We start from the raw sequence: 72,089 nt of genomic DNA on the forward strand, positions 1-72,089 counted from the left end.
GTCTAAATGCGTAAACGAGTAGAAACTAGACCTGTGCGCCGAAATATTTTTAATCGGCGGCGGCGTCATCGGCGTCACGCCGTTGACCATTTTCGGCGGCGGCGGCGGCGGCGTACATCGGCGTAGGGGAAAATTGAACATAAAAATTTTCATATACAGTCAGTGGCATAAGTTAGTAACCAAATGCTGTTTTTCCATACAAAATGCTCAAGTTTGGGGTACTGTATCTCAGCTTCTGGTAGTCCGAATTGGCTGAAATTTGGAAGACGAACTACAAATAACTTGAAATTTTGCCTGTAAAGGAATTGTTACATTGCAATCATTTTCCATGGAGTTTCAGAGGATTGTTCAAAGACAAAAGTAAGTAACCGAGATACTTTTTAATTTAATTCGAAAACGGTAAGTTGTGGGTTGTTGGTCTGTTTCACAAAGTTGTTCAATTACAGAAGTCACACAAATTTGCAGAACACACCAACTTCCCAAGACTCACCGTTTTCGAATTAAATCAAAAAGTCTCTCGGTTACTTACTTTTGTCTTTGAACAACCCTATGAAACTCTATGGAAAATGACTGCAATGTAACAATTCCTTTACAGGCAAAACTTCAAGTTATTTGTAGTTCTTCATCAAAATTTCAGCCAATTCGGACCACCAGAAGCTGAGATACAGCACCTTAAGCATTTTGTATGGAAAAACAGCATTTGGTTACTAACTTATATCACTGACTGTAGGTCAAACAACAAAAATCTTTGAAAACCCAATTCCAATATCTTTAGGAAATAATTTTGTTTTCATTTTTTCGGACATTTTGGTAAGAAATCAAAGGTAGCATTCAAGGTTTCTTTATAATAAATCTTCGGCTAGGTATTTTATATTTAAATGATAATTCATATGAAAAAGATACATTACCAAACCTTAATACTCAAGCTTGTTTAAGCAAAGCTGCTGAATTAATAATTTTATTTTGTGCAATTTTTTTGTTTTGGTACAATTTTACATAATTTTTTTAACGTTATTTTACAAACATAAATAAGTGAATATGTTTGTATCTTGCCCAGTCCTCAAAATAAATGATGATTATTTATGTATTTCATCAAACATTGATCCATATTTGTGGGCTATTTATAACTGTAGGGCGTGTGTTCTTCAAATAATAGAGCAATTAAAATTGTTGCCCTATATTTGTTTATCTGTAACAGTCTCTGATAAAATTTATAGGGATTTCCTAATAAAATTTCAAAACCATCCTGAAAGAGTACTCGGAGAAGTTGTTGATAAAATTCCTGTCAGATTTTTTTTAATTCTCGGAGGATGCCTGAAGATTAGTCTGGAAGATTATCTGTCGGAGAAAGAACAGCAGTAATTCTTACATGAATCTTTGAAGAAAATCTGGGATAAAGTTTAGAAATATTTTCTGAAAAGATACATGGAAGAACCTGAAAAAATATCGCTGGAATATGTGAAGGAATCTTCTAAGGAACCCATGCATTATTTATTAGAGAGAATTCTTAGGAAATAATTGGTAATTTGGATTTTTTGCAGGCCTCTTCAAAGGTACTAGAACACGAATGTTCAAAAATAAAATCCACATAAAACACCCGAATTAATTCAAGAAAACCCGAAAACTCTAGCCGGTATGTATGGAGAAATCATCCAAAGAGTTCCAAGAAAGAACTTGTGCAGAAGTACTCTGAGGAATCCCTGAAGAAATTCCTGAGAAATTAAAGAAATGTGTTGAAAAATCCTTAGAAAAACGCATAGGGGAATTTGATGAGGAATTCTTGAAGTGACGCTTGAAATTATTTACTTTACTTTTGATGGCACTACATCTTTCAAGACATGACCTGCGCCACAATGTTACGCCAACTAACTCGATCCATGGCTGCTAACCTCCAGTTTCTCGATCGCCCCACTCTTCCAAGTGCTCCACTTGGTCAAACCACCTAGCTCGTTGCGCTCCTCTTCATCTTGTAACGGCCGGATTCGAGGTGAACACCATTTTTGCGGGGTTGTTGTCCGGCATTCTCAAAACGTGTCCCGCCCGTCGTACCCTTCCAGCTTTGGCGACTTTCTGGATACTGGGTTCACCGTAGAGTTGCGCAATCTCGTGGTTCATTCTTCTCCTCCATACGCAGTTCTCAAATACTCCGCCAAAGATCGTCCTAGGCAAACGTCGTTAAAAAAAAATCTCCAAGTGCTTGCATGTCTTCTTCGAGCATTTTCCACGTCTCATGCCCGTAGAGGACTATCGGTCTTATCAGCGTCTTGTACATGGTATACTTAGTACGGAAGAAAAGTTTACCAGACCGCAAGGTCTTGTGGAGTCCATAGTAAGCACGACTTCCGTCTTCGAATTTCTCTGCTGCAGTTGTTATCCGACGTTATCAATGATCCAAGGTATACAAATTCGTCCACCACCTCGAACTCATCCCCGTCGATCATCACGCGTCTGCCAATGTAAGCTATATCGCGCTCGGTTCCTCCAGCCAGCAGAAATTTTGCCTTCGACGTATTTACCTTTCATCCAATCCGATCTGCTTCATGTTTCAGCCTGGTATACTGTTCAAAAACCACCTGGAACCTTCTTCTGACAATCAAAAACAAAACAGAGTGCACGTTGGCAAACTTGATGCGTGGTCTCCTGCGTGAGATGTGGTCAACTTAGCACCTACACTATTCCTTGCAAGATAAAAGTAAGTAGATTTGTGAGCATGATCTGAAGTCTAGGGATGTGAATGTTTTCGGATAGTGGTAATTATCAAATTATATTTGATATAAGCAAAGTGGATTACAGAATCAATTAAGTGTGTGTATTTGATTTGACGCTAATTTATTGTTGGCGTTAAATAAATTCTGCTTCGAAACAACTATTTGTGAGTTAGTAAAAGTAATTAACAGGATAGTAATCTCAACATAAAGAAATTCTACTGCGTGTTCTGTATCCCAGATCTTGGCTATCAATCGGTGCAGATAAGTGGTCAACCTGTCCGGGCCCATTTGAATAAGTTCCGCTCCAAGACCATCCTTTCTAGCCGCTTTGTTGTTCTTGAGCTGTTTGATAGCATCCTAAACATCACCTATTGTGGGAGTTGGCACGTCTCTCTCATCCGCCGTACTGATGAAGCCATTCCTTCTCTGCGCCATTTAGGTGTTCATCTGTACACCTTTCAATCACCTCACCTTCGTCCGTCAAGAAACCTCCATTCTTATCCCGGCACATTTCGGCTTGCGGCTCAAAGCCTTTACGGGATGCATTGAGTTTCTTGTAGAACTTACGCGTTTCTTGAGAACGATACAGCTGCCCCATCTCTTCGCACTCCAACTCTTCCAGGCGGCGCTTTTTATCCCGGAATAGATGGGTTTGCTGTCTTCGCTTCTGTTTGTATCGTTAAATGTGTTGACGGGTGCCTTGCTGCAGCATCGTCCAAAACCGTTCCGTCGATTTCCATCCACGCACCCTATGGCACCTTCCGCTACGTAGTTAATGACTGCTTTGACACAACTCCAACAGTCCTCAAGAGGGGCTTCGGTGAGCTCTCCCTTTTCCGGCAACGCTCCTTCAAAGCTTTGCGCGTAGTCAGTTGCGACTTCGGGTAGCTCGAATCGTTCCAGACGATTGTTGTTCACAACGCAAAGTCTTTGGTGCACTTTAACCGTCACAAGGTAGTGGTCTGAATCGATGTTTGCGCCGCGATAGGTTCTGACGTCGAATTCTTAGATATTTTTTTGTGAAATCTCGATTACTTTTTTCAAATCGACGCAAGTAACTTTCATACGGTTTTGAGAAAATTAATTCAGAAGAATCACAACCTGTCTTCTAAAACTGTTTTAAAATGAATCACCTTTTTAACATTTTTTCGCAGTGTATGCCACTTAAATTTTGCATACAATCAGCTCACGTTCAAAAACTACGTAGTTTCTATTATTTCCCAAAAAAAATAATTATACAAAATCATAAGCCTTTTCATCAAGTTACTTTCGACGTTTTTCTACCAGTGTAAAATCGGCTCAAGTAGTGTTTTGTTTTGATTCGTGGTTAAGTCACTTTGTCTCTCCATACAGCGGGGCGGCGAAAGTAGTGGTTAGGTTGCGAAAGTTGGAAATCTTACTTTCGTCGTTTTGTAAATCCCGAAATTAAACGTTCTAAAAGTGAAAAGTTGAGTTGGTACAGAGCGGTACGTGTAGAATTCCGCCTGCTTAACACGTAGGATCGATAAAGTAAGTTTGTATACTTTTTTGACTTGAGTCTGTATGAATAAGTTTTCGAGAAATGCATGGAAAAATTTCAGGAATAATTTTTGGAACGTTTTAAAAATCATTCATGAAGAAATATCAAAAATAGTCCTTTATAATCCAAATATAAAATGCAAATATTCCAGAAAAATATGAATCAATCCTACGATGAGTTCCTTAAAGAATTCACAGCGAAATTCTTCAAAGTCCCCGAGTTCCTGGTAGATCGACATATTTTTGAAGCAATTTATGAAGATGTCACTGGAATCAATAAAAAACATATAAGATGAATCCTTGAAGAGATTTCATGAATTAAGTTCTTGAATATAGACTCGGAGTGTACTGGTGTAACTTATACAGAAGTTTATGGACAAATACTTTAACTATATATTTGGAAATACAGGAAAACAAATCCTTGAAACTATTTGGAAGAAATTCACATTTTTTAAGAAAAAGCTGAAGAAACTCCAAAAGGTAATATCAGAAGAATTTCTGATTCTCGATGCAATGCGTATTACAATTCCTGGAGAATGCAATGAATAATTCTCTGAAGAACTTCTTGAAGGAAACCCTGGATAAACGATGTCCTGTAAAAACCCCTGAAGTAAGGCCTAAATATTTCCTAGGCCATTTTTCAAATTTATATTTTTCTGAAATATTTATCGGCGTGAAAATACAAAATAGGCGGCGGGACGCTGACCGGCGTATGGCGCGCCGCCGATACGTCAATCGGCGTCGGCGTGACGTAAAATGAATCGGCGGCGGCGGCGTGGCGCGGCGGCGCACAGGTCTAGTAGAAACACGTTTTGAATATGTGTTTGTCGACGAATCTTCTTTTTTTTTCTTGGCATATCGTTCCCACTGGGAGGAAGCTGGCTTCTCAGCTTAGTGTTAGTTTAGCACTTCCACATTTATTACCTGAGATCTTTCTCAGCTAATGACCTTTTTGCATGGATATATCGTGTGTCAAGAGTCAAGACTCTTTCCTTTACGAAAAGATCCGGTAATCGTCATACAAATCTCGAGCTCTACTTCTTTTTTGCAATCGTGCAACACGACTATCCGTGTAGAGGCGTCACTACTGTACTGTCACAGACAAACAGACATAACACTCTTGAGAAGCTCATGGTACATCCGAACGGGAATCGAACCCGGAACCCTCAGCATGGTCATGATGAATACCCGCGTCTTCACAGTTTCGGCTATGGGGGCCCTATAAAACCTGGTAGATTATATAACTGAACTCCATTTAGCGAAAAAAAAAACACTGCCACAAGGGCAGATTTGAAGTTCTGAGCTCCAGGATAGTTTGGGGCCGTCCATAAATGACGTAGCATTTTTTCAATGATTTTTTATACCCCCTCCCCCCTCGTAGCATTTAGTCACAAATGCAGACACCCCCCTTAAAAATACGTAGCATATCAAGCATCCCCCCCCCTATTTTTTTAAAATTCAAAACAAAGTTTGATATAAATAAATATTAATTTCTGACTAAAACGTCAGGATAATCTTACGAGTGATATTTCGACATACCGTATCGTTCAAGAAGTATTTGGGAAACAGTTCAAACAAACCGTTTAAGTTACGTAAGTTTGGTTCCAGTTTATACAGGATAAATTTAATTTATAGTACCTTTGCTGTTGTTAAAACCTTAAACAAGTTTACAACTGCGAATGTGGAAAAAAGGAAAATATTTTAATCGGATTGATAAAGCTAACAGCTAACATATTTTATAATATAGGGTAAGTGTTCCCTTAGTTGTTGGTGTTCCTATAGTTGCGGTAGGGCCGTTTTCACTGATTTTATTCCACTAATCACAGAACCGACACTGCCAATCGACGTATTGGCTTGTTGATACACGGAATAGTTAAAAAAAAGCGTTCAAATTGTTTTAAAACTGATGCAATATCACTAAAAATGCTAAAACTTTACTTGCTTGTACCAATAGTTGCGCTAAAGTGTTCCTATAGTGGAGGATTCCATAAGAAAACAACGGATACCGCAACTATAGGAACACAAATTAAAAATTTACCTCAACTAAAGGAACAGTGTATCAATAGTGGAGGTATTATTTTTCACTGACATGCCGTGGATTACTGCGATGAAATCATTTTTCTCATTAAGTCAATGGTCGTTACTTCCCATTACAACATTACCACATACAATTAATTGCGCATCTTGAAATTGGGCGTTTAGATGAAGATCAATCGTGCTTAGTACCTCCACTATTGGTACATCTACCCTATTAAACAGATTTTTTTTATATTAGAGGATTGTTTTTAAATTATTCGTGATTAAGTAACAGATTTCAGCAAATATATTCAACGAAATACCTTAATTTGGAATGGATCTCCGTCATCATTCTCTCAATACAAATCCATTCAACAGTAGCCAGATAGAAAAATAATGTGTTTCAAAAATCAGCAAATTGTAAACAATAATCTTCATTAATATGTCAACTAAACTTTATCATCGTTCCCAATACTGACATTTTCTTACATAACTTATAATGAAACAATGAAATGATAAAGGGCTATTTTGCTAAACTACCGAGTAAATTAGAAAACTGAATGGTAGGAATTTGATGTCCTCATTATTATCCAGGCTGTTCCATCAAGAGCATTGATACATCAAAACAAATCGATAAGTTGACTGAGTGGAGATCTCCTGAAACATTGAACGCATTGAATAAATATCTGGTTTTACTATAATAACGTTAACATGTGCCTAAATGAGCGTATTGCAATCTTTTGAAGAATGAAAACTTCAACAGAAAATATGAATGAAACTAAAACGGTTGATTTTATGTCTTGTTCCCAAAAAGAAAACAATATTTTTCCAAGTCGATAGAGCATTGATTTTAACCTAACTTATTAAACTTTTTTGCAACTGTTTATTTATAAATACAATAGTTTGGACACAAATACAATATAATATTCATAAAATCTGTTTAATTTTTTATCAAGAAAATTTTACATTTCTTGAACATTTTTTGATCCTATCATATTACTGTTTTGAAGCTGAATCATCAATTAATGACCCAAGTTTAATAAGTCAGACAAAAACGTTTGAAAAAAAAAACTGATTGTCATTTTTCAGCTTTTTACTGAAATTATTCAAAATGCTACGTCCACCAGTTGGGACCCCTCCCTTCCCCTCATCACACATCGTCACAAATTCGTGAAGTCCCCCCTCCCCCCTAAAATGCTACGTCATTTATGGACAACCCCTTTGGAAAAGCTTTTGAGATTCTCAGAGGTCAATAGATTCCGTTTGAGTTGAAAATATTATTATTTGCAGCGTTGCCAGATTTACGGAAATTTCCGTAGATCTAGGAATTGAGCACTTTCTACAGATCCGTAAGATAATTCTACGGAAAATGTATATTTTCTACAGAAAGCTACGGAAATTCTCATTAAGGACTGTTCATTTTATAAAGTGGACACTTTGGACATGCAATATCTTTTTAATTTATCAATGAAATCGAAATCGGTTTTCTGTACATCGTTCAACTAATATTGTACAATGCTGTGGTAATAAAAAAGTTACCAAAATAATATGATTTCACACTAATAAGGCACAACGTTTAGAACGGTCGATTTTTAGAGGTTATCAAAATCAAGGATTATTAAAAATCGGCAGGAAAATTCGACAATTTATATTTTTTATTTTCAAAAAATGGTTGTACTTAGAAAGCATCATCAATTAGAAGCTTGCTAAAAAATATCAAGTTATTTTTGGAGAAGCAATTTTGCAGATATCATAAAATCATTTTTTATCATTTTTTTTAAAGAAAAATATCTTAAATTTAAATGGAACTGATATGAGTAGAATTTTAAGGTTTAAAGTACGTCCAGACGGAAGTAATAATATAGTATTTATAATAAAAATAACTTACGCCTTCATAGAGTTGCTGATTTAGTCCCCACGTCATATTTTAGGCATAATAGAAAAACAAATAATTTATTTTCAGAAGACCACTCAAAGCACAATGACAATCATCAAGATTGGGAACACTGCTTGAATTAAATCAAATTTATTTTGCATGTACTATTTTCAGAATGTGTTATTCTGAGACTACCTATCAAAATATTTTGAGAAAAACGCTTACAGTTTGCTTTAGATCGATAAACATGCGTATATAATTTTAAAAGTATGGAATTTTTCAATAAAACGACCATAAAGAGTAAATTTGGTACCCAAGAATGCAATTAACACTCAAGATTTTGCTTTTTTTATATATAGTTTCTTAAGTAATCTAAACCAGTTTTGAACACGCTTAATACTTTACTTTTTTGCTGGTAGTAAAAAGATGGTGTATCAGCAAATTTGACCATAAGGAATAGATCACTAAAGTGACTCAGCGTCAGGAACTGATGGAATATTATTGATGTTTTTAAAAGCTCTACCTTAAGTTGAATAGTAAAGGATACCAACATATAATTTGTTCATTAAATTTAGGATTTTTTTCATGCGAAAAATAATGCTTAAACTTGACGAACAGTTTTTCTTAGGAGTTTTTGCAAAAACTATTTAGTTCTTCAACCGAAAGCATTTTCTAAGTTTCTGTATTTTCATAACATTGTAGAATAATAGTTGAACGATACACAGAAAACCGTTTACGATTTTATTAATAAATAAAAAAGATATAGCATAAACAAGGTGTCCACTTATAATGAACAGTCCTTATTCTACCGTAATTTACGGATTTTTCCAACGGAAATCTACGGAATTGCAATGCCGGGGATCTCTCCCCCCGCCTATCACTTTTCGTCTATGGAATGATTTCCAAAGAAGTCTGGCATCGCTGATTATTTCTAGCGCAAGCAACTACTGCTGTAAATTTCGGAATTGAGCTTCGGGATAGTCTGAACGTCGTAGAATATCCCAGGACATGAAAAGGCATGTGAAGCAGCGTTTTTCTTGACATAATAGGTATGTATTACCAAGTACGAACATCAATTGTGTTTACAAAAGGCATTTTAAGCTACTTTTATACTAATTATTCTATTTGTCAGACTTCTGCATGTTCAGGATGTTCTAGGTTGCCAAGTAGGACATTAAGGCATACACCTAAAATTTTTCCCTGACCGGGAAGTATATTTGCAAGGACTTTTCCGAAGACAGTAAATTTTATTCATTGGTTCTTTTTATACAGCCATTTTCCGACTGCGGTCATAAATGACCGTGCCGGCCCCAAAGGGAAAACTTTGATCATTTTAGCGAGAAAAATTACTGGCACAAGGGTAAACCTGAAGTTCTGAACTCCAGGGTAAATTGGAGGGCCTGGAATATCACCAACGTTCCTTGAAATAGCCAATTGGTCTGTGAGAAGGTTCAGTGAACATGGTAGATTATATAACTTCACTCAGTTTAGAAGGAAATATTACTGAAAAAATAGTAGACCTGAAGTTCTGAAGTGCTGGGGAAATTTTGAAGGATCTGCAATACCTCAATCGTTCCTTGAAACAGCATATTGATCCATGAGAAGGTTCAGTAACATAGTAGATTATATACTTTCACTCAGTTTAGAAAGAAAAATTACTGGAACAAGGGAAGACCTGTAGTTCTGAACTCCAGGGTAATTTGGAGGGCCTAGAATACCCTAAACGTTCCTTGAATTAGCCTATTGATCCGTGACAAGGTTCAGTAAACTTGGTAAGTTATAAATCTTTACTCAGTTTAGCAAGAAAAAATACTGGAATAAGTGTAGACCTGAAGTTCTGAACTCCAGGGTAATTTGGAGCACCTATAATATCCCAAACGTTCCTTGAACAGCCTATTGATGCATGAGAAGGTTTAGTGAACAGGAAAGATTTTATAAATTCACTCAGTTTAGCGAGATAAATTTCTGGAATAAGTGTAGCCCTGAAGTTCTGAACTCCAGGGTAATTTGGAGGGCCTGGAATACTCCAAAAGTTCTTTAAAACATCCTATTGATACGTGCGAAAGTTCAGTGAACATGGTAGATTATATAACTTCACCCAGTTTAGCAAGAAATACTACTGGAATAAATGTAGACATGAAATTCAGATTTCCAGGGTAATTTGGAGGGCCTGGAATACCTCAAACGTTTTTTGAAGTAGCTTTTTGATCCGTGACAAGGTTCAGTAAACATTGTAGATTATATAACTTCACTCAGTTTAGCGAGAATAACTACTGGAACAAGTGTAGACCTGAAGTTCTGAACTCCAGGGTAATTTGGAGGGCCTGGAATATCCCAAACGTTCCTTGAAATAGCTCTTGAGATTCTCAGAGGTTGGTAGATTCTATTTGAATTTGTAATGTTATTGTTTTTAACCCAAACAATTACTGTTACGGTTGTAGATTCCAAAGAGTGTGCTTCAGGATAGTTTGGACGTCCTAGAACATCCCAGGACATAGCAAAGCAAGTGAAATAGTGTTTTCGTTAAAAGAATAGTTCTGTATTATCTAGCCTGAACATCATTTATGTTCACAAACAGCATTTCACGCTTCGTATGTACTTATAGTTCAATTTTCCAAACTTCAGGATGTTCAGGATGTTCTAGGTTGTCAATTAGGTCATAAAGGCATATACTTCATATTTTTCTCTGATAAAAGAGTATATTTGGGACAACTTTGCCGAAGACAGTATATACATTTGTTCATTGGTTCTATTTTTACAGCCTTTTTTGTACTGCGGTCATATATGACCGCGCCGGCCCCAAAGGGTTAAATATGGTTAATGAACTGATTTTGACGAGGCGTATTTAAAAGGATTTTTGAATTCCCTGTTAAATGTTAGCTATCCGTCTTAGTTCTTTCAGTCCTGCAAAGTACTCAAAACCAAAATGGCAATGACGTAAATTCAATTTTAAGCAAAATACTCGATGTAAAAAATAAAATTAAGAAAATTTGATATTGGGGGCTAGATAGGCAAAACAGAGCAATTCTCGCTGAAACCAGGCCGCCATCGGCACCCATCGCACAGTGGGCAAAAACCGACCCAAAATCGCACTTATTTCGTGCCGCTGAATTCAGGAGGTGGGAAGTAGCTATTTTCATTGAAAAACATGCGAGGAATCCAATGGCGCCATTTTCATTCACCGCACGCCATCGGAAGTACCTCATTTTGCCCCATTTTCCCCTTTTTGATATGAAAACTAGAGTTTTTAGGAGTTTATTTGCTTCTGCTGATTAAAATCGATGAATTATATAATTGAAAACCCATCGACAAACCAAATATGTATATGAAAAATAATATTTTTGGACAAACTTGACCAATGTACCAGTTTACCCCTTTTTCCCCTATAATTTAGACATTTGATAGTTTCAATAAATTCCTCAAAACTGACACTTGATGTACAATTCATAACTCGCAAACCCTTCCATCAAAAGTTTGCGAAATGGACTGAGGGATATATCGAACTATGCGGACCACGACGAATAGCTCATGTTACCCCTTTTCCCCTAGTATTTCCTCATATATGGCAGTTTTACGATATTTCATATTACTGCCGCCAGATTTTCAATTCAAACCGACAAATCCTATTGTAAAACAGTAGTATGTGAAAGCAACATATGCGTGAATCATGATTTACGAACCATGGTAAATAGCTCATTTTGCCCCTTTTTCCCTATATTTAGCTATATACGAAGGTTTTACTATATTTCTGAATACCGCAGTTAGATTTTAAACTTTAAATATATAATTTATTTTGTAAAATAGTATGGAAAATTGACAGATGCATTATCAAACTTAACGTAGCACGGTGAATAGCCCATTTTACCCCTTTTACACTATACTTCGGAATATATGGAAATTTTACGATATTTCACATTACATTCGTTTAAAATTTCTTGCTGGAAACGCTCATGAAATCAGCAATCATTTCAATCATTTTCTTGGCCAGTTCACTTATCGATTCTCTTCACATTTCTTGAGAGAAATGAATAGTATGCTCCCAACAAACACACTACGCTCTATATCAAGTAATATATTGTGCTCTGCAAGAAATAACCACGAAACGCGTTTATCTTAAAATGTTCATGGACAGTCGCAGTGATAATAAATGTCTAAAAGTTTACCAAATTTACGTCTTTGCAGAGCAAATAAATCCAAGTCTACTAGAATTTTGACATTGCAATTGAATTGCGCCTATCTTCTCTCCGAAAGGACCTTAATTATTTGCTTTTATTGCAACATCAATATCAGACAAAATATGCTCCGGTAGTTTGTTGGAATTATCAACACAAAAAAACGTGTTCATCTCTGATAATTAAGTGTCACGACAAACAATCGTAAGATTAGTCAATTTTTACTTAAGGAATTTCCAGTTTAGAGTTGATGGAGCCAATTTTGTAACTCGAGTCGACCAAAACGACTCGACTGGATTAATCGTCGATCGGAAAAATCACTCAACACGGCTCTGTCACTCGAGGTTTTGTCAATAAAAGTGACGGGATTGCTATGGGAGTCGACGGATGACTTTTGAAATATGCAGCCTTCTTTGCTTAACTTGTCATAATCTCAGAAATTAGCTTGGAGTAAAATGCGTCAGTTTTGAGGATTATGAGAGGAAAAGGTCAAAATGAGCTATTTTCCTTTACTGGTTAAATAGGATATACGTATATGTCGCTTTTACTTACTGTGTTGCGAAAGGATTTGGTAGTTTGAGTTGAAAATCTAGCGGCAGTAATGTGAAATATCGTAAAATTTCCATATATTCCGAAGTATAGTGTAAAAGGGGTAAAATGGGCTATTCACCGTGCTACGTTAAGCTTGATATATGCATCTGTCAATTTTCCATACTATTTTACAAAATAAATTATATGTTTAAAGTTTAAAATCTAACTGCAGTATTCAGAAATATAGTTAAACCCTTCTTATATAGCTAATTATAGGGGAAAAGGGGCAAATTGAGCTATTTACCATGGTTCGTAAATCATGATTCACGCGTATGTTGCTTTGACTTACTGTATTGCGAAAGGATTTGGTAGTTTGAGTTGAAAATCTGGCGGCAGTAATATGAAATATCGTAAAACTGCCATATATGAAGAAATATTAGGCGAAAAGGGGTAAAATGGGCTATTCACCGTGGTACGCTAAGCTTGATATATGCATCTGTCAAATTTCCATACTATTTTACAAAATAAATTATATGTTTAAAAGCAGAGAGAAATCTGAATCTGGCGGCAGTAATATGAAATATCGTAAAACTGTCATATATGAAGAAATATTAGGGGAAAAGGGGTAAAATGAGCTATTCGTCGTGGTCCGCATAGTTCGATATATCCCTCAGTCCATTTCGCAAACTTTAAATGGAAGGGTTTGCGAGTTATGAATTGTAAATCAAGTGTCAGTTTTGAGGAATTTATTGAAACTATCAAAATGTCTAAATTATAGGGGAAAAAGGGGTAAACAGGTACATTGGTCAAGTTTGTCCAAAAATATTATTTTTCATATACATATTTGGTTTGCCGATGGGTTTTCAATTATATAATTCATCGATTTTAATCATCAGAAGCAAATAAACTCCTAAAAACTCTAGTTTTCATATCAGAAAAGGGAAAATGGGGCGAAATGAGGTACTTCTGATGGCGTGCGGTGAATGAAAATGGCGCCATTCGATTCCTCGCATGTTTTTCAATGAAAATAGCTACTTCCCACCTCCTGAAATCAGCGGCACGAAATAAGTGCGATTTTGGGTCGGTTTTTGCCCACTGTGCAACATTGGTTGATTATTTATTCTTTAAAGATTTACTCTTTCTTTTATCGAATAAGTACCTACATTGAATCTATTCATTGATTTTCTTTACAGGATATTCAAAAATTAAGGATCACATATAAGTAAATCAGGATATCCAGCCAGCTTTTCAGTTTGTACTGTTCAATTTATTTTTATACATTGATTTATTTATTTTTTGTGCAGAGAATTTATATGGTAATACGAACATCAATTGATAAGTAAATGAGAACCGATTAAAAAACTATACCATTTAATTACAACTAGAGTTGATTGTTTTTTTTTAACGCGTCCCTTGCATCCTCCTTCTAACAATTGACTCCATTTAGCACTTTTGATGAAAGACTCAAATAATTTTTAATGACCTAATGATTAAAACAAATCTCAAACAATTCCGACAAGTTTTAGCTATTTTCAATTTGATTTTCTTAGGACTGGCACGCACAAATCATGTCAAACTTAAAAAGGACCCAACTTCTTAATTTCCTTCTCTACCTTGTTCCGCATTTTTGATGCGACTTCCAAAAATTTTGTAGGGCTTGTCACGCTATGTCTGACCACGTAGTGTGACATATGGTGTACATTACCTCTTACTATCCTTTCCAAGACCAGTTTAGTATTGTTGTATGACGGTAATAACATTGGAAATAATATATTTTTCACTGCCTTCAGTATTCAAAACATTCACCCCTATTTTTGTTTGCGTTCGAATGCTGGATCCGCCGTAAACAAGAATGATGGTGATTGATTAGTATTTAGATTTGACAATTTGTATAGATTTTCTAATTGTTCCTTAAACATCAAATAGGTTGACGTTTTTTTCAGACATTCAACGTTTCGTCCCTTCGACGTTTTACCCTTTCGACGTTTTGGAATTCGACATTTTGGCATTCGAGATTTTGTCTTTCGACGTTTTGTCCCTTCGACGTTCTGGCCTTTTAACGTTTTGTTTTTCAATGAAAATAGCTACTTCCCACCTCCTGAAATCAGCGGCACGAAATAAGTGCGATTTTGGGTCGGTTTTTGCCCACTGTGCAACATTGGTTGATTATTTATTCTTTAAAGATTTACTCTTTCTTTTATCGAATAAGTACCTACATTGAATCTATTCATTGATTTTCTTTACAGGATATTCAAATATTAAGGATCACATATAAGTAAATCAGGATATCCAGCCAGCTTTTCAGTTTGTACTGTTGAATTTATTTTTATACATTGATTTATTTATTTTTTGTGCAGAGAATTTATATGGTAATACGAACATCAATTGATAAGTAAATGAGAACCGATTAAAAAACTATACCATTTAATTACAACTAGAGTTGATTGTTTTTTTTTTAACGCGTCCCTTGCATCCTCCTTCTAACAATTGACTCCATTTAGCACTTTTGATGAAAGACTCAAATAATTTTTAATGACCTAATGATTAAAACAAATCTCAAACAATTCCGACAAGTTTTAGCTATTTTCAATTTGATTTTCTTAGGACTGGCACGCACAAATCATGTCAAACTTAAAAAGGACCCAACTTCTTAATTTCCTTCTCTACCTTGTTCCGCATTTTTGATGCGACTTCCAAAAATTTTGTAGGGCTTGTCACGCTATGTCTGACCACGTAGTGTGACATATGGTGTACATTACCTCTTACTATCCTTTCCAAGACCAGTTTAGTATTGTTGTATGACGGTAATAACATTGGAAATAATATATTTTTCACTGCCTTCAGTATTCAAAACATTCACCCCTATTTTTGTTTGCGTTCGAATGCTGGATCCGCCGTAAACAAGAATGATGGTGATTGATTAGTATTTAGATTTGACAATTTGTATAGATTTTCTAATTGTTCCTTAAACATCAAATAGGTTGACGTTTTTTTCAGACATTCAACGTTTCGTCCCTTCGACGTTTTACCCTTTCGACGTTTTGGAATTCGACATTTTGGCATTCGAGATTTTGTCTTTCGACGTTTTGTCCCTTCGACGTTCTGGCCTTTTAACGTTTTGTCCTTTCGACGTTTTGGCATTCGACGTTTTGTCTTTCGACGTTTTGTCACCCAATCGTACCTGTCACACGATATACACATGCGTAATTGGTCGATTGACAAAAAGAACTGTCAGTTAATAACTGTGGAAGTGCTCATGAGAAGTTGAGATGCAGGCTTCTGTAACGTCAGAAAGAAGAAGAAATTTTATGGTAATAATTTGCACTTAAAATGCGTCATTCTTGGTAATCAACGTCCAAGTTGTCGAGCAAGGGTCCAAGGGTCTCTAAAAAAATAAACTTAATTTTCGAGTCTAGTACATGACTCTGATAACGGCCTTATAGCGGAGGTCAAATTACGCGTATCTGTCAATAGATACAAACTCTAGTGGAATTAAATGGTACAGTACTATATTCGATTTTCATTTATTCATAAGTATTCCACTAAACAATTCGAAGGTTTATTATTATTTTCAATTTTGATTTTTATTCCATAAATTATTTTTGAGAAAAAAAAAAACCTTGTATAATTTTTGAGGATATAAACAAACATAGCAAAACCTAGATGGTGTGGTTGAGACTATTAGTTTTCACACATGTATGTTTACCCATTTTTCTATGACGTAGACTAATTATTGAATTATAACGATAAACGTCATCGTCACCTAATGCTTTGAATATTAGATAGAATATGAAGTATTTTTACATCTCGTACATTGTTTTCGATCCATTTATAAAATAAATCATATGTATTAATCATATGTAATTAAAGTACATAAAAAAATATTTCTGAATTTTTGGGTCACCCTATTTCACGAAAGAGCACCCTAATGACGAAATAAAAAAAATACGGGTCCAATATTTTTTAAAAAGGCATGACTAGAACAATTTTTAAAAATAAACAAAAAAAATTTTTTTTTCGAACATCGACCGCCAAATGGACCGGGTCAAATGGACGGACCAGCACAATTGTGCTGGTCCGTCCATTTGACCCTAAAAAGTTCATAGATTGATAGAATAGCCAAAATTAAAAAAGTTTTGTTCTACGAGATGATGAGTTTATAAGGTAAATTTTGAAATAATCACTCGAATATGGTCCGTCCCGAAAGGGATATATGGGTGTTTATGAAAATTATTCATAAAATTTGAAATATATCGAGGTACGTTCAATGTGAGTCCAGTGGTAATGTAGTTTACAAACGTAGGAATGATTTTCGGGTGACTTAAGTACATTTAAGTAAGAATTATGCAACGTACTTAAACAATTTTGGCTGAAACCTGTATATATGGGTGTTTTTTCATATGCATACAAATTATTTATAAAATATGAAATATATCGAGGTACGTTCAATGTGAGTACAGTGGGAATGTAGTTTACAAACCTAGGAATGATTTTCAGGTGACTTAAGTACATTTAAGTAAGAATTATGCAACGTACTTATATAATTTTGGCTGAAACCTCTATATATGGGTGTTTCTTCATATGCATGAAAATTATTCATAAAATTTGAAATATATCGAGGTACGTTCAATGTGAGTCCATTGGTAATGTAGTTTACAAACCTAGGAATGATTTTCGGGTGACTTAAGTACATTTAAGTAAGAATTATGCAACGTACTTAAACAATTTTGGCTGAAACCTGTATACATGGGTGTTTCTTCATATGCATACAAATTATTTATAAAATATGAAATATATCGAGGTACGTTCAATGTGAGTACAGTTGGAATGTAGTTTACAATCCTTTGAATGATTTTCAGGTGACTCAAGTACATTTAAATAAGAATTATGCAACGTACTTAAACAATTTTGGCTGAAACCTGTATATATGGGTGTTTCTTCATATGCATACGAATTATTTATAAAATATGAAATATATCGAGGTACGTTCAATGTGAGTCCAGTGGTAATGTAGTTTACAAACGTAGGAATGATTTTCGGGTGACTTAAGTACATTTAAGTAAGAATTATGCAACGTACTTAAACAATTTTGGCTGAAACCTGTATATATGGGTGTTTTTTCATATGCATAAAAATTATTTATAAAATATGAAATATATCGAGGTACGTTCAATGTGAGTACAGTGGGAATGTAGTTTACAAACTTTGGAATGATGTTCAGGTGACTTAAGTACATTTAAGTAAGAATTATGCAACGTACTTATGTAATTTTGGCTGAAACCTCTATATATGGGTGTTTTTTCATATGCATAAAAATTATTTATAAAATTTGAAATATATCGAGGTACGTTCAATGTGAGTACAGTGGTAATGTAGTTTACAAACCTAGGAATGATTTTCGGGTGACTTAAGTACATTTAAGTAAGAATTATGCAACGTACTTAAACAATTTTGGCTGAAACCTGTATATATGGGTGTTTCTTCATATGCATACAAATTATTTATAAAATATGAAATATATCGAGGTACGTTCAATGTGAGTACAGTGGGATTGTAGTTTACCAACCTAGGAATGATTTGCAGGTGACTTAAGTACATTTAAGTAAGAATTATGCAACGTACTTATACAATTTTGGCTGAAACCTGTATATATGGGTGTTTCTTCATATGCATACAAATTATTTATAAAATATGAAATATATCGAGGTACGTTCAATGTGAGTACAGTGGGAATGTAGTTTACAATCTTATAAATAATTTTCAGGTGACTTAAGTACATTTAAGTAAGAATTATGCAACGTACTTAAACAATTTTGGCTGAAACCTGTATATATGGGTGTTTTTTCATATGCATACAAATTATTTATAAAATATGAAATATATCGAGGTACGTTCAATGTGAGTGCAGTGGGAATGTAGTTTACAAACCTAGGAATGATTTTTAGGTGACTTAAGTACATTTAAGTAAGAATTATGCAACGTACTTAAACAATTTTGGCTGAAACCTGTATATATGGGTGTTTCTTCATATGCATACAAATCTATATAAATAAAAATGGAATGGTGTTTGTATGTCACGAAATGGCTTGCGAACGGGTCAACGGATTTGAATGATTCTTTCTCCGTTTTGTTCGTCAAGGGTTCCGACGTGTTTGTGTGTATAAAAATCCCAGGATATTCACCGGGAAACTTGGATAAACGAGCGCGAACGAAACTGTCATTTTGTATGAGACGATCAATAGCGTTTTTTAACAGCCTACTTGATGGCAAGACGAAGTTTGCCGGGGCCACTAGTTATTTATAAAATATGAAATATATCGAGGTACGTTCAATGTGAGTACAGTGGGAATGTAGTTTACAAACCTAGGAATGATTTTCAGGTAACTTAAGTACATTAAAGTAAGAATTATGCAACGTACTTGAACAATTTTGGCTGAAACCTGTATATATGGGTGTTTCTTCATATGCATACAAATTATTTATAAAATATGAAATATATCGAGGTACGTTCAATGTGAGTACAGTGGAAATGTAGTTTACAATCTTATAAATGATTTTCAGGTGACTTAAGTACATTTAAGTAAGAATTATGCAACGTACTTAAACAATTTTGGCTGAAACCTGTATATGTGGGTGTTTCTTCATATGCATACAAATTATTTATAAAATATGAAATATATCGAGGTACGTTCTGTAAGTGTTCGTAGTTCAGTGTGTAGTGTTTTTGAGATTTTGTTTAAATTTAAAACGAGAATTTGTGGAAATAGTTGCAGGTAGTGTTTGTAATTGTCGTGAAGTTTTCTCCGTCAACAAACCCCATGTTAGTCCGTAGTATAGTAGCCTACCATAGAATGTCACCATCATCCATCCAACATACGATGCTTCCATCACCCACCACCAGAGGGATAGGCAGAGTCTATTGGTAACCAAAAACGGATAATGAAACGAATTATCAAGATGGACGGTCTAACGGGCACGATGATTTCACGGAGTCGACACGAATGGTCTGGGTCACTGACCAGGACTTAAAGGACAGTGACCCAGGTTTACTAAAAATCACTTTTCTTGTAATCCTCAACCAAATACGGTCGTAAACTGGAAGCGTAAGCTAGTGATAGTTAATTAGAACACGAAAAGACGCAGAGGAGTTGAGTGAAGTGGAATAGGACAGCAGGTAATCAGGTTCTTCCTCCAAGGCCGCTCTCAACAAACCTAACACCTTATTATGGATTCGTAGAACCCCGCTGTTTTGGACAGAACTTCGGTTCTGGCGGTTCAGCAACCGACCCCCCCCCCCTTTACGTTGTGGGCAGTTCCGGCGAAAACGCCGTTGACCGAGTCCGTCACCATACTCGGAGGCTCGGGGAATGGACGAGGTCCAGAAATGCCGTCATCGTCATCCCAAAATGGAAGGAGTAGGAGAGAAGCCGACCATCATCGTAGACACAGCAATGGAGAAGGTCGTGGTGATGGATGGTGGAAGAAGAGGGGCCCCGAAGAAGTTAGAAGAAAAGGACAGGTTAGAGTAGATTAAGAAAGTGGGAAAGCTGTGAAAGTAAAGGCCGGAAAAGTCCGGAATAAATGTAGTTTGTGTCGAAACCAAGTGACGTGAGTTTTTATGTGTGACAGTGCGATCATTCCCTGCCTCGCGAAAATCTGTAGTGAATAAGCATGCCGACCCTGAGGTTTTGAATCAGGGAGTCTCTGTGGTGCTCCCGATTGAGTTACCCGATAATTACACACTTTGGCGCCCATCTTAAAATCGTCTTATCGGCAGTTTTTTGAAAGGGTCAGTTCGGAAGATCGCACTGGATTAAACTGGTTTCGACGGAGGTCTCTGGTAAAACTTCCAGGCCTTCACAAACTTTACTTACCACATTTGGATTTACTCTTTCTTCTTTCACAGTTTGCAAAATTATTTCATTTGCAACGGAGGGGTTTTGTTGTCCAGTAACATTGTGATCATTAAAACGATTGTTCAAAAAGAACGTCGGAGTTCAAAACTAGTCATTTTTTAATATTAATTTCCTATTGGAGCAATTCTATGTGTTTGTGATGTGATTTCGGACGTGTGAAATGAAAAGGCCAAAAAGAACCATAGATTTTATTTACAATGAGTTATGTGTGATTAACTGTACAATTATAATTTTCAAATTTTCTAGATTTTCGAATTTTTTAGGCATTTTCAATTAACTAGGTTTTCAAATTTGTGATACTCTTAGCTCATAAATAGTTCTTTTTAATTTTAAATTTCATTGCAAACTACGTTGCGCGACAACACCCATTCAGAAGTGGTGATTGATATGATGAGCATTTTCGTCACTGTGGAGTTGAAACACCTGAAATAATACAAAAATGAATTATTAGTTAACTGAAATGTTTCATAAATAAAACTCATTAAGGATTCCGACAAATTGCATATTAGGGACGATTCAAATATTACGTAACGCAAAATTAGTCACTTCTAGACCCCCTCCCTCCCCCACGTAACAGGTTTTGTATGGAAAATTTGAAATTTTTGTATGAACCGTAACACTCCGCTGGACCCCCTCCCTCCCCCTAGTGCGTTACGTAATATTTGAACGATCCCTTACAGTCCATGAGAGAGAAAGAGAATAAGTAGATAGTAGTAGAGCATCACTAGAAATGAGAGTTTGATGTTTGAGAAGAGTTGAGTTTCCACACACAAACGACTGTTTGCGTGTTGGAGACTGTTTTTTTTTTATCAATGAACCATTTAGAAAATCTAATTCTTTTAGGTAAGAATTCCTAGAGTTTTCTACAATGTTGTTCTCCCGGTCAAAGATTTGCCTCAATCTGATTTGGCTGTGTTTTTTTGTTTGGTATCAGTCCTAGTACTGCGAATTTGAATTCGGGTACTAAGGCCAAATGATTTTCAGACTCTGTTGAGAGTAAAATGAGAGCAGGTATGCTGAAGAAGCAGTAAGAGTAGCTACAAGACCACTAGGTCTCTCACATACACTGATAGCTGACTACTTGGAGATGAACTGAAAAGTTAAAAGTTCTTCTTTTTCAGGGATTCCGGTAGAACACTAGAGGTGTCTGAGAGGAAGCCGGATTGTGGGTTTCTTGTAGTTGTAGGAGCAATGAGAGTTGCTGAGTTTACTCACCGAAAGTGAAATCATGTGGGTGTTACATAACTCGAATCCAGGGAAGTTCGTCTCAGCACGGACAGAGTTCCTGAAAGTGAGAAAGACGTTAATAGGCAAGTGTGTAGCGAATGGGTAGTACAACTGATATGGATAGTTACCTCTGTTAATAGTTCTTCTAGAGCCACTATTTCATTCAGTCTTCGTACGCGATGCTCTTCGGATGCTTGACCTCTTCGACGTCTTTTCTCAATGCTGCGGAGGCAGTGATTGTAAGAAGATTCTTAGGAAGTTTTAATTTGTGTTAATTGGGCCCATGTTCATGAAGATCTACTCACTGAGTACCCATTGTGGTAGTGAGACAGAAGGACGTCTACTAGCCTTCATTATCGGCAGCTGTCCTGATTGTAATCAGTCGTTTAATCAGGGGCAGTGTTAAAGCTGAATGAAGCCACTAGAGATGAATGGTCGTAGTACCTAAAAGAAAAAGCATTGATTGCGTGTATATTTGTGTTGTGGGAGTTTTGGTTGTGAAGTGTTTCCTGTTAATAGCTTTGTCTAGGAGGACTTCTTAAACCAAAAACTCGTTAATTCAACCAAAAAAAATATGAGATTTTTCTCTTGTAAATTTTGTAATTATTTTGCATGATGGCCATTTCTTTATTTTAGTTTTTGTGCATGTGTTGTAAATTTAGTTGAATTGTTATGATTTTTATTATGTAATTTTTATCAATTTAATTTATTGTAGGATAGAAATTGTTAGGAATATTAAGGAGAAAAGTTTTCAAAACTGAATTCAAATGAACCCACGAAATTATTCCAAAGACTAGCAATAATAAAAATAAAATCTAATTATCATCAAATTTTTTTGAGAAGCATAAAACATAACCTCAATTTTCAAAGTTATAATTAATTACTTAAATGTGATGGACTTCGATTTGAGAATTTATTCTTCTCTAGTGAAAATTTTCCGGGTTGATTTTGGCCGTCAATCTACGGGGATATTTCACTGGCCGGCAAAGAAACGATTCTCAGATAAAATTTCATCGCACTTACCACATGATCATCACCATCTCAATTGCATCCATTTCACAACAATCAATAGTTTGACATTTCGAAATCACCACAATGGACCGATGCACGAGTTCACTATCTGACGTTTGAGCGGTGCAGTGTTATTTACGTGACCTTGGCAACGAGTGAATTCGGCACCGCTCAAACGTCAAATAAGTGAACTCTTGCATTGGTCTATGGACCTATGCACGCGTTCACTAATTTGACGTTTGAGCGGTGCCGAATTCACTGGTTGCTATGGTCCCATAAATAACACGGCACCGCTAAAACGTCAAATAATGAACCCGTGCATAGGTCGATAGAAACACACACTTATAGACACTGTCTGAATCGAATTCGAAACAGAACGACCGTAACTCCGACAAACCGGTGAAAGATTTCATGTACTCGTTGAACCGTATTGTAGCGTAACTTTGCTCCATTTGTTTCAAAACTGTAAATAATTGTTAATATTGTAATGAAAAAAGTATTGTAAATTAGTTTTGTTGTGTAAATAGCTTTTTAAACAATCGTGTGGATAAAATGTGAGTCATTATTTGGAAGTTGCCAAGTTTCATACTTGTGCATTTGATCGCTGGAGACCAGAGCATTTGCGTTGACGGTCAGTACAGAGTTAATCTCTAAATTGTGAGGAGTTGGCAACAACGATGAAAACCTATGACCCCGATACTCTACCGTTAAACTCACTAGTCCAAAAATAATGTTTCATAAATGTTTTTCTGAATGGCTTAATCTAGTACGTTTCAAGTCAAATGTTTTGTCAACTACCGTCAGTTGAAGTGATTTTGTTCTGGTGTTGAGTGATTGTAAGTGTTCGTAGTTCAGTGTGTAGTGTTTTTGAGATTTTGTTTAAATTTAAAACGAGAATTTGTGGAAATAGTTGCAGGTAGTGTTTGTAATTGTCGTGCAGTTTTCTCCGTCAACAAACCCCATGTTAGTCCGTAGTATAGTAGCCTACCATAGAATGTCACCATCATCCATCCAACATACGATGCTTCCATCACCCACCACCAGAGGGATAGGCAGAGTCTATTGGTAACCAAAAACGGATAATGAAACGAATTATCAAGATGGACGGTCTAACGGGCACGATGATTTCTCTGAGTCGACACGAATGGTCTGGGTCACTGACCAGGACTTAGAAAACAGTGACCCAGGTTTACTAAAAATCACTTTCCTTGTAACCCTCAACCAAATACGGTCGTAAACTGGAAGCGTAAGCTAGTGATAGTTAATTAGAACACGAAAAGACGCAGAGGAGTTGAGTGAAGTGGAATAGGACAGCAGGTAATCAGGTTCTTCCTCCAAGGCCGCTCTCAACAAACCTAACACCTTATTATGGATTCGTAGAACCCCGCTGTTTTGGACAGAACTTCGGTTCTGGCGGTTCATCAACCAACCCCCCCCCCCCCTTACGTTGTGGGCAGTTCCGGCGAAGACGCCGTTGACCGAGTCCGTCACCATACTCGGAGGCTCGGGGAATGGACGAGGTCCAGAAATGACGTCATCGTCATCCCAAAATGGAAGGAGTAGGAGAGAAGCCGACCATCATCGTAGACACAGCAATGGAGAAGGTCGTGGTGATGGATGGTGGAAGAAGAGGGGCCCCGAAGAAGTTAGAAGAAAAGGACAGGTTAGAGTAGATTAAGAAAGTGGGAAAGCTGTGAAAGTAAAGGCCGGAAAAGTCCGGAATAAATGTAGTTTGTGTCGAAACCAAGTGACGTGAGTTTTTATGTGTGACAGTGCGATCATTCCCTGCCTCGCGAAAATCTGTAGTGAATAAGCATGCCGACCCTGAGGTTATGTGTCAGGGAGTCTCATGAAGGCTCCCCTCTGAGCTGACCAGCAGTTACAGTTCAATGTGAGTACAGTGGGAATGTAGTTTACAAACCTAGGAATGATTTTCAGGTGACTTAAGTACATTTAAGTAAGAATTATGCAACGTACTTAAACAATTTTGGCTGAAACCTGTATATATGGGTGTTTCTTCATATGCATACAAATTATTTATAAAATATGAAATATATCGAGGTACGTTCAATGTGAGTACAGTGGGAATGTAGTTTACAATCCTAGGAATGATTTTTAGGTGACTTAAGTACATTTAAGTAAGAATTATGCAACGTACTTATATAATTTTGGCTGAAACCTCTATATATGGGTGTTTCTTCATATGCATACAAATTATTTATAAAATATGAAATATATCGAGGTACATTCAATGTGAGTACAGTGGAAATGTAGTTTACAATCTTATAAATAATTTTCAGGTGACTTAAGTACATTTAAGTAAGAATTATGCAACGCACTTAAACAATTTTGGCTGAAACCTGTATATATGGGTGTTTCTTCATATGCATACAAATTATTTATAAAATATGAAATATATCGAGGTACGTTCAATGTGAGTACAGTGGGAATGTAGTTTACAAACCTAGGAATGATTTTCAGGTGACTTAAGTACATTTGGTGGGCTTCGTAGCCGTGCGGTTAGTGTCACCGAGGCATTTAGCCGCATCGTGCTAAGGAGTGTGGGTTCGATTCCCGCCTCAGGCCGAAAAACTTTTCGAGAGGAATGTTTTCCGACTGTTGTAACCTCTCAAAATGGTTACATTTGTTTTTTTTTGTAAATATTTCCTGTAAATAGTTTTTTTGTACATTATTATTATTATTATTATTCTTATTATTCTAATTATTACTCATATTATTATCCCTATCATCATTATTATTTTTCTTATTACTACCCTTATTACTATTATCATTTTTATTAAAATTACGGCTGCTAAAAATATAATGAATTTAAAACTGAAATACCTACATCTAAAATAAAATGAAATTAAAATGTGAATAAATAAGAAATATCGAATGCACTTCCCTTGAACATCCCTATCCCAATCATAACGCCTACTACCCACACACCACCAACAACGGTACCAAAAACAAGAAGGGAGAACTCAAGACCAACAATTGAAAAGGCCTCAAGTCCAAAATGTAAACAAATCGGTTTTCTGCTGATTTCAGTGTATAAGAGCCTATTCTTACTAAAACATACAATAGTCATTTAAAAATATGCATAAAAGTTGAAAAAATAACATTTTTCTAAAAGGCCCCATATCATTTTCCGCTAACCAGAATATTCATCGCAAATGCGGCCTTTTCTCAAAAAGGCCTCATTTCTATATCTGACGGAAACCGAGTTGAGGCCTGTTAAACAAACATCAAAATTGCTATGTAGATTGCGAAAAACGTTCCAAATTCACTAAGTAGATGCAGGTTATACTACGGAGCGACTGTTCCTTGTATTATTTTATACAGTGGTTATCTAAACGGCGAACATTATCGGGTTCCTGTAGACTTATGTATTTTGTATCATACTACCTAATAGCACCTGTGTCGGCCTGTCTGTACTTCACAAATTATCAACAAAAACACGATTTGGTTTCAACTGCATGAAAAATAACGTTCAATTGCAATATTATTTCAATTGAACCAATATTTCCATACATTTTCTCGACGACAAACTCGCGTAGCACATACATAATGTTCATGGACGAAGGGTTCAATCAATCACATATTTAATCAACCGCACGAATCTTCTCTTGCTGTAGGGATCTCCATGTACTTCACTTCACCACTTAACACTCTTCTACACTTCAAATTTCTTATTTCATCATCAATTTTGAATGATTTTCAAAAGGCCACATCAGAAGATGATGAAAAAACAAGCCACAACTAGAAGGCCTCAACACATTTTAGAGTAAACAAAGGCGTCAACTCACAGGCCTCATCAGCGTCGGCCGGCGTCTATGGCCACAAATGAAAAGGGCTGCACAGCTTTTGGTGAAATAAAAGCCTCATTTACTTTGACTCGTTTTTTTAGCAGGATTTTTTGCTAAAATGATAGTAATGAATATTCATAGCTATAAATCAGTTTATCTATCGACTTTCTGGACGATAAAATAACATACAATGCTTAAATTCATAATTTAAATTTGATTTATTGTTTGTCAAAACAAGATTGCATTTTTCTCATTGTTTACTTTTTGGAGATGAGGCCTTTTGAATTGTTAGTCTTGAACTGACAGCGCCGTTGGTAACCACCCGAAGCCAACGGAGGAATAAAACTGCTCGTCACCATTGCAGCAGTCTCCATTAGTGAACGCCAAAAAAGTTTCGGAAAAGTAGTGTTGCGTCCTCCATTTCGGTAGTGCCGGTCTCGTGGAAAAGCTTCAGAGAAGAACAGTTATCACCGAGTGAAAAAGGTGCCGAGGCAAATCCACCAGTGCAACACAATTTGGATGTTTTTTCCGGCCAGAGTGTACCGCTCTCCCTCCATTTATTATCCCTTTTGGAGGATCGTGAGAAGATTTGTGCCAACCCCACGACCGCTGGCGTGCCATTAGCCACTTTTGGCCCGGTCATCCGTTTCCAAGATAAGGACCAATTAGCCGGCTGTACGACCGCCAACCTGGCCAGTGGTTCCCAAAGGAGGATTCGACGTTCCGGAAATTCATCTGGCTGATGTTCGGGGCCCGATGTGCCGCTTCTTTTGCTACCATGCTACGACCATCTAGCTTTGAAGGAAGACCCAGCCGATGTTCCGGCATGCCCCGAAGACTCGGTGGACCGAAGGTTGGATGTCCTCTCCAATGATCATCCATGGTACACGAGCGACGGTAAACTGGTATGTGATATCCCATTATACCCCTTTTTCCCCTTCTTAAAATGAATATTAAGACACAAATGGAATAGATAATGTTAAATTGAACTAAATTATTCATTATTTCACCACGCTAAGCCCTGAATTTCCTCCATCTTGTGAATTCGGTAGTGTCCACCTTAAAAACGTAGATTTTGACGTAGGACTACGTCCAGGTTTTTTTTTTAAAGGGAAGTTCTTCCGCTCATCTCTCCCAATTTCCTCTTGGAGCAGCATAAACGACCCTGAGGCCCAGGACAAAAGCCCGGTTGGGGACAATAGTGGTTCCCAACCTAAAGAATCTCTAACAATTGGCGCCCAACAAAAATAATAAGAAAAGGTTTCCACTTCACTATTGAAGTGGAACCCTTTTCAGATAAGCTCCGGGAGGAATTGGAATCTCTAGCAGAGCTTGAATAAAATAGGTGCTTCTGGTTCGAAGGTTGGAAGACTAATGAATATTTATTTCAAATAACAAGCTTAGGTTGCTAAGGTTAATGGCGTAGCTAAGGATCTGATTGCGTAGCTAACATAAGTCGCGGGTTACTACACATCACTCCTCCCTAATCTGCGACGCCTATAAAATGGCAAAACTTCTGCTGGTTTGGTGTAGCCAGCGGTTTGGTGAATCCATCTGCCGGTTGGCTCGAAGTGGGCGTGTAGCTAAGTTTGACCACGCCGTTCTCTAAACTCTCGTGCACGAAATGATAGCGGATGCTAACATGCTTCGTCCTGGGATTATAGGATCCGTTGCCTGCGATGCTGATTGCTGACTGGTTGTCGCAGAACATCGGAACCGGTCCAACGTCGGTGAATTCCGACCGAAGATTGCTCCACCACATGACTTCTTGAATGCTCCGGGAGAGCGCCATATACTCCGCCTCGCATGACGAAAGTGCTACAGTCGGCTGTTTCTTCACATTCCAGGCTACGGCAGCACCCTGCATCGTAAAGACGTAGCCGGTTGTTGATCTGCGGCTATCTGGATCTCCTCCCCAATCGGCATCGCTATATCCGACCAGTTGTCCATTCTCGTCCCTCTTGTACTGTAATTTCTTCGTAGCCGTGCCCTTAAGGTATCGGATGATACGCTTAACAGCTTCCCAATGCTGCCTGCCAGGGTTCGATGAAAATTGGCTTACCGCATTCACAGCAAACGCAATGTCGGGTCGAGTTGTCTGGGCCACGAACGACAAACATCCTACTGCTTCTTTGTACGGCACATCTCTCATCTCCATTTTCTCTCTTTCAGTCTTCGGGGCCATCGACTTTTCCAGTCTACCGCTCGGATCCGCCGGAGCTGCTACCGGATTCGCATTCGTCATTCCAAAACGACGAACGATCTCCTCAATATACGCCTGTTGGTCCAACGAAAGCTTCCCTTCACGTCGATCCTGCTGGATCCGAATGCCAAGGCAGTGTGTGGCCTCACCCAGGTCCTTCATTTTAAATCGCTGCATCAAAAAATCCTTTAGCCTCTTCTTCAATCGTCGGTCGTTTGTGAATATCAACAGGTCGTCTACGTATATCGTCACGAAAAGCATTTTCTCTCCATCCAGCTGCATCCGCCGCGTCCTGGACGAGGCTATAATTATAGCTCTCCAGACTGAGACAGATTGTCGCCAGCGCACGCATCTTGACATCAGCAGCTACAACTTCACCTTCCGCCGGTTCGATGGCACACCAGTTTCCCTCTCGAATCAATATCATCCGCATCGCGAATGCCCAGGTGGAGTAATTTTCGCGTCCCTTCAATTTCTCTATGGCCGGCATCGCCACGGACCCCGTCGTAACTCGAACGCTTCCTGCTTCGGGTCGACTGCCGTTTCCGCCGCCAGCTTGAGATCCGGAACTTGCTCCTGTTGGTGGTGCCATCTTGAATTTTTGAAATCTTCTTCCGGTTACCGGCTGGGCTCATAACCTCTAGCAGAGCTTGAATAAAATAGGTGCTTCTGGTTCGAAGGTTGGAAGACTAATATATATTTATTTCAAATAACAAGCTTAGGTTGCTAAGGTTAATGGCGTAGCTAAGGATCTGATTGCGTAGCTAACATAAGTCGCGGGTTACTACACATCAGAATCCTTTATTCCAATTGTTCTTCCATACAGGATTTATTGTATTGAGTTGTATCGGGATAAGAAAGGGATAAGTGAAAGTGTTTTCTTTTCGTGGAATCGTTCGGATGATGATAACTGCTGCTGTAAGTCGTTCTTTTCCTTTCAATTCATCTTTACAAATTAACCTTTTTATCTCTTTATAGCTAAAGAATAAATTAATCTGAATAGTAGAGTTAAATAAATAATTAGTGAAATTTATATTGCACAGTGGTTCAAAATTATTATTTTTTTAATTTTTTTTTATTTTTAAATGTTTTTGTGTCTTACACAGTGGTCCAAAATTATATATTTTTAATTTTTATTTTATTTATTTTTTTTTTATATTTTTAAATTTATTAGTGCCTAGCTTAATGATAAAGCATAAATATATGCTTAATTTATTTGATTTTTTTTTTCTTTTTGTATATTTTTTTTTCAATTTTTAGAAATAAGCTTTGATTTAAGGTTACTTTTTTGCATTTTTAAGCAAAAAGTAGCTTTTGATTTAGTTTATGGTAGGTTTAGAATTTTTGTAAATATTTTTTGATTGAATTTTTATTTTTAAGCATTTTTTTCTCGATTTTGTTGTTTATTCTCAAGTGAGAAATGGCTGAATCACTGGAAATCCAATTCACACACGCTGTTGAAAAGATTCGGGAGTGGTACCACAGCTTAAGGGTGGACCACTTATCACCTGAGGAGTTGGACTTCGAGTTGAAAATTCGCTCGATCGTTATTCGGGATGATCCCACCTACTCTAGAAAGCGTAGGAGTCTTAGGGATCACCTAAAACTGGAGAAAGAAGACAAGAATCAAATAGCAGTAGAATTACAGGTGAACTGGGAGGAGACAATTCAGTTCTGTCGACAAAATTTCGACGAATTATCGGCAGGCCTACAGCAGAATGACAAAAACTTAAGGGTAAGGGGGCAAGCAAAGCTTTTGCATTTCGGTCATCGGATAGTCCTTCTTTTGAATCAGGTTATGGATTCGGGGGAAACAGAAAGCTTCCTCAAGGAAATGCTTGTTGATGTGGTGAACCTTCTGAAGCAGTATTTCCACACTGTAACAACTGAACCTGAATCTCATAATCGAGAGGAACTGGAGGATCAAACCTTAATGGACTTATTCCGTACTGAGCTTGTTCCTGATGCCCATCCCCGATCGATTGCAGATTCAGGTACAGTAGTTTCTGGTGTGAATACTACTTCAGAAAATACTTCGGTGGCTTCCCGGTTTGAAGGCAGTGACTGTGTGCGCTCTTTACTAGCTCGCATTAAAGAGTTAGAAGCGGAGATGGCTAGAATGGGAAAACAGTGCGAGGAAGAGTCTCAACGCAGACAATCCGAGCTTCCTAGTGGAAGTCGGCAGCCAGTAGTGAGTGCGCCGCTGGCTAGTCAAGCTCCTCCAACTCTTCATTCCTCTTTCCCCTCTCTTCCGATATACTCGAACCTTTCACAGGGTCAGAGTTCTTCGGGAGCGGTCGATCCTTCTAGGCCGATCACTAGTGTAACCTTCTCGTTACCACAAAGCCATCTCTCTACACAGCCGCAGCCTCCTTCAAGCTGGCATAGCTATCTGCAGAACAATCCTTCCATTCATCCGCAAGTCATCAATCCGTGGTTAGGATATCCAGCTGCAAGTTCAGTACCATTTTCAAATCCGAGCCTCGGGACTTCGGTCTTGAATAGTGGGCAGTTTTCGAATCCGTGGCTAGGGAATCCGATTCCAAGCGTCAGTCAGCCAGCTTATCAATGGAACAATCCTATAGGGACTTCGGCTTCAACTTCAACTGCCTTTCCTTTATCCAATTTCGTTTCTTTTAATCCAGTTCCGTCTGGTAATCAGGTGCGTCACACCTTGCCGGTGTCCAAGTGGACAATCGCCAAATATGACGGTGAAGATCAAGGGCTGAAGTTGAACCAGTTCCTTGGAATGGTTCATGCGATGGCTGTTGCTGAACATGCTTCGGAAGCTGAACTGTTTGATTCAGCGATTCACCTTTTCAAAGGTCCAGCACTGCAATGGTACATGACCATGCGCGCTACAGGCCGGTTAGTCAACTGGCAGCATTTGGTGCTAGAGCTCAGGCGGACGTTTATGCATCCCGACCTAGACACCTTAATAAAAATGAAGGTTTATCAGCGTCAGCAAGCACGCAATGAAACCTTCCTTCAATTTTACCACGGAATGGAGGAGCTTTTCGGGACAATGAGTGTTCCCTTGCCGGAACACGAAAAAGTCCAAATCCTTCTTCAGAATATGAGGATTGATTATAAAAAACAGCTCAATTTCCCTATTGCTGACCTTCCGACACTTGTGTCCGCAGGCCAGAAAATAGATGCCGTAAACTTCTCAGTCTACAACAAAGTGTTTGGACCTGAGAAGTCGGTTAATGCGGTTGAGTTTTCTGAACCGAAAAAGGGCTCATCTCAGGATAATCCCAACAAGCCACCCACTCCACATCAACAAGCCTCATCGAGAAATTCGAAGGCCCACACTTCTCCTACACAGACCAATCAGAGTCGTAAGAGTTCCCAAACCGGAACCGATAATCCTCGCGGACCAGCACGAGCACCAACCACTTTGGAAGACTTGATCGAGTCTCACCAACCATTATCAAGCCGCCACTGCTTCAACTGCGGCAAGTTTGGGCATCGGATGGACCAATGCAGGCTCCCGAGAGGGGTACTGTGCGAAAACTGCGGTTTTCGAGGTTATCCGTCAAACAACTGTCCATACTGCGTAAAAAACGCGTTGGTAGCGAGCCAAAACCGCCGCCCGCTAAACCCAAACTACTAAGCGTAAACTCTTCTTCGTATTTTCAACCGGCTTCGGAGAGTCTTTATTCGGAGACTCCGGCGTCGTACACCATTACGTACCCACGTGCGAACGACAACCGTCCTTACATAACGGTTGACATTTATGGGATTACTGTTTCTGCCCTTTTAGACAGTGGAAGTAATCTCACACTCATAAATGATGCAGTGTACAGTACAGTCAAACCCAAGAAACTGTTTCCACTGCGAGACCCACCCAACCTGCGAACGGCGAGCGGAGAAGCGCTCACGGTCCGTGGGAAGGTCTATCTACCATTTTCGTGGAACGGTGTGGTTCGGGTTGTGCCGACGCTAGTAATTCCAAACCTAGCCATCAATTGCATTTGCGGAATGGATTTCTGGAAGACCTTCCGGATCCAACCCACCGTTGTAGGGTGCGCTACGGTTGAATATACTGGGGCAGAAATCACTCCGTCTCCGTTGCGTACACCATCTGTCCTCTCTGCTTCCGAGCAGAAGACAATCGATCACATCAAATCTCTTTTCATTCCCGCTCGTCCGGGGAAACTGTCTACCACTCCACTGGCGGAGCACAAAATTGAGCTCGCCGAAGAATGGCGGAAGAAGCCTCCGGTTAGACAGTTCCCGTATGTCATGTCTCCAAAAACACAAGGTTTGGTGTCCGTAGAACTGCAAAGATTGCTCGACGCGGGTATCATCGAACCTAGTAACTCTGATTGGTCACTAAACTGTGTACCAGTCGTCAAACCTCATAAGGTTTGACGCCTGTTTGGATGCGCGCAAGATTAACGAAAGAACTGTTCGTGATGCTTACCCTTTGCCGCACCCCTGTCGAATCTTAGGCCAACTTCCAAAAGCGAAGTACCTATCTACAATTGATTTGTCGGAAGCTTTCCTTCAAGTCCCACTTGACAAGGCTTCGCGGAAGTATACGGCCTTTAGCGTGCAAGGTAAGGGGTTGTTTCAATACACCCGAATGCCCTTTGGCCTTGTCAATAGTCCGGCCACGTTGGCTAGACTGATGGACCGGGTTCTGGGCCACGGTGTATTGGAGCCTTATGTCTTCGTTTACCTCGACGATATCGTCGTGGTAACGGAGACATTTGAGCATCACGTCCAGCTACTTCAGGAAATTGCACACAGATTAAACAGAGCCAACCTTATGATTAACCTGGAGAAGTCTCAGTTTGGGGTTGTAACCGTTTGTTACAAATTGTTAGTCATTTTTTAATTCGTGCTATTTTTTATTTGTATACTGTCACGTTTCTAGTGTTCAGTGGTGTTGGATTAGTATAGGGTTAGTAGTTAAAGGGTTAGTAAATGTTATCAATGTTAGTAGATTGTCAAAATGTATAAAATATGATTGTTAGTAAATTAGAAGAATTGTTAAATTTGAATTATAAACATGAAAAAGTTGCATGCAAGCTGTGGGTACAAGACAAACATAAACGATAAGTGGGCCAGCAGGCGTATTACACGCAACAGGTGGTAACAACCCCCCAACCCACAATTGAGGAAATTGGGGAGGGGAGGAAAAACAGACAAGCGGGTCAAGCCAAATTCTAGAATCGCCATGACTTCACTCTGAAAAAGGCGTGCGTGTGCTCAAGTGCATTTTTGAAAGTGTCCTCAAAGTTATAATTAAAGTGAGTGGTAACCTTACAAATTGGGAGAGAAAGTGTATTTCATCAGGTATGATTGAACCTTAAATCTATTCTAATCTAATGCCTATAACCAATGGCTAGAAAGTTAGTACAGCTAGCTAACTCCTCCCATTACCCTCACAGGACCTTTTTTATCTTACCGTTAAAATTTCGCCATCTTGGCTGGTGTGGCGTGGCCTACCAGCAGCACACGTTTCGGCCTAGTAGACGGAAGTCTGCTAAGCCTAACCCGTCAAGGACCATCGCTGACTTCTGGCCATTTCGGTCATAATCGTAAAGGAGGTCCACAGCTCGGGGTAATCACCCCTAACCGTACAGGAGCTTTCCCCTCTCGGCACGGTCACTCCGGTACCGTCCTGGGCCGTGTCGATTGCCGTCAAAGAGGGAGGACGCCTAATAAAGCCAAACCCCTACGACACTACGTCTACGGTGTCGTCGTTACCACCTGTCCAGCCGCAGATTATCCCAGCCTGTTAGCAGCATCAGCGAGCGCTCGCAGGACGCCAGGAGATCGTCGGCAGCAACCAGAAGCAGCAAGTCGTACCGGTACGTGAAAACCCATTAACACCCACACCCCCACAAGAACAATAGCTTGCAATAAACCACTAGAAGATAACCCTAAATACCACAATAGCTCAGTTTGCCCAATAAAACCCTAGAGATTCCCACCAAGTTAGAATTCTTTCATTCCACACACTACAATAACCCTAGTCAGGTGACGGTACGCTGCACACCTTGGTCGCGTAGCCCCTCAGCTTACCCAGTAGCAAGCCGACCCTGAGACCCAGCTCGAGGGGTCTCTTGTTACTGAGAGATTGCCCGGTTCGATAATTAGTTACAATTGGCGCCCAACTACAACACGCGAAAGGTAAGCTGAGGATCGATTAAAATTAGAAAAATCTAACGATTTTTAATAGGCGGCAGGTGAATACACAACTTGCACAGTTGTGTAGGATCTTTGCTCTGTTTTGCACCGACCAAAATTGTTCTATTCTCTTGGAAACTTTAAGACATTGGCCGTTCGCGTTTTAGTTCCGCTTGAAAGGCAAAAGAATTAAATAGTACCTAGTGAATAGCAGTTAGACTTGCAAACAAGATTGATCACAAAAAGATTTACACTTAATGAAGAGTAATTAACAGCAATTGAAAAAGGTCCTGAACGAAATTGAATTAGCCACTACACTACACAAACACTTGAATTACATTTATTTAAATTTTTACCCTATTTGTTAGTATCTAAGTTTATTCGTATTTATTTTTGAAATTTTTGAATTCGTCTACTATAGCTTTAATCTAGAATTAGTATTTTTGAATTTTATTCTGAATTATTTTGTTTTTACTTGAATTTGTTTGATTTTGAGCAACATGGATGCTGAATTTGAACTCAAATATCAGTCGATGAATGTAGCCCATCTACTCGTAGATGAGGTGGAGTACGAACTCAAGATACGCCAGGTTCCGTTCAACGTTGGTGATTCTCGTGATGTGAAGCGTCGACGATTGCGTCAGAAACTAAAAGAGCAAAGGGAGAAAAATAATTTTGAAGTTGTTTTGGAAATGTCCCCTGAAGAGTGTAAAAGAGATTTGAATATAGTTGACGAAAAGATAGCAAAAATTCGCGATCAGTTAGAGAATAGGAGAACGAAGAAATCAGAATTGCCAGAGTTGCAAACAAGGCTCGTCCATTTGTACGATAGGTTGATGAGATTGAAGGAGAAAGTAGACACAGATGGACTTGAGGGAATTGCTCTAAATCTCTACCAAGAACATTTCACAGTTCTTACATCAGATCCAGATGTGAGGAAAAGAGTAGAGGAAAATTTAAGCAAACAGCTAATAGACTTGAGCGTACAGGATAGATCAGAAGAGAGTACAGTGAAAGAAACTGAAGAAGAAAACAGTTCAGAAAGTGAAGATAGAGGTAACCAGAATAAGGACAAAAATAAAGAATTGAGTGGTAATACCAGCACTCCCAAAGAAAGAAGAAGCAGAAAGAAGCAGAAAGATTCAGAAGAGATGTTTAAAAAGTTGTTGGAGCATGTGGACAGCTATCTGGAATCCAGACTAAGCAGTATTAGTGAAGGAAGAAGAAAAGGAGATAGTTCTTGTAGCGAAGATGTAGGTATTAAAGAAGCTAGGAAAGGTAGACGGAAAGATTTTCGTGGAAGGAATAGAAGAGATAGTTCGTCTGGCGAGGATCAGGAAGATAATGTTCTTAGAAGTCAACGCCGTTCGGAAATTGCCTGAAAGAAAAAGAGTAGAAGGGAAGTCAGTCCACCTAAGAGGAAATCTAGGAACCAACGAAGAACAGACTACGAGGAAGCAAGTAACGAGGATAGCAGTTCCGGAGAAGAGAGTGAGGAGCCTCATCGAGTACGGAGACGACCACGGTCTGTAGCGGAATGGAAAATGAAGTACGATGGAAAGGACGAAGGCAAGAAGTTGAATAAATTCATAACCGAAGTAGAATTCATGGCGGAGGCAGAAAACTTAGGAAAGCGGGATCTGTTCAACGAAGCGATTCACCTTTTCAGCGGAGAGGCTCGGACGTGGTACATCGAAGGGAAGAAGAATCGAGACTTCCGGAATTGGAGAGAGTTGGTGACAGAACTTAAACTAGAGTTCCAACCGCCAGACATGGATTTCCACTACGAGCAACAAGCGGCTCAACGAAGGCAAAAACGTTCTGAAAAGTTTCAAGACTATTTCAACGCAGTCATGGCTGTTGCGCCGAGCGAACAACGAATGTTTGACATCGTTTTCCGGAATCTGAGATCCGACTACAAGAACGTTTTGGTGGTCAAAGGGATACGTACGTTGAAGGGTTTGAAGCAGTGGGGACGAAAGCTCGACTCGGCTAACATCTGGATGTATCGTAACCGAGAAGGCGACGCAGTTCCTAAAAATGCACAAGTCCATGAGGTGCGTAGAGATTTCCCCCGGAATGATAATAGGCCGGCTGAGAAAAAGTGAAAATCTGCTCCGTATAATGGAAAAAGTGCGAAGCCTGACCAGAAGGAAGACGTTACCAACATCTCGAAAAGGCAAGAAGTTCCTCAGGACAATCAACGTCCGGGAACGAGTAAAGCGGATCTGGAGTCGAGAATTGCGAACTACCGAGTTCCAGACAGGCTAACTTGTTTCAACTGTCGAGGTAAATATCACCACCATCGGACTTGTCTGTTGGAAAAGGAGGTATTTTGTATGGTTTGCGGGTTCCACAACTACACGAAAGAAAAATGTCCGTTCTGTGCAAAAAACGGGCGAACTTCGACGTAGAAGGTCGTCGAATGTCGCAGAAAAAGCCTTCAACTGTTTTTGTGCCGTACAAACCTGAAATCAGCGAGTTGAAGTTAGACGTGGAGGGGGATAATCGTCCGTTTGCCATCATAGATGTCATGGGAGTAGAGCTTGTTGGTCTGTTGGACAGTGGAGCGCAAATTTCAATTCTTGGGTGTGGCAGCAAAAATTTGCTAACCAAGTTGAAATTGAAGCTGTTGTCAACTGAAACTAAGCCCACAACCGCAGGAGGTTCACGATTAGACGTTTTGGGGTACGTGAACCTACCAGTCACGTTTCACGGGCAAACGAAAATTGTCACCACGTTGGTTGCACCAGCAATGCAACATAGACTGATTTTAGGCATGAACTTCTGGCGAATGTTCAACATTGAGCCGACAATTCAAGGACAGTTGGGAGGAATAGCAGAAGCCATGGAGGCTGAGGTAGAAAAGCATGATGATGCGGAGATTCTGACAGCAGATCAGCAGGCAAGGTTGGAGGAGATAAAAGTTAAATTTAAAGTTTTCAGAGAAGGAGATAAACTGGGAGTTACGCCGTTAATCTCCCACACCATCGAGTTCAGTGAGAAGTTTAAAAACGCAAAACCAGTAAGATTGAATCCATATCCCTGGTCGCCGGAAGTTCAAAAATATGTGAACGAGGAACTCGATAAGTGGATTGACTCTGGTGTGGTTGAGAGGTCAAACAGCGACTGGGCAATGTTGATTGTGCCCGTCGTGAAAAAGAACATTGGAGAGGATGGAGAAGAAGCGATTAAGGTCAGGATGTGTTTGGACGCTAGGAAGTTGAACGAGCGGACAAAACGAGATGCCTACCCGTTACCTCATCAAGATAGGATCTTGGGAAGGCTAGGGGCTGCAAGGTACTTATCTACCATTGACCTTTCCAAGGCATTTTGGCAGGTACCATTGAACCCGGAATCCCGTAAATACACAGCCTTCCGAGTGTTCGGACGTGGCTTATTTCAATTTACCCGTCTCCCATTTGGCCTGGTGAACAGCCCAGCAACGCTTTCACGATTGATGGACCAGGTTTTAGGCTATGGTGAGCTAGAGCCGAACATTTTCGTTTATCTCGACGACATAGTAGTCGCGAGTAATTCGTTCGAGGAACACATTCAATGTCTTGAAGAGGTGGCAAGAAGGTTGAACGATGCCAACTTGTCGATCAACATCGAAAAGTCACGATTTTGCGTTCCTGAGCTTCCGTATTTGGGCTTCATCTTGTCCAGAGAAGGGGTGAGGCCTAATCCGGATAAAGTGGAAGCAATCGTGAATTTTGAGCGACCATCCTCTGTGCGTTCTCTTCGCCGGTTTTTAGGGATGGTGAATTACTATCGCCGCTTTGTTGAGGGATTCAGCGAAATTACAGCACCGCTAACGGACCTTCTTAAAGGCAAGCCGAAGGTAATTACCTGGAACGATCAAGCCGAGATAGCGTTCAACATTTTGAAAGAAAAATTAATTTGTGCTCCCATCTTAGCCAACCCAAATTTCGATCTTCCGTTCAAAATACAGACAGACGCCAGTGACATGGCGATCGCTGGCATTTTAACCCAGGAAAATGAGGGTAAAGAACATGTCGTAGCTTATTACTCAAGGAAGCTGACGACCCCCCAAAGGTCCTGGAAGGCTGCTGAGAAAGAAGGTCTCGCAGCTCTGGAAGCGATCGAGAAATTTCGCCCGTACGTCGAAGGAACCCAGTTCACCCTGATTACGGACTCGTCGGCCCTGTCGTTCATCATGAACTCCAAGTGGAAGCCATCGAGCAAACTCAGCCGCTGGAGTATGCTGCTTCAGCAGTACGATATGAAGGTCCAGCATCGCAAAGGGACAGAAAACGTCGTAGCAGACGCACTCTCACGTGCTGTAGAAGCCGTAGAGGTCGCTGCGCAGAATGATTGGTACTCTCAGCAATATCGAAAGGTGGAAGAAAATCCAGAATCTTTCGCTGATTTTAAAATTGAAGAAAACAAACTTTTCAAATTTGTAGCGGCCGCTTCTGATGTGTTGGATTACCGCTACGAGTGGAAAATGTGCGTGCCGGAAGGATTGAGGAAGTCGGTTCTTAAGGAAGAACACGATGATGCTCTCCACCCAGGATACGAGAAGACAATCCAAAAGCTTAAAACTCGGTACTACTGGCCGAAGATGGCAGTTGACACCAAACACTACGTGCAGGCTTGCGATGTGTGTAAGCAGTGCAAGCCTTCATCGGTTTCATCCAACCCACCGATGGGAAAACAGAGGTTGACTGATCGTCCATTCCAGATACTGGCCTTGGATTTCATTCAGAATCTCCCGAGGAGTGAAAACGGCAAAACCCACTTATTAGTCCTAATGGACATTTTCTCTAAGTGGACTATGTTAGTTCCTATTCGGAAGATTGAAGCCAAGGCAGTCTGTCAAGTGGTTGAAGATCAGTGGTTTCGGCGATATGGAACGCCGGAGGTGATTATCAGCGATAACGCTACCACGTTCACCGGGAAGGAATTCCAAGCGTTATTGCCAAAACGAGGAATTCGTCATTGGCCGAACTCAAGACATCACAGCCAAGCGAATCCTGTGGAGCGAACTAACCGGACGATCAACTCTTGCCTTAGAACCTACATGCAGCAGGATCAGCGGGTATGGGATACCAGAATCCCTGAGGTTGAAGAAATGATCAACACCACAGTGCATTCTTCAACGGGATTCTCGCCATATCGTATACTGTACGGGCATGAGAAAGTGGTAAAAGGTGAAGAACATCGGCTGGAAAGGGATGAAGGGGAACGTTCCGTAGAAGCTCGAGAGAAGTACAGACAGGAAGTTGGAGGAAACATTAGAGAGATCGTTAAGAAAAATCTGGAGAAAAGCGATGAAAAATGTAGAAAAGTGTACAACTTACGATTCAAGAAGTTTGCTCCAACTTTCGAGATCGGCCAGAAAGTCTACAAGCGGAATTTCCGCCAATCGTCCGCAGCTGAGCATTACAACGCGAAATATGGGCCATTATTCACTCCATGCACCATAATTGCCAAACGCGGTAGCAGCTCGTACGAGTTGGCGGATGAAAACGGCAAAGCATTGGGAGTATTTTCGGCTAGCGATCTTCGCGCTGGTAATGATGCTCCAAAACGCGACTAGAATCCTAAAATAAGAATACTGGGATTTAGGACCAAGGTCATGGTGGACTACGGTCATCATAGAACCAACTCACCGTACTACCACGTGGGAAGTCAGACCACGTGCGCAGATGTAGGTTTAAGTCATGATTGTCATCAGTTTTTGCGTCGATATCATGTAGCTGTCCAGTCAGAAGTCATTCATCGCAACATGGTCATCGTATCGTTGCTGTATAAGTGATCTTATTAAGTGTCCAGTTTGTTTTGATTCTCGTCCGTGAAGTAGTTGTCCTCATACGTAGTTGTATATACTCATGAGTGGTCTTCGTTGGAGATAATTAGAAATACGTCGTCGTCTCGTCATCATTGTTTTAGCAGTCTTTGTAAGTCGTCGCTGGTGTAGTTGAGAGATGATGAGATCCTGTAAAACGAGAGAAGAGAATCTAATTATAGAAACCTAGATAGACAAATTAAATCCGGATTGACCATAAGGCATTGTTAGTGCACGAACAATAGCCGTATAACACTTGAATAGTCCATCGCTTCTGTTGAAGCGATGACGATACGATAGGGTCGAAATAGGGAAACATTCGCCTACGATAATTAATCGCCACTTACCTGTGTGAACCAATGGAAATTATATACTCGAAATGCGCTACTTTCCGGGGTTGTTCCTTTCAACCAGGTGGCCAACTGGTTGAACAAACCTGAAAAGAAACTGTTTCGTCAGCCTAACATAAAGATAGGAACGGAAGTAAATTCACTCATCTTCATAAATCACGAATTTCACCAACAAGTTGAACTTCAATAACCCGGCCATTAAAGTTCAACTCCACACTTTTGCATACACGGTACGCGCGCGATAGAAGACGTAGGTATACTGAATCGTCTTCTGCTATAGTAGACCCGATAACCCGATAATTCGACAAAGCGATCGCTTGATACCCGAATGAAGCCGTTTAACGGCGCTTGGAAAAATGAAGTAGTAGAATATGATAAGGGTATACAGACTCACATAGACACTAAACAGAATCACTGGTGGCATATTATGGCAAATTTTAAATGTAATTTAGCTTTTAATTGCTCAAGATTTTAATGTGTTCATGTGATAGTCTAAAAGAATAATTGTATTTTTAACTGCTACGTGTCTTTATAATGAACGTTGAATTTGTGTTTTTACAGGAAAATGTCTTATCGTATGTCCAAAGTTTTAGGAAATTTAAGGAGAAATAAATATTAAACCTTGTTCAACATTTATTTTCCCGAGGCGCGGGATAGTGTAACCGTTTATTACAAATTGTTAGTCCTTTTTTAATTCGTGCTATTTTTTATTTGTATACTGTCACGTTTCTAGTGTTCAGTGGTGTTGGATTAGTATAGGGTTAGTAGTTAAAGGGTTAGTAAATGTTATCAATGTTAGTAGATTGTCAAAATGTATAAAATATGATTGTTAGTAAATTAGAAGAATTGTTAAATTTGAATTATAAACATGAAAAAGTTGCATGCAAGCTGTGGGTACAAGACAAACATAAACGATAAGTGATAAGTGGGCCAGCAGGCGTATTACACGCAACAGGTGGTTAATATGTACGGGTTTTATACTTTAAAACAATTAAATCACCAGAGGGGGTTCACACTCGGTAAGACTTCTAAACTATTAAAGATCAGTTGAAGAGACTTTCGGAGCTTGCACGGGAAAACGTCCTTATCGTTCGGTGTCTACAATCCAAGAGGCCCGACAGATATCGGGTGATTTATTTCGAAGGCATTTACTATAAAGGTTTTTATAGCAAATGCACTCTTATTCGATTATACTAAATTCATGTACAAATTAATAATGTTTACTTTATAGCAAATGCACTCTAGAAATGTTTGAAACATTTTCGAGGACATATCAGTCCTTCCCTTTTTATAGATATTCGTTAATCTCGAAGTTAAAAAAAAATCATTTATGAACTCACAAATTAATTAAACGTATCAATCAAAAATATTCAAAATCATTTCGGAAATTATTTCTTCGCGTTCTCTTCGAACGCCGTGGCTGGCCATCGAGCGCCAAACCTGTCTCAATCTTTCTCTTTCGATTCGGCTTGACCGTTGATAAGCTGGCTCCTTCCAATTCGCACTCCTGGAAACCAGCGAAAGGCTGCTCATCGTCACTCGTTCTTCTTGGTGGTAATGGATCGGGATAATCGACAATAGGATCGACATGTACCACCATCCTCCGACACGCCCGTCTGCCGGTGTCATTAGCGATTTTGATTTGACTTCTGTGAGCTGTTGTTGTTATTCCGTTTCCAATCGTGATCTGTAAAATATTTTTACACATACGTTTTAGAAAATGCGCTTTTAACCATTTAGCCTGGTGGTGGGGATCATGATTTTTATACCACAGTACATCTCCCGCCATCAGACTATCCAAAGGGTCTTCGTAAACCTCTTTGGTACGATCATCCATTGGTCTATTATCTATATCAACATTACGATTATTATTATTATTATTATTATTAGCCTGTATACCGTGTTCGTTAGTATGTCGCTTTGGATTAATCAAATCGATTAACACTTTTGGAGTATACGATAAAACTTTTTCGGAAGGGAAGAAACCCTCCATTGTCAGACTATTGTTTCTAAAGTTTATCAAAAACATGTTTATCAGGTCTTCCAACTCCAAACTCATGTATTCGGGGTCAAGAAGCAACTTTTTCAAAACATCTTTAACCGTACGAACAAGTCTCTCAGCCTGGCCATTACTAGTAGGATTGTACGGAGGACTGTTTAGGACTCTTATTCCTTGCCTTTCAAGAAAGTTCTTAAAATCATGAGAATTGAATGGAGGACCATTGTCTGATACTAAAATATCTGGAAACCCAAATCTAGCAAAATATGCTAATAACTTTTCAATAACCTTTGGACAAGATGTACCGTTTTTCATCCACTCAACTTCCACCCATTTAGAAAAACTATCTACGATCAATAGAAAAACATGGTGCTTGAAGTAGAAAAAGTCAATGTGTACCCTACCAAATGGTCTAGTGGAAGGTGTCCATTTTGAATCAATTTTCTGCTTTGGATGCACTGCCAAACTAGCACAAGTTTCACATTCACTGACATAATTTTCAATATCAGCATTGATTCCGTACCAATACACTGAACGTCTTGCCAAATGCTTCATCTTCACCATACCAACATGATTGGCATGCAACAGTTTTAAAATCTCAATTTGCAAATTCTGCGGCACGATTACTCTATCCTGGTATAACAAACATCCTTCAAATATTTCTAAGTCATGTTGGTTTGCAAAAACATCCTTGAAATTTTTTTCTATCTTTTTAGGCCAACCGTGGCGCATAAAACTTATAATACGCTGTAAAAAGGAATCAGCTTTCGTGTTTTTGGCAATATTTGTAAAGTCAATTGGACAATCACTGCTAAAATTAATGTGTTTGATACAATCTAAATCTAGATCTTTAGGTACTGACTGCTCCAAAGGAAAACGCGAACAAAAATCAGCATTACCCATTTTTGAAAAAGGCCTGTACTGGATGTCAAACTCGTAAATTGACAATTCCAGAATATAACGCTGTAGTCTTGTCACAAAAATAGCATTTTTACCCTCTTTTCCGAAAATTCCTACCAGAGGTTTATGATCGGTAAAAACAGTGAACTTCTGTCCATAAAGATACTTATGAAACTTCTTTATTGTGCATACTAGTGCAAGCGCCTCCAAATGTAGAATAGGATATTTCTTTTGAGCAGAATTGAGTGAAAATGAAGTGAAACAAATGGGTTTCTCTACACCGTCTATAGAATGTGCAATAACTCCACCAAGTCCATAGCCGGAAGCATCAGAGACTACTATGATTGGTTTTCTGGAATCATAAAATTCAAGAAAATTTGTTTCAAGAAGTAAATTCTTTGAGTTTGTAAAAGCTTTGTCGCACTCATCATTCCAAATAAACTTTACATCGTTCTTCAATAAATTATACAAACTGTGTAACTTGGAAGACAGCCCTGGAATGAACCTGTTATAGTAATTGATTAGTCCCAAAAATGATTTGAGCTCAGTTACGTTTGTTGGTATTTGTGCATTTTTTATTGTGGCGATTTTACTTGCACATGGCGACAAACCTTTTTCGCTAATTATGTGTCCCAGGTATTCCAAACTAGTCACAAAGAATTTACATTTATCCCAATTCACTTTAATATTTGCTTCGGACAATCTATCCAAAACAATATGAAGCTTCCGTCTGCAATCCTCTAAATTTTTTCCAGCTATGAGAACATCATCCAAATAAACATAAACATTCTCAATTCCTCGCAAAATTTGATCCATTACCTGCTGGAAAATGGATGCACTAGAGGAAGCACCCTGTGGCAATCTATTGTAAGTAAAAAGACCTTTAATAGTGTTTATTACCATAAATTTTCTAGAGCGTTTTGTTAACGACAATTGGGTATATGCGCCCTCCAAATCAAGCGCGCAGAAAACTTTACACCCTGCCAATCCAGCAAAAAGATCTTGAGCTACAGGTAAAGGATATGTATTAGGAACAATGAGTTTATTTATTGAAACTTTACAGTCAATTACTAACCGAATATCACCATTTTTTTTCATCACAACAATAACAGGAGATGCCCATTCACTTGTTTGTATCGCAGTTATAACATTCTCCTTCTCCAACTTATCTAAATAATTCAAAACTTTGTCCCTTAGCCTGTAGGGAACGTCATAAGCTTTCCTAAAAATAGGTGTGTCTGTTTTTAAAACCAATTCGGCTTCATATTCTCTAATAGGAGACGAAAAGTCTTTGATGAAAACATTGGAAAATTTATCCTTGATATCATTCATCAAGTCATCAACCTTATAATCAGTCACATTATTTACAGGTAGTAATTTGTCGAAAAAATTGCGCCAGTTGGGAAAGAAAACATCCAACCAAGTTCTGCCTAATAGAGGAATAAAGTCATGATCACAGTCTAACACCAAAAGTTTCAAATTTTTCCTTACATCTCGAAATTTAACCGAAACAATAGCCTCCCCAGCTACTTTCAAACTGGAACCGTTTACCACTATCAAGTTTTTCGAACTTTCTTTAAGAGGAACATTAAGTCTAACATCAAATAGCTTTTTCCCAATTACAGAAACAGAAGCTCCACTGTCAACTTCCATCTGCAAAATTTTTCCTGCAACGGTTAGTTCTAGTAAACATGGAGTGCTTAAATGGTTAATGGATGAAATATGCATACATTCTAAATCACCTTGGTCTGAATCATCGGTTGAGTCATCCCACGTCATCTGGTTCATCATATTCGACAAAGTATTCTCCGTACTAGAACCAGGTTTTCCTAGGTTGATGTTATTAATGGGGTCTTTCTTGTATTGTTTTAGCTGAAACACTTCCTTCTAACGTGTCCCGGCACTCCGCAATAACTGCATACTCTTTGATCGATCACTATTTGCTGTTTAGTCTCCATTTCTGCAGGGTATAGCGGTGCATCCTCGTATCGGCGATGCGAATCCTCGAAGCGTACGTGTCTGGGCTGCCTGTACCGTGACGGACTGCGATGAGCGCGATCGTTGAACCTATTGTACGGCCTTGTGCTGCGGTCCACACTCCTTGCCGGCGATTTATACTGCGGCCTGTAACCTAAACGGCTTTTCACGGGAGCTCTACTTCGGCCCTGCGCCAAATCCGCTATACGTTGCAAAACCGCCCCCCGTCCACCGGTGAGGCTGCCTATGGATGCGATTTGTGCAGAAACATCGTTCTTTGTTAAAGCTTTGGCATTAGAAGCCGCCATTTCCCAGGTAGTGATTGTTTTCTCTGCTTGGGCTAAGTTAAAATTTTCCCCGTCCTCAGTGAGGAGTTTTTGTCTCAAGGTGTCATCAGACAGACCAATGAGGACACGATCAAGAATGCGACTATTTTTGTCGTCTTTGAAATTGCAATATTCGGCTTGCAGTTTAAGCGAAAATAGGAAATCACTGGCTGTTTCGCCTGCTTGTTGTACCCGAGACCCAAATTTATAACGCTGGATCAAAGCTGAATCCGTCTTGTCAAGCTTTTGTTTAAGTTTTTCAACTAATTCCTCAAGTGGGGCTGCGTCAAGTAATTGCTCACTGAGGTACAAATTTTGGGCAACTTCAAACAGGTATTCGCCCCCCAAAAGGAACATTTGATCCTTCTTGTTCTCATCCGCCACCTTATTGACGCGAAAATGGTACCCGAGTCGCTTAAACCACGATGCAAATGACTGCCCTTTGCGGTAGGGGTCAATATTCGGAGCTACGTACGACATTTTATCAATCACACCTCCCAAGTGCCGACAATATGATCAGAAATACAAATTACACCGTTAATTCCAAATAGAAAAAATAAACTCGTCGGATTTACTGACGTTCAGCTGCCGCAAAACACTCACGGCTAATTAAAAACAAAAGAAAAAGACACTACGCAATAAAAATTTATCACAATGGATTATTGGCTTCGGCAAAAAATGCAACAGATGGCGTTAGTGAGCAGAAGTTTTGAGCATTTTAAATGTATGAAGATTTTTATTAAAATTAGATTTTATACTCAACAAACGAATTATCATGAAAAATATTTGGTACAGGTTGTAGGTAATAATGTTGCCGATCTCCGAGACCAAATATTTTTCGCAAAAACTACGAAATTTTTGAAATATTTGGGAAAATATTGAAATCTCCATACATTTTCAATGACCGAAAACTCCTGCTTTGACATTTCATGCTCTTGCATTTTTATATACATGGGAGCCATTTCCTGATGAATATACATGGATTGTTGTTAGCCCAAGTGTCAGAACACGCGATTGTTTGTTTTTTTTTCGGCTGGCTCAGGAATGTTTGTTGTTTCATTCTGAACACTAAGTTCCTCCGAAGTAGTTTTTTCCTCAGCGTGCCTGGAAATGCAACCAACCGGATTGACCGGCAGTAAAGACCCACAGGACGGCGATTGCGGAAGGTTTGTACATATATTATTTATTCAGGGAGTGCGTTTTGTTTACAAAAATTGTGTTACAGATGCCTTCCGGAAGCCTCTTCGCCGCTGCAAATAGGGACGGTGTACCTGTTGGAACCAGATTGGTACCTGTCTGACCCGCTGGAGCCAGAGTATGGAAAATAAACAAAACTCCCATGGTTCAGAGGCTTTGTAGTCCGGAGGTACATTAATGAGGAGGAATATGTACCTGAAAAGATAAAAAATCACCAACCACCCTGTCCTTTGGTTCAGAAAGGGGTACGGGCCAACTCGGTCGAGGCAGATTTCTTGTGTGAAAGAGTTACAACATGGACGTTCTAAAGTGCCAGAATGAAGTGTTGTGCTTGTAGGGAGCACTTGAAGATGGGATGGAAGGTCATTACTTCGCATTGGTGCTATACTTCTGCTTATCTATAAAATTATATACAATAACCGACCCTTAGCTTAACTATTTAAATTAAAAGTTGCAACTACAATAATCGTTTTGACCTGTCGTCGCGTTAATTTAATCATAATGATCTTTTATCTACATCCGTCGAACCATTCTGAATGGCCGTTGTGAGGATATCACTAAAAACTTCTCACATGCAATAGAGCTGGATTGTCCTACATTGAAACATTAAGGTTTTTGCTCTTTTGGATTCATTTTTTGTTGTTCGTCATCAGTAGTGTTGAGATGTCCTGAATGCCGCACATGGCGTACAGTGATCATTGCCATGGAGTTTCTCGGAAGCTGCATGGGGATGGTTATCATGGGAATCCAAAGAGCAAATTTTGTATGATTTCATTGTAGGTCAATACAGCAATAAAGCATGTAACAATCACTAACATTTATTTTCTCTTTATCCTTGTTTTCATATCTAACCCCCCATTACAACGAGGAAAAAATCATCCGAGAGGAAAAACATGGCAGCGTATTGGCCGAGAAAAGATAAGTGTTATGTTTCTGTAAATATTCTTATTACTGATTGCAAGGTAAATGAGATCAACTAAATTTTTAACTAATAACAAACTTGTTCCACAGAGCTATTTACAAAAAACCACACAAAATCCCTCCTTTTCCATATCCTTGGGCAAAACACTTCACTACCGCTATATGTATGACTGATTCATGTTCTTTTGGCCTTGCATCATTCATACGTGTATTGGAAGTCAAGAGTAGATGCAAAACTTAAAGAACCTTCTGGTCAAAGATGTTGCGTTGCCTACTTCCCAAACTCCAAAACCCCCTCGGTGTATAGACGGTGTGAGTTTTCAAACTTATGTGGAGACTTGGCCCCTGATCCCCTTGTACATCAACAAAAAAAAATAAAAAAAGAAAAGAAGAAAAATCGCCAACCGGTTTTTCTTTTCGTAGCTCTGTCGGTGGTGTAGTGCCAAGGGTAACTGCCTCTCACCCCTTCCCAGTCGGTAGGGTATTTATTCAACCTCCCCGTAACATCGGAGAGATAGGAGGTGCGTTTTTGAATTTATGCTGGATTGTAAAATAAAAGAAGCTTCTAGCGCAGTCGTATATTGAATCTCTTCGAAGCATTTGATAAGAAATACCTATACGTTCTAGGTTTTTCAACGTGTATATTTTCTACCTACTAGCTTAGTCGCTAAGATTAAGGTGAAGATGAATCGAAGCCAAACCTCAAATTTTCAAGATCACAAATCTGGTCACGATTGGTCACTAGCTGGTGATCACCAATCGATTAAGCTTTCAGCTCAAACGGGTGTTCGGTTCTCCAGATTTGTACTCTAGAAAACTTGAAGTTTGGCTTCGATTCATCTTCACCTTAAAGATACGTTTTTGAATATTTTTTCTGGATTTTAACCCTCTAGTACTCACCTTTGCCTTTAAACAGGTACCCTTTGGAATTTTGTTATTTTTTCTTAGCTCGGAAATCAAACCTTTTTGGCTTAAAGTGAATTAATGAGGATAAATCTAAGCCATACCTCGAACATTGTGCTCTCGAAAATTCGACGTGTGGTTTCGATTTACCTTTACCTTAAAGCCTTGAGTCATAACACGCACATTAGGAAATTTTTTAATCACTTTTGGGACACTTTGTATTTATGAAAAAAAAGTTTAAAAAATTGTATAAGTTTATAAATTACAAACGTGTCTGATTTACCGAATAATATAAAAATGTGTACCGTAAGATAGGGTGTTAAGGACACGTGGGTTTTGAAGGGATTGAACTTATCTATCAAGTTCGACAAGTCACAGAAACGTCGAAAGCTTAATCATCTGAAATGCTTAATTTGTAAGAAATAAAAGAAAAACAGCTTTAAACTTTTTCCGGATTGTTTGTAGGAAAATGTGAAAGTCGAAATCATTACTTTTGATTTTTGATTTGCAGGGGCTTGGCGCCGTCCACAAATTTCGTAACGCTCAAGGGGGAGAGGGGAATAGGCTCAAGCATAACGGCTCATACCAAAATTTAAAAATTATCATGCAAAAAGCGTAATGGAGGGGGGAGGGGGTCATTTTTTTTTTCAATTTTAGCGTCACGCTAATAGACGCTGCCTTTTCGTAGTTTTAAAGTGAAATCAATTTTGAGCTTACTTAAAAATAAAAAAAAAAAACTTAGGACATACCATGCCCACACAGTTACGGATCACCCACAGTGACGGATCACTTAGACGTTCAACATCGGATAACTCGCTCAAAACATTAACGTTGACGTAAAACATATTTTTTGCATGTTATACTATTTGTCTTTTACAATTTGTTATGTTAAGCACAACATTCAACCGCTAAATAACTGTGTATTTGACAAATAGTTAGTTGGTAGCACACAGCTATCATTATATGGTCGTTTTCTGTAAGAAGTGCCGTCAGCATTCATAAGCTCCCACAGGTGGTAAAATTCAAATGTTATAGCATGTTTTATGCTCGTTCGCTTCGATTTAGTATGAATTCATCTTTGGAAAACATTTTATTTGATTTTTTATTTAAAATACCGAATATTAGCACTCCTAACTAGTGATCCATAATATGGACCAGGAAATGATTGTTTACCACGGTTATGGATCACTTCCAAAATATGTAGATTTCTGCTATTTTATGCATTGGATTCGACATTTTCAGACAATAGAACTAAGGATAAAACTAATAAAACATCAAGGTTTGTAAATTTCATGTTTTAGCATACAAAAATGGGTGGAAAACTTGGTGTGGAGTGAAAACAGTTCATGTCTCAGTTAAGGTACCGTGGGGCAAGTGGGTAATGGAACTCGCATAGTTGAGATTCTTCAAATTCTAGAGACTTTAAATTGAAACAAATGAGGTCGTGTATATTTTTTAGCTTGACTCCCACCAAATATAAGCAGCATGCTGAAATTGATTTTTATGAAAAATTGAAGAAAAAAATACAGAAAAAGTTTTTGAAAAATGTCTCCTTACTTTTCACTTGCTCCAAAAGTGGGGCAAGTGAAAAGTTTACCGTTTTGAACAATAAATTCAAAAACAAACAGTTATATCCACGATTTCTATAAGCTTTAACATTTGTTAAGGCTTCCCAATGAACAATAACATAAGTAATATGTAAACAAAGAAAATGTTATTCTTTTCATTTGAATTTTCTTCTGTTCAGTTATGTTAGTTGAAATGATTCGACAACATTATAACTGCAACATTTTCAATGTTAGTTCTTACATTATAGGACAGCAATTGCATTTCTGCTCTGTATAATTCCCACCGCTCGTTATTTGTTTTTGAGAAAGTCGGATATGACGTCGGATAACTCTTCGGGAGAAATCAAACGGAATCCTTCAATAACGTAATTAGAATCTTTTTTATGTGGATAGACCTATATCCCATTTTTACGTTTTGAACTAGCTTTACATAGACATTCCACGAGATTTCCGTGTGTTCTCTAATATTGCAACTTTTCAGTCAACGTCTTCCTTTTAATTGGCTGCCCGAAGTAGACATAATAATATTGTAATGTTTGGCAACATCTTTTAGAGAAGTTCCACGATTTCTAATAGCTTTTAACGCTTGAGTATAGTGTTTCTTGAATTATCAGCACGTTATGTTTTTCTATGATAATTGCGAACCATGTTTACTTATGGCTACTTAAAGAGAAAACACAAATTCAATCTCTAATGATAAACTTTTCACTTGCCCCACCTGATGAGAAAATTGACGGTGTTTAAATTTAGTTATTTTTAGGTCTACGTCGAATTAATTCTAAAACTTTTTTATTGCAGTTTGAAACTGTCACAGGGGACAACTAAGAAGTGGTACAGGAAATTATTTTCCGCAACTTTTTTCCTCTGAAAATATTAAAATAAGATTGTACGCCGCCAACTTGTTACGGAGTAACAGTTGACAGGTTAACAATTTTTCGCTCTATTATGCAATAATGGCTGAAAAATCTCAGAAATATCTTACCTATCGTAATGTTCTCAATGGCCTCAAAGGTTTACGCATGAGTTCAAAACGTTATTTCACATATTCAGTGAAATATATCAATTGTTTTCACTTACCCCAATTATCCACTTGCCCCGCGGTACCTTACTACAATGCAGTATCACAATAAAAAGGGCATTTAATCCTTGTTTCCAGCTCTAACACTGCTATTTTTTGCAGTAATATATGACACGTTGTTAACTTTCGCCATACCATGCAATACAGATGCATTGAGATGAAAATCTCTTGATTTTGCGCCCTGATCCGTAATATGTCACAATTTGATCCATAATATGAAAATTGATCCATAATATGGTTTTCAGGAACCGACGCAATTTTTAATTTTTATGCAATTCTATGTAAATATTACACTCAAAACAGTTTACTAACCGAAGTTACAATTTGAAACGATTCGATTCGTGCTTTTAAATTACAATTTTACGTTTCCCATTGCGTTTTATTGAATTTTATGGTTGACGATTTTGAATCGAAGTTAGTCGTGCATTCTTTCGTCGACGACGAGACGACGACCTGCCAGAGTGACCTGACGATGACTTTTTTTTATTTCGTAACCAAAGATTCCGTTTCCGTTTCCGTTCGGAATTTTCCTTTTTTTATTTCTCAAAGAAGTTCTCAAAAAAATTTCAGTCATTCATCCATGGATGTCTCCAAGGAAATGTCATGGAAATTTTCCAGATATATTTGTAGAGAATTAGTAAGAAAATAAAAACTGCGAGGAATTTCTGAAGAAAATCCTTGTGTGAGTTCTAAGTAGGTATGCCTTGACGAATTTCTACGAGGATCTCCGATATAATTCCTGAATTCTCTATGAAATTCTTCTTTGGTGATTCTTCTGTGATTCGAATCGAAAACATTTGAATATGTGAATAATGTCCAACAAAACTTGTTGAAGAAATTCCTTGAAGAAATTCGGACAGAATCCCTGAAGAAATGTATGTATAAATGATCGAAGCAATAATAATTGCTGTAGTATTGACAGGGGTAGAATTTTGAATAAAGTTTTGAAGAACCCATGGAGATTAGTGAATTTTATTTGAAAAATTATTAGAGAAATTTTCGAACCACATATTTTGATGAAATACCGTAATCTGGGGGCAAATTGATCACTGGGGCGAATTTGATCAGGTCGGTAACAAGAAACATTTCCTACCGTGGATTTCGTTGACAGCATAGACATTCCCTGTTTTTAAGTTTATAGATACCCAATGATAATTTTGATCTATTTCATTTTTATTAAAGTCAGTTTTGCATAGAAATATTCACACTTTTTGAAGGTGTAAACAATACAGTTAGAAATGTCGGTGCTAAACAATCTACTGGTGCCATGCCTACATGTCAACTTTGAGTGTTTAAAATGTTGTGTAAGGTTAAGTATGAACCACTGAACTCATTTTTAATACCATACAGCATAGCAAGTATAGTGTTTTGCTCATAAAACCATTTATTCTAAAATAATGTGCTTATTGCAAGGGAAATTGCCTACATTTAGGCATATCATTTTATTGCAAAACTAAACTTTGATAATCTGCCTATTATCAAAGTATAGTTTTGCAGAAAATTGATCAAATTCTCGAGTTGTAAGAATTTTGGTATCATATTCAGATTCAGGAGACCTAAATTAAGTAGATAGGGAATTTTTTTTTTCTTAAACCTGCTTTGTTATATGGCGATTAATTTCGCTCCAATGTGTCCATTCTATTTTTTTGATATTAAAACTATTTTTAAGACATGTTTAATATTATTTCATTAATTTCGCTCCAATGTGTCCATTCTAATATTTTGATATTAAAACTATTTTTAGGACATGTTTAATATTATTTCATGAAAAGTAGATTACATAAACTGATAAAGATCAATGGGTTTGTCGAAATTTATTTGAAAATATTTGAATTAAGAAGGACAACACAGCAAAAAAGAATCCCAGGTCGAATTATTGAGCATTTTTTTTAGTTTATGTAAGTAGATTTCATGGACTAATGCCTGGATGAATTTTTGGAGCAATTCTTGAGAGTAATCGCGCTAAAAAACGACATCCAACTAGAACTATGAACTGTACTGTACCAACGTGCAAATCTTAAATTTTGTTGCCTTACCTAAGCATGTTTTCAACTGAATAAGCATCACAAAAAATAAAGTACTGAACATTTTAAATAGTGTTTTGATTGCGGCGCAGCCGAAATTTATTTTTATTCAAGATATTCAGTACCACAAAAAGGACATATTCTACTATGTATTATTAAATAAAATTCCCTGAGAATTCCAGGTTTTTCCAGGTAGTAGACACCCTGAAGAGTATTTACAAAACCCTTTCAAGAGTTAACCCCTCTACCGGCAGCTTCATTTTTTACTGCCAAAAATATTCAAATCGTGATAACTTTTTTGTTTCCCGATATTTTCGCACCATTTTTTCACAAGATCTCAAAAAATTCATCTAGTTTAAGAAGCCGTGTCAATATTAATCATTGGTGATCTTATTCTGAAGATATTCCGATGTTCCTTGGGGGACCGACATTTTCCATATAAAGTGCCTTTGGTAAATTTATGGTGTTTATGGTAAATTTATCAAAAAAAATGTTCCAGACCATATCAGGTAATAAGGAGCTCCTCTGAAAAAAAATATACAAATCGGTTCAGTACTCTTGGAGAAATTTTTTCAAGAACTCCCCCGTAGATTTACCCAGAAATTTATTAAAAAAATCCTCTGAGGAATATCTTCAGAAATTCTTCCGGGGATTTTTTCAGAGAGTTTTTCCGAAGATTTACTACAGGAATTTAAACCAGGAATTTCTCCGTGGATTTTCTCTTAGAATTCTTTTTTGGGATTCCGTTAGGAATTTCTCCTATGATTTCTTCCAGAAACTACTCTGGTGATTTTCTCCAGAAATTTCTTCAGAGAATTTAAAACAGGAATTTCTCCGAGAAGCTCTTTGGAGATTGCACCAGGAATTTCACTGGAGATTTTCTCCAGGAATTTCTTTTAGGCATTCATCCGGGGATTTACCGCAGAAATACCTCCGGGGATTTGCTCCAGGAATTCCTCCGGGTATTTCCTTTAGAAAATTCATTAAGAAATTCCTCGGCGGATTTTCTCTAGAGATTCTTTCGGGATTTTTTTCAGATAATTTTTCTATCCTTCAGGAATTTATCTTGGGATATAAATCAGAAATTTCTTCTAGGATTTTTTGCAGAAATTTCTGCAGGAATTCTTCCGAAGATTTCAAAGATTCCTCCGGCGATATTCCCAGACACTACTCCAGACACTTCTCAGGGAATTGACCAAAGCTATTACTCCGGAAATTTCGCCCAAAAATTCATCGGGAATTTTGTCCAGAAATTCTTCCGGGGATTTCCTTAAGAAGCACTTCCGAAGATTTTCTCCCGCAACTCCTCCTGGGATTTCCTCCAGGAATTCTTGTGGGGGTTTCGTCCAGAAATTTCACCAGGGATTTCGTCCAGAAACTCCTCTGGAGATCTGCTCCATGTATTCCTCCGAAGATTTTCTCCACAAATTTCTCCGGAGATTTTTTTTTTTCAAGTACTCTTACGGTGATTTCCCACAAGAACTCCTCCGGGGTGTTCTCCATGAATTTTCAAGGGGATTTCCAACAGCAATTCCTCCGAGGATTTCCTTCAGAAATACTTCTGGGGATTTCTTCCAGAAATTTCTCCAGGGATATCATCCAGGAATTCCTCCGAGTATATCCTCTAGAAACTCCTGTGGCCATTTGCTCCAAAAAATCTTCCGGATTTTTTTTTTTTCAAGGAATTCCTCCGGGGATTTTTCCCAAGAACTCTTCCGGGGAATTTCTTCAGATTTCGTCCAGGATTTTCTCTGGGGATTTCGTCTAGAAATTCATTAATAAATTCCTCTGAGGATTTTCACCAGAAATTCTTTCGGGGATTTATTCCAGAGAATTTTTCCGGAGACCTCCAGCAAGCTCTCTGGATAGGGTTACCATATTTGCTCTTACCGAAAAGAGTACATTTTTTCGAACTCTATAAAAGAGTACTGAAGAGTACACTTAGCCTAATAGCTTAAAATTTTGTAAATGCGCTTTTTACTAACGTGTTTACCTGAATTTCCTTGTTTTGATAATTTTTGTATAATTTTTAATCTCAAGTAGTTGCTCACATTAATTTTAATGACATTGATTCTAAGTAAATAAATTTGCTCAGTCGTTTTTTATAAGAAAGCCGTTCAAATTTTGGCAATATTATAGTCTATCAATTATTTTTTTAGTACTTAGCAAGAATGATCTATACCAAACGTAGAACAATATTGGTTTAAACAGGAAACTAGAACTGAGAATAACGCTTTTGCAAACCTTGAATCTCAAAAGAATCTCGAGTATTGTTATTAAATTAAGTTTTTCTAGTGAATTGTTGAAGCAATATAGAAGACGCAAGCTTGATTAGTTTAATAGATTATTTTCCTCTGTTAGGCACTATATTTTAAAGTTTAATTCTTCCATTCCCACAGCTATGTTCAACCATTGGACCATTGGAAAACGACGTGCTGATAAAAGTGCGTGAGCAAAAGTTGTTCCCAATAGTTCAAAACTAAATCAATAATCAATAATGAGCTATAAACTAAAAATCAATAGTTAGCTAACTATTTAACAATAGTTTTACCGCTAGGTCACTTATAACTATATTTAGAGATATATATATGAGCTTATGAATATGTGATGATCATTATTGAGCTAATCGTACCAATTCGAATCAGCTATAATTTTACGAAAATCGTTGGATCCTTGTTTTCATGGGAAATATCCGGTTTCTTCAATATATGATTTGATTTGTTCGGCAATCGTCAGTGATAACTAGAAAAGAGTATAATTGAGCCCATTTAGCAAAAAGAATAGTACACAAATTTTTAAGACAAAAAAGAGTACATGTACTCTAAAAAGAGTACGTCTGGTAACCCTATCTCTGGAGATTTGCAAAAGTAATTTCTCCGAAAATTTCTTTCAGGAATTCCTCCGAGGATTTCCCCTAGGAATGCCCCGTGGATTTCTTTCAAGAACGTCTTTGAAAATTTCCCCAGGAAATAATCCGGGGATTTGATTCATGGATTTCTCTGGGGATTTCCTCCTTAATTTCTCCAGAAATTTCCTCAGATTTCGTCAAGCAATTACCCCGGAGTTCCTCTAGAAACAGTTCCGTAGTTCCTCCAGGATTAGCAAAGATTAACTAGGATTAACTAGGATTTTGTCCAGAATTCCTCTGTAAGTCCTCCGGAGTTCTGGAAAACGTTGTAGTTATATGTTATAATGTTGTCTAAGAATTTGAACTAACATAACTGAACTGAAGAAAATTGAAGTGACAAGAAATTTTCTTTGTTTTCATAAGTAGATGAAAAAACCGAATTTAGTAGGGTCGATGTACCAATAGCCGCATAGCTAAGAACAAAAAATCATAGAAAATCAAAAAATAACGCTAGCGTCATTATTTTTACATCATCTGAAAGCTTTTTATCTTGGTTTTGTGGGAAAAATATGAAAACTACGAAAACTCAAATGTTTGTATTTATTATCGCGTGTGCCACTATAGGAACACATGTGCATTATTTCTTTCCTGTTCCTATAGTAGCACTAGCATCACGGCGTTCGAAAAATACTTATCAAAATCGTATTTTTACAAAACTTTTATATTTTTCCTACACAGTGTGGATCAAAAACTTTCGATTGATGCAAAAAAGTTCTTATTTCATCAATTATTTTGTATAATAAAAAATAGTTTCTCTCAGTAGTGCTACTATAGGAACAATAGGTTAACTATAGGCGCAAGGGAGCTCAAATTTTAAGCAAAACTAATTATTTCGATCATTTTTTGAAAAAAATCAAGCTGTGTATAAATGGTACTTAGATTAATAGCTCCTGACCTTCATGCCAAAAACTATTTTGAAAAGATTTATAGCAAAACGGCCGTAAAAAGCCACTAGTGCGACTATAGGGGACTGTCCATTAAGGGAACACCGACCCTACTATACCATTTAATTCCACTAGAGTTTGTATCCTTTGACAGATACGCGTATTTCGACCTCAACTGTAAGGCCGTCTTCATTGTCTTCATTTATTATCATTTGTTTTCATGTTACTTATGTTATTGTCCATTGGAACTCCTTAACAAATGTTAAAGTCAATATAAATCGTAAGTATAACTGAAAGTTTTCCAGTTTATTGTTCAAAACGACAAACTTTTCACATGCCCCACTTGTTGGGCAAGTGAAAAGTAGGTATACATTATTCAAAAACTTTTTCTGTATTTTTTTTCTTCAATTTTACATAAAAATCAATTTCAGCATACCGCTTATGTTTGGAGGGTGTCAAGCTAAAAAATATACACGACCACATTTATTTCAATTTAAAGTCTTTAGAATTTGAAGAATCTCAACTATACGATTTTCACTACCCACTTGGCCCACAGCACCTTACTTAATGGTTGGTATCCACTTCGTAATGGCCGGTACGCTGATCATAAGTACTGTGCAAAAGGATAGGACAAGAAACGGTCAAGGAATGATTCCGCTACAGAAATTACTTGAGCTGTACGCTGCTGAGAAGTAGAACTGATTTCATAACGTCGGTAACGGCTGCTGTACATATCAAATGGAGCTGTCATTTTTCCGAACGGAAAAATGTGCCGCTCAATTATTCCCCAAGTAAAAGTGACATTTCGCTCATACTGGATCAGCTGTCAAAATTACTTTGGTAAAAAGGAGAAATTTTACTTGAGTGCTTTACGTTTCAGGTGCATACTACGCATAAGTACTGTGCAAAAGGATAGGACAAGTAATGGTCAAGAAATACTTCAGCTGTTCAAATTACTTGAGCTGTATCCAGTTGACAAGTAGAGCTGATTTCGTAACATTGGTAACGCCTGCTGTACAAATCAAATGGAGCTGTCACTATTCCGTACGGAAAAATGTGCCGCTTAATTATTCCGCAAGTAAAAGTGACACTTCGCTCATTCTGGATCAGCTGTCAAAATTACTTTGGTAATTAGCAACAAATTGTACTTGACCGCTCTACTTAGGATGTGGATACTAGGCTTAAAGCGTTAAAACCTATCAGATATCATGGAACATCTCTAAAAGAGGTTGCCTAACATTACGATATTAATGTGTCTTCGTCGGACAGCCCATTGAAAATAAGACGTTGATTGAAAAGTTATAATAATTATATAAAAGAACGCACGGAAATCTCGTGGAATTGCTATTTAAAGCTAGTTCAAAACATGAAAATGGGGTATGGGCCCATTCACAAATTTCATAACGCTAGAGGAGGTGGGTAGGTGTCGTAAGGCTGTTACGGATCATACAAAATTTGTAAAATATTCATACAAAATGCGTTACGAAGAGGTTGGGTGGGCAGCGAAAATGACCATTTTCCGCGTTATGAAATTTGTGAATAAACCCCCTTTGTTGAAGGATTTCATTCCAAGAAATGATTTCTTCCTAAAAGTTATATGACGTCATAATCGACATTGATAACTAATTAATAAATAAAATTGTCTTTTTTACATGTTATTTATGTTATTGTTCATTAGGACGCCTTAATAAATATTAAAGTTAATAGTAATCGTGAATATAACTGTTAGTTTTTCAATTTATTGTTCAAAACGACAAACTTTTCACTTGCCCTACTTATGGGCAAGTGAAAAGTAAGTAGAGATTTTTCTATAATTTGTCAAAAATGTCGAATGTGACTGTTATGCAGTTATGGGCAGTATAGGAGGTTATTAAAAGTATACCTTAAAACCGTTTCTAAACTTCTTAGTTTTGTATAGTATGAATACATCTGAATCTGTTAGTATACGTTAAAACATACAGAAGAGCTACTATATAGTCTTGTTGAGCTCAACAAGCGGTATTGAATTTTTTGCGATATCCTAAAACATGGAATAAAACCGATGTTAAGAGCTGACGATCGAACAAACATCGGCCAACTAGTTGTTTACCAATCAAAACTTTTTTTTATAATATTGGTTCGAGGTGTTTTTCATTTTAAAATAAATCAAAAAGCAAATGGCTTGTAAGCGTTTGGCCTTCATATTCGGTTTCAGGGGCCATGATTTAAGTAAGTAACGATATTTTGAATATTACCGAATGTTGTTTATATAGGTGATCAATGTTACCCCATATCAGCTTAGTCAAAAAATCGCTTAAAACATTTTTTTAAACATGCTAAAATCTTTCTAAAAACAAAATACAGTATATAGCCACGAGCTATTGGTGGCAGTACTTGTTTTAAAAATATAAAAATTTGCAACATTTGCATTTTCAAACTAAATATTTGAGAAATATAAAAAAAAAAAATGATCAATGTTACCCCGGATTACGGTACTAATTTAGATCACATTTGAGGGAGTTGGAAGCAAAGGAGTGTAAGTGACAAAAACCTAGTTTTGAGTAAATCGTCATTGATTTTTATCGGCGTTTTTTTTTTAACTTGGACGGAAAAATCACCTAAAAATACCATGGGAAAGTTTGGAAAAAGAAAAATTGTTTTTTTTTTTACATAACCAAAACCGAACAAAATGTCACTTACACCTTTACGTTTACGCCGCTCATTTGTAAATCTTGAAAGAAACTTTTTTCGAATTCTGTATGAAATATTCAGAAATATATGGCCTTCGGCTAGGTTTAATTGAGCTCAAATTTAGCGAAATTTTGGGATAAACATGGATGAATTCATGAAGGAATCCATATGAAAATGACTGGAAGAATAACGGAAAAAATCGGTGAGAAATCCCTTGAGGAATTGTTATGATTTCATGAAAAAAATGCTTATCTCATCAAAAATCTGGAATAAGCCTTTGTGGATTATTTTGGTAGAATTTTTGTAGAAATCTTTGGAAAATATTCTAGAGTGTCAACTGGAAAAATCTGTCAAAAAATATATAACTGATCCCTGGAATTTTTGAAAGAAATCACTGTAGAGGTTACTGAAAGTAGTATCGTTGGGTGCTGAAGTGTTTCCTGGAGTAGAACCTTGAAAAAAATCTCTAAACACTCCTGAAGGAATTCCTGGCAAAATAAATCACTAACCTAAAGCTTTTGCTTTAGGAAACTGAGAAGAAATTTCTGAACAAAACTGTGTAATAATCTCTGGAGCGTCTAGATTTTTTTCCTGGATCCTGGCATGCACAAGGTGAAAAAAATACTTTACCTTTAATCAAATTTAAAAATTTGCAATAAAATACCTAGTTACCATGTCTCAAAGGAGAGACTTGCTACTGCTTTGATTGTTAATCTGATTCCACTTCATATTCATATTGTTTCGGGGTAGAATTCAACAAACTTTCAATTTAAGAAGCAAACCAGCTGCCTAAACAGGATACGTTTCGTTTACTTTGTCAGATTTTCATTTTTTTCTTCAAAGACAAAAATGTGATTGAGAGGTTTAATATTCTTGTGGGCCTTCCTTAGCTGAGGGTTAGTGTCTGCGGCTACAAAGCAAAGCCATGCTGGAGGTGTCTGGGTTCGATTCCTGGCCGGTCCAGGATCTTTTCGTAATTGTAAACTACCTTGACTTCTCTGGGCATAGAGTATCACCGTACCTGCCACACGATATACGAAGGCAAAAATAGCAACTGTGGCAAACAAAGGTCTCAGTTTATAACTGGGGAAGTGCTCATAAAAACACTAAGCTGAGAAGCAGGCTCTGTCCCTGTGAGGACGTCATGCCAAGCAGAAGAAGAAGAAGGTTTAAGATTTTTTAAGCCGTGGGTTATTAGGGTTATGGTTAAACTATGGTGAAGGAATCGCTTACTAATCTTTCTAATCAAAACAACACTTACCTTGCGCAGAAATCAAGCCGCTCCTCTATATGTAATTCGGACTGCCGCAGTAGGTCCGTTTTTCCTCTTCCTGGACGCTCTCGAGCAGCCGCTTGTACACGTTCAGTAAAAAGTCCATTAACCGCGGGCCGCGGACCCGTAGAAACATCGATGAAAATCGTCCAGCAACTTCGCGAAAAGAATATCGCCCTGACTCAGTTTCTGGAATTCCACCTATCGCCTTCAAATGTCTGCACACCAGCCACTCCCCATCGAGGAAAGAACCGCTTGCCACCGTCCTCCAATAGCCAGAATCAGCTCTACCTGCAGGTCAGACAGATTCACGAAATTTTTGAAGTCTCCGGCGCACTGGTGGCTACGTCACGCAAATCCAAACGGCTCTGGATGATCACCGTCACCGATTCTGATGCCGTAAGGGACGTAGTACAAGTACCTTCCGTGGATGGCCTCCTCCAGGGGGTACGGCGTAAAGGATGTCCTGATCCTGTCACACCAACAGGTAATTTACACTCCGAATAAATATAACTTTTATGATATTTTCGCGACGGACTTCGAAAACGCGGACTAACTCATGTCGCACTCTGACGTACTGTTGTCATTTTGCGATATTACCGTCCTGTTCCATTCTCCGGAACAAACATATTTTTTTATCGTTTTAACATGAGATTTTAACGCTATTGACTGAAACCGAGGGTCAAGCTGATATATTCCATGCATGGTCCATGTGAAATAATCCAACTCTTTTTGAACTGTACGCTAAAAACTTTATTTCAATATAATAATTCTAAATATATAATTGGCCCTTATTTGGTACATCCACTGTAGGATTGTTTACTCTACAGAGTCACCATCTATCGGAGTTTAATGGAACGTTCAGTACTTTCCACCAGTTTCCGCTAGAGGTAAGAAAAATCAAAAGCGCCTCTCTCGGTGAAACGTGTCAAATGCCGATGTATTTAATCCATTGTTCACTGTCTTTTGTCTGCGTGTTATCTATTCTTATTATTCACAGAACAAAGGAGCCATACGGCGTCACTTGCATGCCTCAAAATGGCGTTTAATGAGCATAAAAGAAATTCTCGTGCTGGGTAGAAAACCCTTTAATTCTTACCTCTACCAAATCTCCGGAAAGTCCACTCCGTTCCGTTGCGTTTACCCCAGCTGCACCTATGAAGATGACTCCGCCGCTGCTGTTCGGATGGTGGAAGCAAAAACCCAGATAACTTGTCTGCTAACGCCGGAAATCAATCACTGTCCGGGTGATGCACTGCACTGATTGCTGCCGTTTTTTCTCGTCGCCAGATAATATGTACGGGTTTTATACTTTAAAACAATTAAATCACCAGAGGGGGTTCACACTCGGTAAGACTTCTAAACTATTAAAGATCAGTTGAAGAGACTTTCGGAGCTTGCACGGGAAAACGTCCTTATCGTTCGGTGTCTACAATCCAAGAGGCCCGACAGATATCGGGTGATTTATTTCGAAGGCATTTACTATAAAGGTTTTTATAGCAAATGCACTCTTATTCGATTATACTAAATTCATGTACAAATTAATAATGTTTACTTTATAGCAAATGCACTCTAGAAATGTTTGAAACATTTTCGAGGACATATCAGTGGTAACAACCCCCCAACCCACAATTGAGGAAATTGGGGAGGGGAGGAAAAATAGACAAGCGGGTCAAGCCAAATTCTAGAATCGCCATGACTTCACTCTGAAAAAGGCGTGCGTGTGCTCAAGTGCATTTTTGAAAGTGTCCTCAAAGTTATAATTAAAGTGAGTGGTAACCTTACAAATTGGGAGAGAAAGTGTATTTCATCAGGTATGATTGAACCTTAAATCTATTCTAATCTAATGCCTATAACCAATGGCTAGAAAGTTAGTACAGCTAGCTAACTCCTCCCATTACCCTCACAGGACCTTTTTTTATCTTACCGTTAAAATTTCGCCATCTTGGCTGGTGTGGCGTGGCCTACCAGCAGCACACGTTTCGGCCTAGTAGACGGAAGTCTGCTAAGCCTAACCCGTCAAGGACCATCGCTGACTTCTGGCCATTTCGGTCATAATCGTAAAGGAGGTCCACAGCTCGGGGTAATCACCCCTAACCGTACAGGAGCTTTCCCCTCTCGGCACGGTCACTCCGGTACCGTCCTGGGCCGTGTCGATTGCCGTCAAAGAGGGAGGACGCCTAATAAAGCCAAACCCCTACGACACTACGTCTACGGTGTCGTCGTTACCACCTGTCCAGCCGCAGAATATCCCAGCCTGTTAGCAGCATCAGCGAGCGCTCGCAGGACGCCAGGAGATCGTCGGCAGCAACCAGAAGCAGCAAGTCGTACCGGTACGTGAAAACCCATTAACACCCACACCCCCACAAGAACAATAGCTTGCAATAAACCACTAGAAGATAACCCTAAATACCACAATAGCTCAGTTTGCCCAATAAAACCCTAGAGATTCCCACCAAGTTAGAATTCTTTCATTCCACACACTACAATAGCCCTAGTCAGGTGACGGTACGCTGCACACCTTGGTCGCGTAGCCCCTCAGCTTACCCAGTAGCAAGCCGACCCTGAGACCCAGCTCGAGGGGTCTCTTGTTACTGAGAGATTGCCCGGTTCGATAATTAGTTACAGGGTGCCGGAAATTCCCTTTCTTGGGTATCTTTTGAGTTCTGAGGGTCTTCGTGGGAATCCTGACAAGATTCGACCCATTGTCGAGTATGAAAGGCCCACCACGATCACAAAACTCAGAAGATTCCTAGGGATGGCGAATTATTACCGGCGGTTCATCCCAAACTTCAGCGAGACTTGTGGGCCTTTGTCGGATCTCCTGAAGTCGAAAACCAAAATCATCGGCTGGAATGAAGCCGCAGAGGGAGCGTTCTGTCGCATCAAGGAGCAGCTCATCAGTGCACCGATTCTGGGTAGCCCGGACTTCTCCCGGGAGTTTACTATCCAGACGGATGCTAGCGATGTGGCTGTCGCCGGAGTTCTCACTCAGCAGCAGGAGGATGGTGAGAGGGTGATATCCTACTTCTCCCGGAAGCTCACCACCCCGCAGAAGAACTACCACGCTGCTGAAAAAGAGGCTCTGGCCGCTCTCCTCTCCATCGAAGCATTCCGGGGCTACATCGAGGGCTACCACTTCACGTTGGTGACGGATTCGTCCGCCCTCACCCACATTCTTAAAACGAAGTGGAAGGTCGGTTCTCGATGTAGTCGGTGGAGCTTGGACTTTCAGCAGTTTGACATGACAGTGGTACACCGAAAAGGAAAGGAGAATGTCGTTCCGGATGCCCTGTCGCGTAGCATTGCTGTAGTTCAGTATGGTACACTTCTCTGATGGAGAAGGTTACCCGCCGGCCTGACGACTATGTCGATTTTAAGGTCGAAGACGGTAAACTTTACAAGTTTATCGCCGTCAAAAATGTGCCATACGACTCTCGGTTTGAGTGGAAGCAAGTTCTGCCAACCGAGGAAGTTTCCGGAGTGCTTAAACAGGCTCATGATGATAAGTTTCATCCCGGTTTCGGCAAAACGCTAGCTCTTGTACAACAGCGCTATTACTGGCCCAAAATGGCCAAAGATATTAGAGCCTATATACAGGCCTGTTCAACCTGTAAAAAGATCAAACCCTCTTATGTCCAAACTACCCCGGAAATGGGTAAAATGCGCTGTGCTTCCCGACCGTGGCAGATTATTTCCATGGACTTCATTGGTCCACTGCCACGTAGTCGAAAGGGAAATCAGCATATCTTAGTCATTTGTGACTATTTCTCTAAGTGGGTAATGATTCAGCCGGTGAAGAAGCTGGATAGTTCAGCCATGTGTGTGATTTTGAAAAATCAGTGGTTCTATAGAAATTCTGTCCCTGAAATCATAATCACAGACAATGGCAGCTCTTTCGTTTCGAAAGAGTTCAAGGAACTTATAGACCACTTCAAGATCACACACTGGCTGAACTCCCGCTATCATTCCCAGTCGAATCCCGTGGAGCGCGTGAACCGTAGTATAAACGCGGCCGTCCGCAGCTACGTCCAAGAGGACCAGCGAATATGGGACACCAAGATCCCGGAGGTGGAGCTGATGCTCAACACAAGTGTTCACTCCTCCACGGGATTCACACCGTATTTCATTACCCACGGACAAGAGCTAGCGGAACAGGGATCCGACCATCGTCTTTCTCGACACGGTGAGGAACTTTCTGCGGAAGACAGGGAGGAAAGACGCAAGCAGATGTTCACAAAAATCCATGAGATTGTTCGCAAGAACCTTGAAAAATCTCATGAGGTTTCCAGGGATCGCTATAACCTGCGAAACCGTACTTTCGCCAAGTCGTTCACGGTAGGTCAATTGGTTTACCGAAAGAACATGAAGCAGTCTTCGGCTGCTGAAATTAGGGCGGCAGTATTTACCCTGTAAAGTCAAGGCCAAGATAGGCTCGTCTTCCTACGAGCTGGAAGACCTCAGTGGGAAAAATCTGGGGATTTGGCCAGCCGTCCATCTCAAACCCGGGTGAACATCTGCATCGCCTTTCATCCCTGACCTCCAATCTCGAATCCCCTAACAAGGATTCAATAAATCGGTGAAAACATCCGAATACTCACCTGATTGCTTTGTTGTGTTTCTCATTCATTCATGCCTGTCCGTCGTCGTCATCAGAACCATAATATTTTGTTTTTCCTCCTCGTCGACATTGTTCGCATCATCTACTTATTTTTCCTCTTTGTTCCGTTCCCCATGTTTACCTTTTTAACCAGGGTCGAACTAAGGGGAATGTTTACCATTTTCATAACGCCTCCCCGGTGGCGGATTTCGATCGATTAGTTCGTCGGTCCAACCGAGGGGTCTGCAGCGATATCGCTAGGCTTCCTCAAAATTATTTAGAATAGGGTACCCTAGAATCTTAATTTAGTATATGTGGTAGTCTTGCAGAGTGGGCCATGAAATTTACGAAATCATTCATTGCTATTAGAACTGTCAAGTTGAGCAGTACCACATTGGCGACGAGAGAACCTACGTTTAATGGCCACCTAAATAAATTCAAGTTCCACTGGACTGTTGGAATGTTAATGAAGTAGCACGGAAAAGGAAGAAACCAGCCAAGAAGTCAACAAGCCAGAACCAGTTCCGGAAGAGGTTGCAACAACAGATTTGGCCGCTCCTGAGGAAACACCAAAACCTGCAGTACCGGAACCCGCCAAGTCAGTGGAAAAGGAACAAGAGAAGCAAAATTCAACTAACAAGAAGAGGAGAAAAATGAAGTATTTCCGGCGTCCTATTAAAAGTTTGTAAAACTGTAAGTTTATATCAAACTCGTTCGAAGACGGGTTGCCGAAGCGACAGATTCGATCTGTCGAATCCGGCGGAAGTAAAAAAAAAAAAGCTCGCCTTAGAAGGGAGCTGCCGAAGCGACAGATTCGATCTGTCCGGTCCGGCGGAAATAAAAAAAGCTCGCCTTAGAAGGGAGCTGCCGAAGCGACAGATTCGATCTGTCGGGTCCGGCGAAAGTAAAAAAAAAGCTCACTTTAGAAGGGAGCTGCCGAAGCGATAGATTCGATCTGTCGGGTCCGGCGGAAGTAAAAAAAGCTCACCTTAGAAGGGAGCTGCCGAAGCGACAGATTCGATCTGTCGGGTCCGGCGGAAGTAAAAAAATAAGCTCACCTTAGAAGGGAGCTGCCGAAGCGACAGATTCGATCAGGAGAGAAGAATCTTCAGCCGTGCTTTTGAACTTGTTCGTTCCCGCAAGATTATTTGATCTCTATATAAAATAATCATCATAAAATAGAGCCAAAACTTCCCCCCGAAGCCAGGGAGAAAACAAAACTCATTATCATAATTAATAATTAAAGACACAAAGCAGAACAGCATCGTACCAAAAAAGAATATGTGGTGTTTTACACAAAATAACGATAACAAGTTGGTATAATAAGATTTATTCGATTACAGAATTCGCGCACTTCAAAAGAGATAAACGTCCACACACAACTGACTATGGTTCTCGAATGAATCCCCATCCCACGCCTGCTGGGCTCAGTTCATAATTCACCACATCTCCCCTTTTTATCCAGATCACGGTTGATTAACAATATAATCTTGCTGCCATGCCGGCCGCGACATCGAACGGGAAGGACGAGAGGGCTGTACCAACTCTAGTTCACGATCGGGTACTGGGTTGCTAGTCACATCATCAACGCTGCTTGATGTCGCCTCTTCGATAGAATCTGTTTGCAAATTGGGTATCTTTTTTACATGTGCCGTGTTTCTTTCTAGGACACCGCCGGACAAGGGATCAAGTACTTTGACACGATTTCCTTTCTTCTCCATGACGTTGTACTCTGTTCTGCCAAATGTTGGAGTAAGTTTTCCTGTTGATACTAAATTCTTCAACAAAACGTTGTCTCCTTCGCGTATATCTGATGGCTTTGCATGTCGTCTTATATCTTCCCTTTCTTTTCCTCTATATTTTAGAATAGTATCACGGTCCCTGGCTTCAGAACTGACTGGTGGGGCCGTTTCTATATCACCTATTGACGGAATTTTAGACCGGATCAAACGATTTTGCAATAAAACGGAAGGTGCCTTTCCAGTAACTGAATGTGCAGTGGTGTTATACATCATTAGGTACTGGAGTAAATCCGTTTTCCAATCCCGGTCCATTGAATGACTTATTTTAAGTCGCTTAAGGAGAGAACTGTTTTGTCTCTCAACCTCGCCATTTGCTTGTGGCCAATATGGGGCTGTATGATTAAGCGTTATATTTCTTGAGCGGCAATAGTCTTCAAACTCTGTGCTGATAAACTGCCGACCGTTGTCTAGAGTGATTGTCCTTGGGTAGCCTAGCCGTACGAAGATTGGTTCGATTTGTTTTATCGTTTCCTCTGATGTTATTCGCTTCATAGTGCACACTTCCTTGTATCGACTATAATAATCGACAATCACCAGCAGTTATTCATTTGATGGTAATGGTCCTAGAAAGTCCATTGCTACATCCACCCAGGGTTCATTCGGCATTGCACGTCGTTGCATTGGTTCAGGTGCGGATGGTCTACTAACCAGACGGCATCCTTCACAGCTTTTAACTGTTTTTCTTGCATCCTCATCCATTCCAGGCCACCAAACTCTGTCTCGAAGGCGCGATATCATCAATGTCTCACCTGGATGTCCTTCGTGAGCGAGCTGCAGCATTCTTGTGCGTAAGCTTCTGGGAACGACAATCCTGCATCCACGGATTACGTAGCCTTCGAGGAGTGCGAGGTCATTTTGAAAAGGGATGTACTTCTTAGCACCATTTCTGACTGCTTCATCCGTCCAGTCTGCTGTTAACAAAGCGTCTTTAACAATAACTAATTCGGGGTCTTCATCTATCGCACTTTTGATTTCTGAAACATCGACAGCAACTGAGTCCGTGATCGCGTGGATGTAAATCTGATCATCGCAATTATCAATTTCTTGAAGCCGAGAAAGAGGGTCTGCAACGTTTAGTTTTCCAGGCCTATATATGATCCTGAATTTGAATGGTTGCAGTCTAAGTACCCACCTTTCTATACGCCCGGGGGGCTGTGAGGTTGGCTTGAAAATTGCGGTTAAGGGACGGTGATCGGTTTCGAGTTCAAAGTCTCTTCCAAGCAGATACAAACGAAATTTTTCAACACTCCATACAATAGCAAGGGCTTCCTTCTCTGTTTGGCAGTACCTGTGCTCTGTAGGAGACAGACTCTTGCTGGCATATGAAATCACAATTGGCTTATCATCGCATTCGTCTTCAAACTGGATTAGAACTGCTCCCAAACCCACGGGTGACGCATCTGCTATTACTCTTGTCCGTCGCTTGTCATCGAAGAATCCCAGTATGGGAGCGGAACATACTGCTCGTTTTAGATTGTCGAATGCAACATCATGCTTCGTTGTCCAAACGAATCTCTGTCCGGTAACAGCTAGTTGACGAAGATCGAATGTTTTAGTAGCCAAGTCGGGGATAAATCTACCTACGTAACCAACAAGTCCTAGAAAACTGCGAACTTCCTCCGCTGATCTGGGTGATCTGAACTGTTGCACTGCCATTATTTTGTCGTGCGTTGGTTTCACGCCTTGTTGGGAAATGTCGTGACCCAGAAACTCCGTCTCCGTTACTTTGAATCTACACTTCTTGGTATTTAGTACGACATTATGGTCTTCCAGCGTACGTAAAACGTTCTGTAAGGCAGCGTCGTGCTCAGCTTCCGTTTTCCCATGAATAAAAATATCGTCTTGATAATTGAAGGAGTTAGGACAATTGCTCAGTAGTTGCTCGACAATTCTCTGAAAATGCTCGGACGCACTGCATATTCAAAACATTAATCTGGTGTAACGGAACATGCCAAGATGCGTAATGAATGTCGTGATGAATCGGCTCGACTCGTGCAGTTCTACTTGGTGGTAAGCATCTTTAATATCGAGCCGGGAAAACCATTTAGCTCCGTTGAGCCTCGATAATAGATCATCTAGAGTAGGTATCATATGGTATTCTCGTCGTATTGCAGTGTTCGCACGACGCATGTCAATACATAGTCGTACATCACCGTTGTCTTTGATAACTATTACAACAGGAGATACCCATGGGCTAGGACCGTTAACCCTTTCGATGATTCCCAATTTCAAAAGCTTATCGAGTTGATCTTCGACTTGTTGACGAAGAGCTATTGGGACTCGGCGAACGTGCTGCGCAACGGGGGTGACAGTGTCATCGATATTTATACGTATTTTGACGCCTGTGTGTATGGAGAAGTTAGACAACGTCTTTATTAAATAAATACTAATTCTCGATTACTTTTTCAAATCGACGTAAGTAACTTTCATACGGTTTTGAGAAAATTAATTCAGAAGAATCACAACCTGTCTTCTAAAACTGTTTTAAAATGAATCACCTTTTTAACATTTTTTCGCAGTGTACACCACTTAAATTTTGCATACAATCAGCTCGCGTTCAAAAACTACGTAGTTTCTATTATTTCCCAAGAAAAATAATTACACAAAATGATAAGCCGTTTCATCAAGTTACTTTCGACGTTTTTCTACCAGTGTAAAATCGGCTCAAGTTGTGTTTTGTTTTGATTCGTAGTTAAGTTACTTTGTCTCTCCATACAGCGGGGCGGCGAAAGTAGTGGTTAGGTTGCGAAAGTTGAAAATCTTACTTTCGTTGTTTTGTAAATCCGGAAATTAAACGTTCTAAAAGTGAAAAGTTGAGTTGGTACAGGGTGGAACGTGTAGAATTCCGCCTGCTTAACACGTAGGATCGATAAAGTAAGTTTGTATACTTTTTTGACTTGAGTCTGTATGAATAATTTTTCGAGAATTAATACCTTTAATTACAGGGAACTTATCAATACCATTATCTGATACGTGTTGGATATTCTCCGAGCTGATGACGCTTGGCAAGCCAATCAACAGTACTCCCAACTGCTTCGCTGTGTCTCTACCCAGTAGATTCTGGTCTCCACATTTTACAACGTAAAAAGTGGCGTTAAAACTGAGTTCGCCACCCTCGACAACCGCTATTTCGGCATCGAAGGTACACCTGATTACCAAGGGTTTTTGTTGTGCATAAGCCGATAACTGTTTGGACGATGGACGCACATTCTTCACGAAAGCATTCCTGTTCTGCATGTAGTACCATGTCAATTCATCGATAATATTATATTTACTACCCGAGTCGATCATCATTTCGATGAGTATACCGCCAACTTTGCACCAGACCATCTCGTCGTGGTTATCGCTAATTGCATATACGAATGATTTCTGAGATGCAGCTTCATCTTTCACAGCACGTGGTTCGGGAAAATCGTTGGCTTCAACGGCGTTGACTCTTGGCATTTTGTAACGGTGATGATCTTGATGATCAGAAGATTTGCGCTTCATTGATCGTGGTTGTTCGGTTTTCCCTTTATTGGAATCGAATCGGCACTTTTTGGCGAAGTGTCCGATATAACCACAATTGTGACACTTAACGTTCTTTGCCGGACAGTGCTCTTCGGGCTTGTGGAGTCTGTTGCCACACCTGCCACACTCGGTAGCTTGATGATTCTGCTTCCATCCTGATTTGTCTTCATTCTTCGGTGATATCTTGTTAACAAAAGCACTGCTACGAGTCGGTTGTAAGCTGTTTCCTGCGTGTTGATTCAACTCACGAATC

The 72,089-nt window shown here is 39.0% G+C and overlaps 3 long non-coding RNA genes across 4 annotated transcripts; 2 read left to right on the top strand and 1 right to left on the bottom strand.

Annotated features, from left to right (window-relative positions):
• The first annotated feature begins 19,633 nt into the window (after window positions 1-19,633).
• On the top strand, window positions 19,634-20,420 carry LOC110674519. Its single transcript, XR_002498945.1, has 2 exons — window positions 19,634-19,995; window positions 20,059-20,420. It is a non-coding gene; the product is annotated as an uncharacterized LOC110674519 (long non-coding RNA).
• Window positions 20,421-20,999: 579 nt separating this feature from the next.
• Window positions 21,000-23,115, bottom strand: LOC110678371. Of its 2 annotated transcripts, XR_002501537.1 has the most exons (4): window positions 22,988-23,115; window positions 22,093-22,408; window positions 21,953-22,022; window positions 21,000-21,160 (listed from the first exon to the last, which is right to left on the bottom strand). It is a non-coding gene; the product is annotated as an uncharacterized LOC110678371 (long non-coding RNA). The 2 variants fall into 2 exon arrangements; XR_002501536.1 differs by having other exon boundaries at window positions 22,093-23,113.
• A 675-nt stretch (window positions 23,116-23,790) lies between these two features.
• On the top strand, window positions 23,791-24,718 carry LOC110674520. Its single transcript, XR_002498946.1, has 2 exons — window positions 23,791-24,292; window positions 24,356-24,718. It is a non-coding gene; the product is annotated as an uncharacterized LOC110674520 (long non-coding RNA).
• Window positions 24,719-72,089: the final 47,371 nt, after the last annotated feature.

The sequence above is a fragment of the Aedes aegypti genome, chromosome 1, assembly GCF_002204515.2.
Source record: "Aedes aegypti strain LVP_AGWG chromosome 1, AaegL5.0 Primary Assembly, whole genome shotgun sequence".
In the NCBI taxonomy this organism is placed as follows: Eukaryota; Metazoa; Arthropoda; class Insecta; order Diptera; family Culicidae; genus Aedes; species Aedes aegypti.